General features: G+C 46.1%; 5 protein-coding genes across 5 annotated transcripts in view; 3 read left to right on the top strand and 2 right to left on the bottom strand.

The window, feature by feature from the left end:
- LOC119389704 (RRP15-like protein) overlaps nt 1-4,794 on the bottom strand; it is a 5,895-nt gene extending 1,101 nt beyond the window's left edge. Inside the window, exons 1-3 of the mRNA XM_037657070.2 lie at nt 4,741-4,794; nt 2,832-3,139; nt 1,460-1,539 (exon numbers count right to left, since the gene is read on the bottom strand). Coding sequence (XP_037512998.2) covers nt 1,460-1,539; nt 2,832-3,139; nt 4,741-4,780 — 428 coding nt within the window. The 5' untranslated portion in view covers nt 4,781-4,794. The remainder of the gene's footprint in view (nt 1-1,459; nt 1,540-2,831; nt 3,140-4,740) is intronic.
- Nucleotides 4,795-21,240: 16,446 nt separating this feature from the next.
- Nucleotides 21,241-23,749, top strand: LOC119389703 (uncharacterized). The gene is made up of 3 exons (XM_037657069.2): nt 21,241-21,576; nt 21,669-21,941; nt 22,299-23,749. The coding sequence occupies exons 1-3, from the start codon at nt 21,348-21,350 to the stop codon at nt 23,357-23,359; spliced, it is 1,563 nt and encodes a 520-aa protein (XP_037512997.1). The 5' UTR covers nt 21,241-21,347; the 3' UTR covers nt 23,360-23,749.
- A 316-nt stretch (nt 23,750-24,065) lies between these two features.
- LOC119389702 (uncharacterized) lies at nt 24,066-26,615 on the bottom strand. Its single transcript, XM_037657068.1, has 2 exons — nt 26,132-26,615; nt 24,066-25,622 (listed from the first exon to the last, which is right to left on the bottom strand). The coding sequence occupies exons 1-2, from the start codon at nt 26,468-26,470 to the stop codon at nt 24,168-24,170; spliced, it is 1,794 nt and encodes a 597-aa protein (XP_037512996.1). The 5' UTR covers nt 26,471-26,615; the 3' UTR covers nt 24,066-24,167.
- Nucleotides 26,616-29,159: 2,544 nt separating this feature from the next.
- Nucleotides 29,160-33,080, top strand: LOC125758213 (scoloptoxin SSD14-like). Its single transcript, XM_049415155.1, has 3 exons — nt 29,160-29,347; nt 32,221-32,384; nt 32,923-33,080. Exons 1-3 carry the CDS (start codon nt 29,193-29,195, stop codon nt 33,078-33,080), a joined length of 477 nt encoding a protein of 158 aa, XP_049271112.1. The 5' UTR covers nt 29,160-29,192.
- Nucleotides 33,081-33,764: 684 nt separating this feature from the next.
- LOC119391108 (scoloptoxin SSD20) lies at nt 33,765-42,682 on the top strand. The gene is made up of 6 exons (XM_037658784.2): nt 33,765-33,827; nt 35,079-35,148; nt 35,602-35,789; nt 39,411-39,648; nt 40,206-40,334; nt 42,538-42,682. Exons 1-6 carry the CDS (start codon nt 33,805-33,807, stop codon nt 42,679-42,681), a joined length of 792 nt encoding a protein of 263 aa, XP_037514712.2. The 5' UTR covers nt 33,765-33,804; the 3' UTR covers nt 42,682.
- Nucleotides 42,683-54,253: the final 11,571 nt, after the last annotated feature.

Here is a 54,253-nt window from a genome sequence, read left to right as displayed (position 1 = left end):
AAACATTTTTTTTTGCCACGGTCACTCAGCAAAAACAAAGAAACGCACCTATAATTGTTGTTGCATGAGGCGACACAAGATGTCGATACCATCATCCGGTAACCTGGTACTCCGCAAACATCTCAGCGTATGCCGGAATACCGTACACACTAAAACTCTCTATTAGAGAATTTTAGCGAGTGTTGAAGGCATCCGAATGGTTGCTCGTGCGTGTGTGCAAGAGCATACGACGCAGCACTGCGTGCATCACAGCATTGTGGGCCTACATGTTCCGAGCTTCCTACATAGTGACATCATTGTCCAACTCGGCACCCAGAAACCAAAACCGAAAGTCGCTCACATAAATAATGCGATATTAAACTATTTAGCGAGAATGCATGACTATTGGAGCATGTATCATGCTTTCTGGTGCAATGAGAAATGTTTGCAACAACAAATGCGCAAACCACAAATTTGATGCCATCACCCCTTTAAGATCCATAGGTTGCCGAGGCTGGTGAAACATCCGGGAAGGATACTTCAGTTTTCCTGAACAATTCTAAGCTGATTAATCATGAGACAGTCTTGGTGAAGTGAACCATATATATGCCAATGGTGTGACAATCCAGGAAGTGACTTTGGATGGATTGCAAACAGAACTCGGCCTACATTTCTGAAGTTGCAGAAACTGGACAACACACTTTGCACACACATAAGGATGACACAAGAACAGTATGAAAGCTGATAAAAGCCGATTAGATCTCTAATTATCGTCATCATGTTGTTTTCGAAATGCCAGATGGGGCAGAACCATCACTATGACATGAAATGAAGTTTGTTAAAGTTGTGCACAATGTTGTTGTTCCAGAAAAGTGAAAAAAAAGTGCGGGGGTGGACATTACGTAGCTCTGAGGTCAGCCTCAAATCACAATGTAAAAAGTCGTATCTCTTTGTCGGACTGTTTCAGGTCCATTGTCATGCCGCCATTGTTGTTGTAATCATAAATATGCCAGTGTTACACACATAATTATGCCAACAGGCTAGTCCATGTGATAACACTTTGCAGCGACCCAGCTCATAATGAGCCACCTGATAATAAAGCTGTAAATTTCCAATAAGTGGTAATAACCAGCAAGTTTTTTAAGTTTCCATATAAAAACGTCAGTTTCTCACTGCTTCGTGTGAGACCTCCACTCGTATTTCAATTGTAAATTTCTGCATGGAGGCTCTTGTATACCTACACCTTTCCCACAGTAGGACTTTGGAGCCCAATTAACTGAAGCACACCTCATCCCAACTTAATATTGGAGTCAACTTGTGGCATGGTGGTGCCTCTGTATGAAGAGCGAGTTCCCCTACAGCCTTCATTGCTTGTACCAAGATTTACTATGAACAGTTCTTGCCGAAGACACAGCAGCCAATCCATGGGCAAAAATATCTGTTTATGACCCCTAAATAAAGACTAAAACATTCTTCTCACCTCGTGGCAATGCTTCTTAACCGTTTTTCACAGTCATCGTGCACCGGTTTTATCCTGCTCATTTCCTCCCATTGTCGCCTCTGGAAAGCGAAATATAATTGATACAAGTGAGTCACAAAAAGGAACAACACATAAATTTATATTATACAGTAACATTATTGTTATTTTTCCCAGTCGTCATCTCAGACAGTTAAAAAAAAGGATAAAGCAACATATGACCAACTCTATCAGTCACCGAGATTTAACTTGACGCTATTCAAATGAGATATGCAAAAAAATTTAATAAGCATAAGCAAAGCTAGTAAAAATACTAGGAGTAGGCAATAAAATGAGACAACTTTAATACGTAAAAAACAAACACACAATACTTCAGCATGCATCGTTCACATGTTCAGCTTAACTCTAGCAGGAAATATAGTAGGCAAACAACCCTAAGTTGAAATAACAACATTATTTTGCCAAACAACATTATTTTGTGCAATCAAAAACTACACTACTGCTTTAAAAAGCTGACTTTTTAGTGAAACTAAGACAAACTGTAAACACGGTAACTAACCTACTGGTGAAACAGAATTACATCAAATGTTAACTACAGTTCTGTGGATGACTTCACTCTTGTAGAGCGTTCGCTCCCAGTCTGCTAGATTAATGACCAGCTTCACAATGTCGAACCAAAAGTAAGAGACTTCCTTCATTATCACGCAGAGCAAGAGTCTAACACTCAATTCATTAGGTCACAGATGAACACATACGTGTATACGTGAACAACAATGAGCACTTCATAATGATTAGAATGTATGTAGGGCCGCAAACCAACAATATCCTTCAAAAGAGTATGAGAACATTGGCACGCGACCACACACAGCAATGAGACGTGCATAAAATTGCCAACCTTATCACTGCCCTTTATATGCATCAGGTTGCATAGCAAGAAGGTGCTTATAAATACAAAAGCATGCCAGTTTCCCTCACATTGTATAACCTTTGAGATCTGCCTAGGTTGTAAAATTTCTTCACTGCAGCAGAGTAAATCAGCTGTCACGCAAACAACATCAATACCTTTCTGCCATTATCATGCACAAGTTGATGTCACACAAACATTTTCATTCCTTCGGCAACACTTCCAGTAACGCCAGGTGATGCAGGATACCCAGTTAACTTCAAGGTATTTTGCATAACGTCAATTCACACAATAGAGAATATCTGCACAATTTTCAATTACTTATTTTTAAGAATAGGCATACCCTGTACTGCCTGTAATGTCTTGCTCAGCAAGTGACATGTGCAACTGAGCAACTCTGCATGTGACAGTTATCAGTGCACAGAAGCAAACAAGCGCGCAACACACTGAAACCAAAAGGATAGGTCGAACCTTTTCTTTCCTTTCCCGAAGTTCTCGTTTGGACAGAAACTCGGGCTCATCGGGCAGTTTCTGTGTCTCCTGTTCCTTCACTTCCCCTTCCTCGCCCACAATTTCAAGGACGGTGGCCGGTTTTTGGCGCTTCTGTTGTCCATCCTTCTTCGCTTTGAAAAGGATGGGAGTCTTCGTCCTCGGCTCCTTGGTACGCAGTAACTTGCCCAGCACGTCGGCCCAGGCCTCGTTGCCTTCGGCTGCGGACTCATCGGACCCGCTACCTAGATCTGGCCGCCCTTCCTCAGTACCCTGATCGGACTCATCATCTATGAAAGAAGAAAGGAAACAAGCCGTGTTGACCTGAATTGACTGGATAAATGCTAGTATCATCGAGAAGGCAACAAATTGGAAACCATGCTTGAATCTCGTGTCCCATGAGATATTATCTACAGGGCACACACTTAATCGAAATGATGGAAACCTAATAAGGTAAACTTGTTGGCTAGTTGGTTGACCCTTTTGAATTAGGAAACAGCACGGTAAAAACGAAGGTGAAGCAGAGGAACGAACAACACACCACACAAAGCCCTGTGTGTAATGTGTTGTTCGTTCCTCTACTTCGTTTTCATTTTTACCGTGCTGTTTCCTGATTCAAGATGAAAACCCACCCTCGTCCTACGTGCATTGCTGAAGCCTACTTAAGAGACACTTCTAGTTGATTGGCCTCATTATGAACGAGCACGTTTTTGCACGAAATGTTTTTTTCTCTTAGGCTTTTATTTGGTCGGTGTACTTTCTTTCACCTCGTATATCTGAATTATATGCGACGTATACAAAGGCCGGTTAAAGAAAGAGCAATGTTTAACAGTAACAAGAAATGCTGTGCTGAGAGGTGCGCTTACGAGATAACAACAAAGTGATGAGAAATCGTCGAATAAGGACTGTCGCTAGAGTCAGCGTTTTGATAAGAGGACTTTTCTTCAAAGCGCGTATGCTTAGGCATGTTGGTAATTTATGTTCACTCTTATGGGGGCACAATAAGAACAAGGACGGAAAAAGCCCTGTGTCCGCGTCGTTCTTATCCGTCATGGTTCTTATTGTGCGCTATAAAAGTGAACATGAAGTAGACTTGCCTTCGTTAGGATTTATCATCATTTCAAGCCTTCATCTTCTAAACTCATGGTCATGTACGGACGTAGCGATGCACACGAATACACATACGGAAGCGCCCTAGCAACTTGCGTTTACTGAAAAGGGACGTGTCCAGCGTAATATTTAATATCGCGAGGTCCCGTAGCGTACCTTATCTTACTGCTGAGTTCAAATAACAGATTTCTCTGTTCGACAACAAGGATGCTTCAATAACACAGTTTGTACTTTCGCCGATTGTGGCGTTAGCTTCTATGACTTCTCGCGAACGGTTACCTGCATGGAATCAGCGCAGTATCAATTACCAGCTCGCCCAAAAAGTAGTAGAGGTACGAAGTAACGAGTACAATCGAGCACATGTGTATGTAGGCGGCCAATAATCACGCAGGAAACCGTCATGCTGGTGTTTCATAGACGTGACTGACACTCTGCACTTCTGCAACGATAGAAAAAATATAACGGTCATGCATGTTGCTCTAGCTGGACAATTAAGGCCTCTTACAGCACTACGTAACAATTGATGTCAAGAAAGTATCCAGGATTACCGCACCGCAGCTACTGTGAACTAGAATTCACTGCAGCTGACAACTTGCTCGATTAACGCTAGCCATAAACGCTAGCAGTCATTATAAGTACATGCGGCATTGTAGAGAGCTATGACAACTTGGGTGAAATCCTGGATGTTAATGAAGTTATGTCCGTCAATAAATCAGCCTTCCCGATTCAGTGCATTAGTTTAAGATGCGTAATTTACGTCGTACAAAACATCCACGCTTACCCGAGCTGCGCGCAGCCATGTTGCACAATGTAGCTAGCATCTCTTTCAATTGCATGCTAAATGAGTCGTCGTCATATTTTTTGAAGCGCACATCGATATTCAAGAATCAAGTAAACTGCTTATTATTAGTCTTCCGCAGTGATGAATGCTGTAGAATTCTTGCTTACAAAAGCTGCGTTTTTTATTCTTTCTTTTCTTCGAAAGGGGGCGTCGTTTTTCATTAGCGGGATTTTTAAAACCACCTATAACGCAACATGGTCGCTTTTCGGACGCAGTTGTAAAGTTTTACTTATTTCGGTTGGTAGTATGAAACATAAGCATGAAACTTTAGAGTGCGCAACTAAAAAGAAACATAAAACCGAAGTCTTGCGAGTGAAACTGCAAAAGTGATGCATTTTACATCACTCGGAAACGGAGGAAATCGGCAAAACACGAGTCGCAAACATAGTAGCGACTTCACCAATGCCTTGAACAAATGTACAAGATATTTAGCACCAGATCTTACAAAACTGCAGTGTCCGTTTTTCGGCGGGTGCGTTTGAAAACGTTAAAATTGTGCTTAAAAAGGTGTTTAAGTTGGCTTTGGTGTGTACCATGTGCACAAAACCTATTATCATCATGAACCACCACGCGCACGCTTCATTCTCTTTGCACTGAAGCTGTTTAAGCTATCGGTAACTTGTGCTCCGCCGTGCAAAACTCCTCAGGTGGATATGCGCCACATTAATTGGGCAAGCCCCACTACCGAGTACAGCAGGTGCGAGCGTTAAACGAAAACTGTGCTTGGCGAAGTGGAGCACGTGAAAGAGAGAGGTAGAAAGAAAGAGAAAATACAGAGAAAGAAAGAAAGAAAGAAAGAGAGAAAGAAAGCGATAGAAAGAAAGAGAGAAAGATGGCGAAGCTTGCACTAAGTCACGCAAGGCTTGAAACAGCGAAGCTGAACGATTCTAAGTCTAACAAAACAGCCAATAACCTAGAAACAACCTAAGAACAACTATGTAAAGCCCTACAACGACCTAGAAGCAACCTATAGCATCCCGTAGCGAAAAGCCTAGCAGCTACCTAGAAACAACCTGGCATCATCTAGATAAGGCCTACAAACAACCTAGAAGCAACCTAGAAACAACCTAGCATTACCTAGCTAAAGTCTAGCAACAACCTAGAAGCAACCTAGAAACTGCCCAGCATCACCTAGCTAAAGCCTAGCCAACAACCTACTTCAGAATCGTCCGGCTTCGCTGTTTCAAGCCTTGCGCGACTTAATGCAAGCTTCGCCATTTTTTTTTTTTTTTTTTTGTGAAACATTTGATGTCCACCATGAAAGACGGTAAGGCGAGCAGACACGGACACAAGAGAACAGATGACTCCTAAGCATAATCTTATTACATGAGAACACGAACGCGTTTCTTTCGACTGGATTGTTGTTTCGGGCGGTAAGGGGGGGGGGGAGTGCTGCAAAGTAGTGTTTCCGCGTTGTGTTGAAGGCAAACTGATGGGCGGGCAAGGGCGCGCTCCCTTTGTAGATTTGCAGAAACTGGCCACGTGTCCTTAATCAAATCGCGTAAAGAATTCTCAACTTTGTCACTACAATTCAATCTTTCCCCTTGCACTAGTGTATTGTGACACGTACTGGCCTGACGTAAAGCGGACGGCTGCGTGTGGAAGCGAGGGCACGGGGGTTAGAAAAGGTCAAGTCAGGGGGTGGGCGGCATGCAGGTTAACTTCGTAGGGAGATTGTGCCCGACAAGGATCAATTACCTAAAAAAAAAAAAGATCTGCACAGAAAGAAAACTGCATTAGAACCACAACAAAACACCTTTAGACCCCCTTCACGAGCTGTTGGAACAGATTTTTCTTTGCCTTCTATTGTCTTTAGGAGCTTCCATTACTGGGTTCTGCAAGTGGAATGTTTGTTTGCCAGTGAGGAATTATACTGATGAAACCAATCGGTTAGCTGATGATGATATGTGGGTTTTAATGGCGCAAGGGCCATGCGTGGCCAAAGAGCGCCATGAAAAATGATAAAAGTGTAGCAATGGTCGATGGTTTACAATGCTATGTAAGGGATGTGAGCTGTGATGGTGTTACGTGGCTGTATATGGGCCTAAAATTCCGCGCCCTAGGGCGGGTAAAACGTATAAGCATTAAAATCATGAGCGTGACGTGATGTGTGTTTGTAGTGAGAATGAATGTCGGGTTGTTGTAATAATAAAACTAAGGGTATATGGCACGAGCACAAATGCCTCGTCAGCGCCCTTGAGACCAAGGGCTGCGAGGCAGGTGCTTACTTTAAGTGTAACTACCGCAGCAGCAGCCTCTGTTAGGAGGCCGTGCTACGGAATGACTGGGTAGATAACGTGAAAGTCATGCACATCTTTTAAAAACGCGAAAAGTGACTGATGTTTAAAAACAGGTTCCCTACCGATTAACATTGATGGGTGAAATGGTAATTGTTGTCGGTAGGGTAATATAAAATGTTGTTTTCTAAGCGTGTCTAGATCATTACACTGGATTAGAATGTGAAGCACGCTAAGTGCTTCACCACATCGATCACACAATGGTGGGTCGCCGCCAGAGAGAAGGTGTGAGTGTGTACTGTATGTGTGTCCTGTTCTTAGCCTTGTGAGTATTACTTCTGTGTGGCGTGACTTTGACACTGGTGGCCAGTTACCAAGATGAGGCTTGATAACGTGTAGTTTGTTATGTGTTTGTCTATCCCATGTGCTCTGCCAATGAGCCCTGAGCTTTCTTTTAAGGAGGGGTTTTAGGTCAAGGGCAGGAACGGAAATGAGTGCATTGGCGGCAGCATTTTCGTGGGCGGATGCAGCTAGCTGATCCGCCAATACGTTTCCTTGTATCTCTCGGTGCCCTGGCACCCAGCACACCACGACATGCTGTTTGAGTGTGTGGACCGTACACAGGAGTGAATAGAGTGACACAAGAACAGGGTTTTTATGCTTTTTGAGAGATCTCAGGGCTTTTACTACACTTAGAGAATCAGTGTATATCACAGCACTTTCTAGTTTTAATTCTTTGATGTGTTTGACAGCCGCAAGTATGGCGTAGGCCTCTGCTGTGAAGATGCTTGTATTCGGGTGTAGTATGCCGGCATTGGAAAAGGATGGACCAATAGCTGCGTAAGACACAGAAGTACTGGACTTTGAGGCGTCTGTAAAGAATTCTGGACAAGTGTATTTGTGCAGTAGTTCGAGGAAGTATGTACGGATATGTGCAATAGGTGCGTGTTTTGTAACTTCCACGAAAGATATATCGCAGTCTATAAGCTGCCACTGCTATGGCGGGAGACGAGCAGCGGGGGCCATTAGACTGTGTTCAAGAAGTGGAACACTCATTTCCTCTGCCAAGCCTCTCACACGAAGTGAGTGGCTCTCGCACCGAAGGACGGTTGTGAAAAAAAGGCAGACGTGGACAAATCATTGATTGTGGCGTGTGAGGGGTGTTCCTTGTTTGCATTCACTTTGAGAAAATATACAAATGATAGGATCTCTGTAGATGAAGCGTCCACTCGTTTGATTCGACGTAGAGGCCTTCTACGGGGCTCGTGCGAAAAGCACCCGTAGAAAGACGAATACCTAAATGGTGGACAGGGTCCAGCATTTTCAAGGCGCTTGGTGTCGCGGACTGGTAGATTATTGCCCCGTAATCTAGGCGCGTGCGTATGAGGCTTTTATAAAGGTTCATCAGGCACTTCTTGTCACTACCCCACGTAGTGCGTGTCAACACTTTGATGATATTCATAGTTTTTATACACTTGTTTTTTATGTACTTGATGTGTGATATGAATGTTAACTTCGTGTCGAAAATGAGGCCAAGGAATTTATGCTCCGTCTTTAGAGACAGACGGTGGCCACCCAGTTCAATGTCAGGATCGGGATGAAGGCCTCTCTTTCTGGAGAATAATACGCATGTGCTTTTTTGTGGGTTAAGGCTGAACCCGTTCTCGTCTGCCCACTTGGTTACCTTGTTCAACCCAAGCTGTACCTGCCGCTCACACAATGCAAGGTTGCACGACTTATATCCGATCTGCACATCATCAACGTATGCGCAATAAAACATATTGCGTGGGATGCATAGATGCAGCGAATTCATTTTTACAAAAAAGTGTGCAGCTGAGGACACCACCTTGTGGCACCCCAGTTTCTTGAACAAACGGTCGTGAAAGAATGTTTCCCACTCGGACACGGAATGTACGATCCGTAAGGTAACTCTCTATTATGTCCAACATTTTACCTCGTACACCTAAATGGGACAGGTCTCTCAGTATTCCGAACCGCCATGTTGTATCGTAGGCTTTTTTCATGTCCAGGAATACCGAGAGAAGAAATTGCCGATGGACAAATGCTTCACGAATTTGTGCTTCAATCCGTATTAAGTGGTCGGTTGTAGATCGCCCCTCTCGAAATCCGCACTGGTACGGGTCAAGTAACTTGTTTGTTTCGAGGAAATGAATTAGCCTGCAGTTTATCATTTTTTCGAAGAGTTTGCACAGGCAACTCGTTAGCGCGATAGGCCTGTAGCTAGTAACAGCGGTTGGATCCTTGCCCTGTTTCAAAACAGGGATCACTATAGCCTCTTTCCAGGAACTAGGTATCTCGCCGGAAGACCATATGACATTGTAAAGAGAGAGCAGTGTTTCTTGTGTTTCAGAAGGTAGCTGTTTCAACATTTCATATAATACCCGGTCAGAACCTGGGGCGGAATTATTACAGCAGTCTAGCGATGTCTGAAGCTCAGCTAAGGAAAAAGGTTGGTTGTAGGCTTCGTATTTTGTGCATTTGCGTTCTAATTTCTGTTTTTCTATTCTCGTGCTGTACCTCTGGAAAGCCTCGGAGTATTGCGACGAGCTGGACACCTCTTCGAAGTGTGCACCTAGGAAGTTCGCCTGGTCTTCCAAGCTGTCGCCTTGTGTATTTACTAGAGGGAGTGAATGTGTTGGTCGTCCTGCTACCCTACTAACCCTGTTCCAGACTTTAGCCTCCTGTGTATATGAGTTGATGCCCGATAAAAACTTAACCCAACTCTCCCTTCTTGCCTGTCGGCGCGTTCTCCTGCCTTGTGACTTTACGTTCTTAAAATTTGTAAGATTTTCCGCTGTCGGTGAGTCCCGAAGTAACCTCCACGCTTTGTTTTGCCTTTTTCGCGCATTTCGACATTCGGTGTTCCACCATGGGACACGTCGTTTGCCAGACAGTCCATTTGTTTGAGGGATGCATTTGGTGGCAGCGTTAATCAAAAAAGCTGTAAAGTAGTCTACGGCTGCATCTATGCTTAAATCACACATCTCCGACCAGCTTAAAAGTGTAATTTTCTTAAACTGTTTCCAATCGGCCCTTTCAATCTGCCATTTAGGAGTTTGTGGATGAAAGTCATTTTCTGTTGGTGTGCTTAGAACTATTGGAAAATGGTCGCTTCCATAAGGATTCCCGATAACTTTCCAATTAAGCAGGGGAAGAAGGGATGGAGATGTAATGCTGAGGTCTATGGACGAGTAGGATTTGTTCGCTAGGCTATAATATGTTGGCTCTTTCCGATTCAATAGACACGCACCGGAAGAGAAAAGGAATTGTTCGATCAGACGACCTCGTGCATCGCAGCGAGAATCACCCCACAGACTGCTATGTGCATTAAAGTCCCGAAGGACGAGATATGGTTCTGGGAGTTCATCTATTAAAGATTGAATTTGATGTTTTTGCAGTTGGTACTGTGGGGGTATGTAAAGAGAGCAAATGGTGACGAGTTTGTTCATAAGAACCGCTCGAACAGCCACTGCCTCAAGGGACGTTTGGAGAGGTAAGTGTGTACATGCAATTCCTTGATTAACGACAACCGCTACACCACCGGATGACGCCACAGCGTCATCCCGGTCCTTCCGGAAAATAATATAACTGCGTAGAAAGTTGGTGCGTTTGGTTTTTAAGTGTGTTTCTTGTACACACAGCACTTTTGGTGAATGTTTATGTAAAAGTTCTTGGATATCGTCGAGGTTTCTGAGGAGTCCTCTGACGTTCCATTGCAGAATTTGTGCTTCCATATTGGATGTTAAGTAGTGCTGTGTGTACGAACGGGAATTAGTTGTTGTTCAGACAGAAAGTTGGAACTTAGGTAACAGAGCCGTCGGCGGGCCCTGTTATAGGCTTTTTCGTTTTCTTAGCGCGCTCCAAGGAGCTACGCCGCTCTTTCGGCACCAGGGGTACCGAAGTCGTGTCCATTGCCTCGTGTGAGGCACTGGACGCCCGCGTACGCGAGCTGTTGGCTTGTTTTTCCGACCTCGCCTGGCGAGGCGTGGTCGTGAGACCCGACGACCCTGGAGTAGCCGGGATCTCTGGCTGGGCAGGTGGAGCAGACTTAACTGCTGCCACCACGGGGGCAGCCGCCACGGCCGGTGGCTCACCTTGTGTGAGCCGGGGCTGTGGCGGTGGCCGATGCGACGCTGCCCCCTGACGCGCCGCATCAGCATAAGTTGGACCGTAAAATGGCGAACACCTTCTTCGTGCTTCTTTAAATGAAATGTTTTCGCGTACTTTCAGTGAAATGATATCTTTTTCTTTTTTCCAGTTTGGACAAGAACGAGAATACGCAGCGTGGTCGCCGTCGCAGTTAACACAGTGTGGGGTTTCGTTGCAGGTGTCCGAGGCATGGCCTTGGACACCGCATTTTGCGCAGGTGGGTCGACCACAGCAGCTCTGAGAGCCATGTCCAAATCTTTGGCACTGAAAGCATCGGCGAGGGTTTGGGATGTAAGGCCTGATGGTTGTCTTTGTGTATCCAGTTTCTATGTTCTGTGGAAGTTCACTAGTGGAAAAGGTCAATATCAAATGTTTAGTTGGGATTTCCTGATTGTTTCTCCTTATTACAATTCGCTTCACATCGGTTACGTACTGGTCCTTCCAGCCTTCGAGGAGTTCACTTTCTGATAGTTCAAGCAGATCTGAGTCTGATACTACTCCGCGTGCGGAGTTCATGGATCGGTGTGGTGTAACGCTAATAGGAATGTCGCCAAAAGTTCGGAGGTTCTTTAGTTTATCAAATTGTATTTTGTCATTTAGTTGGAGAAGCAGGTCACCACTGGCCAGCTAGCTAAACAAGACACTCTTATCTTTTGTTTTAGATATACACTTATATATAGGGGGTGAAACATGATTTTCTTTACTCACACAATGTTAGCTAAAATATAAAGGTTATGTATACAAAGAGAACTGGTAAGGTGGTGTGCTTCGTTATACAATGATAGCTAGTGTAATGATATATATCTATATATATACACACATAAAGTTTCTTCAAGTTTGTTCGTAATTTTATTTTCATTTGTAATAAACGTTTCCTCAATTTCCTTTTTTTTCTTTTTCGTTTCGTATCACGCACTCAGATTTCCTCTTTCATTCCGGATTTCCATTCCATTCTTAACAATTATGTCAATTTATTAAACCACCCAATTCTTCGCCAATCCGTCCGAATCTTGGCATATCATCCTGAGTGGGTAGGTGCCAATAATCCCAGGAGCATCATAATTATCATCATCATCATAATCAATCCCCCACAGTGGGTATGAGCCACACTGACTAGGCGAACGAGAACAAGGTGCGGCCAGAAGCAGGAGCAGCAGGTCCCAACGTTCAGGTAATTTAAAATTCTTTCTTGAAAATCATGGAGAACTCCCCCGCCGGCTCGCAGTGGTGGAGAACAGAGACCAACCGACCACATATAACGAAATTACGCAGCACTTTTATCCTGGCAGGAAAGACTTTCTACTTCTCACAAAGAGTTAAATAGTGCGCAAGCATTGACTCTCAGATCATTGCAGATGGGCTGGTATCCCAGCCCGGCTTTATTACGCAAGATTTATCCCGACGCTTATCCCGCTAGGTCTTGCAGGCACTGCAACAACTTCGCTAGCCTATAGACCATGTTCTCTGGCATTGCCCCTCGTTACGAGGCACGGACCAAATCTATCAGACAAGTGGCTATCTGCTATCGAGAGTCCGGATGCTGGGACTCAGCTATGGGCTGTCCAGAGGGCCCACGATTTGGCGGTCTGGCTTGGCCGGACTGTGCCAACGTGGGAGCAGCCCGCTGCGATCCGAGCCGCGCACCTCACGATTCCTCAACAAAGTTTTGCATGGCAAAAGTTTTGCAGAAATGTGGCAAATTTGGCCATACTCATGACGATTAGAGCAAACAAGACAAGACATTGCCACAGGTGCACTTCATGAGCCTTTCGACTATTTCCACCTGCTTCCAGCCAAATTAGAGCTAAATTTCTAGCTCTCTTATGTTTCTGTTTCGATTCTCAGACTCTTCTCCAAACATTCTTGTCGTTTCCCGACTGCTACTAACAACCTCTTTCTAATCCCGCCCTGATCTTGGCCGATCATCCATCAGGAGAGGCAACGTGAACAAGCAAGAAGCGTCTTTCAAAAGGTCAAGGGCTCGAAACCATGGACGGCTCGTCCCTTCCCGGTAGCACTGGCGGCGGCTCGGGCGGCTCGGGAGGCTGGCAGGCCAGCAGTGGAGGAGCAGGCGGCTCTGGAGGAGGAGGTGATTCCGTCGACAAGTATGTGATGTCGCCGTTCGTATACTCATATGTGTGCGCACATGGCGGGGGGAGGGGGGGGGAAGGGGGGCGCCCTTCCCTAATCATCCGAGGGGGGCGCCAAGTCTGTCCCATACTTTTACTCAGTCGTATCTGTCCCGTCAATGTTTAAAGTGCACGGTTATGGCCATGCAAGTTTTTGACAATAATGGCGGCCGAGAATAACTGTTGTTGCTTTCCAAAGGACTGTTTACTTCCCACGTTTATCCCCGGAAAGCCAGGGACCAAAGCCAGGCCGTTGTCAGAAGCACGTTATCGCTTCAGTTTCAATTTTCATCCATCAGCTGCGAAGTTTGTTTTCTTTCCGACTCAACCAACAAGCAGGAAGAGGGGGGGGGAAGGGAGATGCTGCAGTGAGACTTCGCCTACCCTAATGAGAATCGTGCGCACCAGTGGCTTAGACAGAAATTTTCTTGAGAGGGGGGGGGGGGGGTGATGGAGGGACGCAACCACTCTATATGCATGTTCGTGCGTGTGTTTGTATGTGGCGTGGATACGTAGGCGTGCGCACGGGGGGGGGGGGGGCAGGGGGGTGTGCCCCCCCTTTTGTCACCTAAGAGGGGGGGGGCGCTAAGTCTGCCCCATACATTGACTTAATAGGGAGGGGAGCGCTGCGATGAGCCTTCGCCTCCCTCCCCCCTCCCCCAGGATGGGAAACCTTGCAAAATTGAAAAACTTGGGGGGGGGGGGGGAGTGTTGCACAACACTCCCACCCTCCTCCCTGGCTACGTCAGTGCTGCGCACGACCATGCACATTCTGATCAAAGTGCGTCCGCTACAACAACCTTTGTGGCTAAGCCTAACGAAGCTATATGGATCGTGGAACGACTTCATTATTTTGGCACGCACACATCCGCCGCGGTGGTCTTTTCTCATGCAAGACGTTTCTTTTTTTCTGTCTGCACGTAGCCCCATCGCAAGTCTCTGCCAAAATGCCGTGGCGTGTGTCTGCTGCCTCATCTGCACACCCTTCCTTATCATCTTGTACCTCATCCTGTCTCTGCTCGGTCTTCTCACCGTCGTGACGCCTACGCTCCCCGATACCACCTTCGAGAAGTGGGCCGCCGTCTGCGATGCGCCGCTCTGCGCAAATGTCACCAAGTGAGGCACGTCTATATACCCAACTGTCGCGGCTGCGCGGGCGTACAGTCAGAAATTTTGTTCTAGGGAGGGAGGGGGGGGGCGGAATTGAACCCCCCCTTCCCCCATTCCTGGCTATCTCAATGTGCGGTTGTTTCGGCTAAACCCACACCTGGCTCTTTCTCACTCGTATTTCGCACACAGGTGGGAGTTCGACCATGCAGGATGAATTTTAAAAAGTCACAGTTTCGCCGCAACGGCGAAGCAATGAATGCGATAGCAACAAATTGGAATGTAACGCGAAGAACAGAAAGCAGCTCGAAATTGCCAACGCGTCGCTCGAGCCCAAAGGACGCACGAAAAGAACGCACACAGGACGAGCGCGAGCTATCATGCGTCACAGCTCGATACTTTAGGAACACTGCTGGAACATAAAGCAGGACGCACGAAACGAACGAACAGGTACACACAGGACGTGCGCGAACTAAATGTCGCAGTTGTTACTTATTTCTGTTTGAACAGCGCGCTCCTTTCGCAAACGCGGCCGCTGCAGCGAGCGAAGTTATCTTCGTACGCTCTGTGACTTCAGCGCGGACATCGCGGGGTAAGCACAAGACATACAACCCCCCACGCCCGTGCCCGTGCCGCTCCTCGCGCCATCTCGCTGGTAATGAAGAAGCGCTTATAAGCGCCTGCCGTCTCTGAGTCCGTCCAGCGCGGTAAAGGGTGTGTATATAACGCTCGCCGTTAGCTACATGGAGGATCTGCGTTTCGTAGCGTAGTGGTTAGCGCCACGCGCTGCGGAGCGAGAGGTACCTGGTTCGATTCCGCGCTTCAAAAGCATTCTTCTGAATTATCTTTCTTTAGGGCTTTTATATATATATATATATATATATATATATATACGGTACATGACGGCGGCCACGGGGACGGACAAAAACCAGCCGAGACTGTCCATATAATTGTAATCGCAATAAAACAATTGCCTTTCATAGAAGTCACATCTCTGTACTTCAAGAGACCAGAGGCGTAAGGCAGGATTTTATTTCAAGTAGGGGGGTTGGGCAGGGGGGTAGTCAAGCGGGGAGGTTGGGGGTTTCAACCCCCCCCCCCCCGGAAATTTTCAATTTAGCTTGCGTATATATACACGCACACGTACAAACGCACGCACGAACATATATAAAGTATGGTTGAACCCCCCCCCCCCCCCCCTCGAAAAAAATTTCTGGCTACGCCCGTGGGGTTGGGGTCCGATCCTTCTATGTATACATGTAGTACTTGTGGGGGTTTGTATGTCCAAGTAAGATAGAAGTACAGTGGAAGATGGAACCTTTAAGAGATAAAAAAAAACGATCGCTGATCCCTCTGTCATAGGAATCGATATAACACGAACGTGAAACGTGTCTTCACAGCAGTAGTTGATTGTTTATAGTGCACTTGCATATGAGAGCTTGTTCAATGTGCACTGCTGTTTTGCAGATATTGCACCGCTTGATGAAGACGCACTCACGTTGACGCCTAGTGGCACATCTCCGTACCATCGATCTAACGCCAATGAACAGGGTTTAACCCTTGCGGTAGCTGGAGTTCTTAAACCGCATATGGTGAATCCCGCGCAAATATGGCATCATCAAGCACATATTAAACATTGATACTCGAAATGCACTGCTTCAAAGCGTCAGCAAACGCGAAGAGAAACGCTACGTGCGTCGTGTCTTCTCTCTACCTAGCGAGAGAGAGAAAAAAATCTTTATTATGTAAGCAAAACAAAACAAAATAAAATTGGCCGCGTATCTGCGTGCTTCGCTGCAAATGTCGTCGAAAGACGATAGAGGAGCGCTGCGTTAGAGTCACTATATATGCTACCTTTGGGTAGCAGAGTTGCGCATAGGTCTGCCTAGCAACCATGGCTATGTCGCGAAGACTCAATCCGTTTTTGCAGGCGACATGCCTACCGGGTCACCGGTCGACATGTTTGGCGTGTCGAAGACCAGTGATTTATTTTAATGTGAATGACTAGTGTCAATCCAGTTCGCTGCAGCGGCGCCATCGAGAAATACAAAACTTGGCCCCAGCGTCAGCTTCTCCGCAACGCATGGTTGCTAGCGGCGTTTGGAAGACAGATGCGGAACTCTGCTACCTAAATGTAGCATATGCAGTAACTCTACGCTGCGTTAAGCGCGCTGTAAAGGTCGTCGCCGCTGCGACGAGCGCCCGCGTCTACAGGGCGTGGTCGCTTGTGCGTGCGCTTATCTGTGATCGCGGTGGTTCCTATACGTCTTGCGTTGAGAGCACAAAGGTCACTTGGCTCACTACAGCGGCCGCTTTTGCGAAAGGAGCGCGGTGCTCACGCAAAAATAAGTTACAAATGTGACAGTTCGCTCTCATCCTGTGTATGTTTGTTCCGTGCGTCTTTTCTGCTTAAGCAGCGCGTTGGAAGTTTCAAGCTGCTTGCCATTCTTCGCGTGGTATTACAATTTGTTGCTGTAGCATTCATTCCTTCGCCCTTGGGGCGAAAGAATGCACAACAAATGCTCAACTACGCCTGTGAAGATACGTTTCACTTTCATCTTATACTGTTTCCTATGACAGAGGGATCAGCCAGGTTTTTTCAGTATGGTCAGAAAACGCTGCCGATCGGTAGTTGGCGGCTCTGAGAACACGCGAGCCAAACATTCTAGCGCAGCGCGCGGCCTGAAATTAACAATTAATTCTCAAAGTCAGCTAGAAATCGTTCCCTCTTCTCTCGGCAAATGATGCCATAAATGATAAACCCAAATGACGGCGCCATAAGCCAAAGGTCCGTGGCCATTGGCTGATTTGAGCATCATAGCCTGCATAGTTACCACTGCCGCCGCGGAATGCCGCCACGTGCCCGCGCGCTTGCTCGCGATCACACTGAAAGTAAGCCGCGCGTTCGAAGGAAAAAAAGTGCTCAAGGTCATGACGCGTGCTGAAAAACAGGCGTAGCCCCCTTGTCATCCCCCCTTGCGTGGCTTTCAGAGCGCTCGCTGGTACGAAAGGAGAGAGAAAGCGTTTAATACGTGCGACAAGTCCCTGTAACTCCGATCTTACTTGATGGGTTCTAAGAATTTTTGTGGTAGTCGATCGGTGAAGCAGTAAACTCTTTTAATTAAGCAATTCGATTGTTACTCGGAAAAGTGTTGCAGGGCCCCTTTAACTTAGAAGCTCTCAGTCGATTCCAATGTTCTCCCCCTTCCACTGAAGCTTTGGGCACCTCACGCTGTTTGCACCATTGCTTGCACTGGCTATGGGATCGGCCCATTTTTGACAAAGAGATGACGTCATGTGATGACGTCATAACGTGACGTCACATTGACGTTACAGGTGTCTGCGATCTGTGACGTTATTACGACGTGATGTCACGTTGCGACGTCACGAAATGACCTCAGTGACGTAGGGCACGTGGATTTTGTACCGCTGCATTCACCTGCCGTGTTTCGCTCAAGGGTCCGTTCAACTAGACACTTAAAGGGCCCCTCAACCACCCAAAGGTCGAAATTTAGTTGTGGTGTTGTAGTTGTGCGCGAGTCTACAACGAACACGTAGCCGTGAGAATTTTTCGAAATGGTGCCGTAATAGCGGGGTTACACGCGTTTGATGATCGAAACGCGGCCCTATCTCGTTTCGCTCTTTCCTACGGTGCGTTCATTTGGTCGGTTCGTCTCTCCTCCTCGCAGATTGCTCCTTCGCGCCGTGCGAGGAGTCAGAGCTCGTTTTTTGTCTAGTGCTTGCGCTCAATACCATTTTGAATGACATGTTCCAACTCGCCCAACTAGTAACGTTGTTGAGGAGGAAGAGCAGGGAGCACACGTATATCTGCTGCAGACAAACAGGTTCTGACTACTGCTCACATGAGAAGGTGCGGGGTCTGACGTCACGACCAACGCTGGAGTAACCAAAAGACTCGAAGAGGAGCACGGTGTTGTTTTTAAATTTTGTGGCGCACCAGCTAGCTGCTCGTAGCGTTGCCGCGTTTGGCATTGTTGGTCGTAACGGCATTCTGAACTCGATGCGCATGTCTCCTTGAAATTTTCAAAAACGTACCGTAGGTGGTCTAGGGGCCCTTAAGGATTTAACCTTAATAAATATTCCTACGCTCCTCAGGCCCGACGATTGCAGTAGGTGTCGTTCGTCGTAGAATTTCTATAACTTTGAAGCACGGTAGTCGATGCTGCTCTAACCGAACCAGCCGGGTTTTCTTTCTCGTCCGTTCTCCGCAGAGAGATCTTCGGCAAGGGCGGCGCAATAGGGGACGCCGCCATCGCCACGTTGCTGTGCATGGGGGTCACCGCCCCGCATCTCACCGGAATCGGCGGCGGTCTCATGGCCGTAATATACAAAAAGTGAGTCCCATTTCGCGGTCATATACACGGCATGGCTACGACGACACCCGCCGCTGTGCGTGCTATAGAGGGTCACGCACGGTTTCATTTTTGAATCGTTCTGGAGCGATGAGCAGTATCTGCGGTGGTATTGCTTAGCGGCTAATGCGTTACGATTCTAAGCTCGGGGACGTGGGTTCGATTTCCGGCCACTATGGCCCTATTTCGATGGATACGAAATGCATGTTTAAACTTACATTTAGTTGCGCGTTGAACAATCCCAGGTGGTCAAAATTATTTCATTGCCTTCTTTCTATCACGCGCCTCATAGGAAAGATATAAAATGGTGCGACAGGGCACGAGGAAGGGATCGCAGAATGGCGATGTGTGCTGTGCTCCTTTCCTCACCCGTGTCGTGTTTTTTTGTACTTTATTACGGTGTACCGACCAGTTCCAAACGAATACCCTGTTAACGCGCAAACTCATACCATCGTATAGGCGCGCGCTCGGGGCAGGGGGGCGGGGAGCTGGGGGGCGGCCGCCCACCTAAAGGGGGGCTGGGCGGCGTAAGTTCTGCCCGATACCTTTATTTGGTTGGAACTTTACCTCATTTTTTAATGTGCACGATTATGGCTCAGCATTTTTTTTTTTTTTTGCATCCGTTGCGGAGCATGGTTTCCTTCGGTTTCGACCAACGAAGGGGGGGGGGGTCTCTGTGGTCAAACTTGGCCACACCTGATCAAAAACCCTGCGCAATGCATGTCGTGGATTCGGCGAGTAAAACATCAGACTTTAGTTGTTGTTGTTGTTGTTTTTACCATCCGGGCTACATAGTGTCTGCGGGATATGTAAGTAGATGGCAGATTAGGCAATACGGTGCAATTTGACGATGATTGAGAGTGGTATACCTCATTGTAATGATAGTTTGTACGTGGTTTCACTAAAAGAAACTTGATTCTAACTTCGCGCGCGTACACTGTTGTTAACGAGTTTTTACCAATTCTCGTTAAACCGTGGGTTGGCTCGTTTCGCAGTTCTTGCAAATAAGCGGGATAAATTCCTCATTGTGGCAAAACAGTTTGGAGCGCGTCAAAGCCCACACACTTGGAACCTCGCGTTGACATTGGCTATTACCTGACCCTAGTATTATACAAGTATAGTAAAAACCATGCATTCTCCGTAGTTCACTAAGGAAATTGACGAGACCTAGCCACTAGGAACGTTGTATATAGTATAAAAAAGCGGGAGAAGGGGCGGGGGCTACGCAAGTATCTGCAACGCTTCTAATTAATTCAGGAGCGTAAGTTCTCCCTCAAATAAATTTGTGATAACAGGTTCAGAGCGATTTGCAGACACGAGTCACCTTGAAGTACCCTTGAATGAATTTCTTATTTCTTTTTTGCGGCCTCAGGGCTACGATGAAGGTTCAAGCCTTGGACGCTCTGGGAGTGTCTCCGAAAAGCATCACAGCGGATATGTTTTCATCGAACGCGTCGGCTCTGAAACTCGGTAGGCTCTAATGTGTCTTCTTGGCCGTAAGACATTAGGGATCTATCTATCTATCTATCTATCTATCTATCTATCTATCTATCTATCTATCTATCTATCTATCTATCTATCTATCTATCTATCTATCTATCTATCTATCTATCTATCTATCTATCTATCTATCTATCTATCTATCTATCTATCTATCTATCTATCTATCTATCTATCTATCTATCTATCTATCTATCTATCTATCTATCTATCTATCTATCTATCTATCTATCTATCGAGAGAAAGGCAGAGAGGGAGAAAGATAAGTAATGTAATCTTTTTTTTTTGTCTTGTGAAAAGCTGCGCTCGGCCGAAACCGTCCATCCAACCATTCCTACTTAACAAGCAACATCAGCTATTGCGTATATATATATATATATATATACATATATATATATATATATATATATATATATATATATATATATATATATTGTATGCCTGTGTGTGACAGTCGAGACTTGCACTCTAAGAAAAAAAAGAGTATGCGTGACTCTTTTCGGAGAGTTCTGACTTGCCACGTATAGGACTCTCTTTAAATAGTCACGGTGACTCTCTTGGTGGGTCAGGGTCGGCTCGCTCTAGGAGAGTCTCCGGACCCTCTAGGAAGAGTGGAAAGACTCTCATCCGAAGGATCACGTTACCACTTATAAAGAGTCGGACGACTCTTACGGGGGTCACGTGACCCACACCGAAGCGTCAAGCGACTCCACGAGCATTTTAAGCTACTCATTTGACCTTTGCTCTACTTTTGCGCGACTACTGTTGAAAATAGTGGAGTATTCATTTAAAGCAAGTCCAATAATACTTGCCGTTCTGCCCAGCGACTGCAAAAAAGTAATAGTTCGGTTTTAGCATTATTTTAATAAAACTCGTCAAAACAACACATATTTTCCAGCAAAGTTATATACATAGCTTGCACTGACGTCAGTGATGGGAATGCTGGGATATGTGTCCGCCATGCATATGAACCATATGAACCGCTCATCCCACGGTCGTTGCAAGCAATCCGTGTAGTTGGTGTTGTCACCATGGTCATGTGCGCGATATTTGGTTGTTCCAACCGCAGTGACAACCGCGGGAGAAAACGATCAACTAACGGCCACTTCTTTTCGATACCGAAGACCGTGGAGAACCAGTGCGAGCGCTCGAAAGCGTTGAGCACGAAGCGGCGCAGTTTATGGCTGGCGCGCATTAAACGTGCTGACTTAGACATCGAGAACCCCAACCTGCGAGTCTGCGGCGTGCACTTCATTACAGGTAAAGAATTGCTTTCGACTTACACAGCGCGATAAAGGCGGTATGTAACGAAAAATGTTAGTTTTGTAACTTTTTTCATTTTGCATTCGTAGGAAAGCCAGCTAAACTGTTCGACGAGACGGACCCTGACTGGGCTCCGTCGCTTCTCCTCGGCTACAGTGCCAAGAACACGGACCCCTCACGACACAGACGCCTCGAAAAACGACGCGCCGTAAAGCGGCAGGCGGACGCCAAAAAGCGGGAAGCCGAAGCACAGAAACGGCGTGCCGAGGCCGACGCGGCAGCGTTAGGGATCCAGCAGTGTGCCGATCGGCCACTCTCGCCGCACCCGACTGGAGAAACCGACGCTGACGAAAGTGATACAGGTAAGTTAACACTTTTGCTTCGCCTAGTGAAGTTCGAGGCCGTTTCCGGCCTGTAGGCGAATGCCTTGCAAGCGCTTTGTGAAGCATTTCTGTGGAGAGCCAAAATTATCGCGTCACTTTCAAATCTCGACCTGGAGGTCGCGGGATCGAATCCCGGCCGCGGCGGCTGCATTTTCGATGGAGGCGAAAATGTTGAAGCCCGTGTACTTAGATTTAGGTGCACGTTAAAGAACCCCAGGTGGTCGAAATTTCCGGAGCCGTCCACCACGGCATCTCTCATAATCATATCGTGGTTTTGGGTCGTTAAACCCCAGATGTTATTATTACTTTAAAATCTCCGGCATTTTTTCATTACAGGTGTTACAGTGCAGACAGAGATGACCATGGAGGACATTCAGCTACTGGAGAAACAGTGCATTTCACTGAATGAACACCTCTATGCCGCCCGTGTCGAGAAAGAGGAGCTTGAGATGTCGGAAAAGTCACTAAGGAGTTGTGACAGAAAAGTCATGTTCTACACAGGGATGGCAAACTTCACTGTTCTCTCAGCTGTCTTTAAAGTTGTGGAGAGTGATGTATCCCACAACATCAACAACAGCCTGTCAAAATTCCAGGAATTCATCCTCTTCATGATGAAAATCAAGGTGAACCTTCACAACACCGACCTTGCATTTCGCTTCAACATTTCTGAAGCAACAGTATCGAGGATTTTTGACAAATGGCTGCACGGTGCATATTGTCGGCTTAAATCGCAGATAGCTTGGCCAGGGCGCGAGGCACTGCAGCGTACTATGCCACAAGCTTTTTTTGATTCATTTGGGTCTAAAGTTTCCGTCATTATTGATTGCTTCGAAATTAAAATTGAAAGGCCGTCATCTCTACTTTCTAGATGTGAAACGTGGTCTACGTATAAAGGAAGCAACACTGCAAAGTTTCTCATTGCAATTGCGCCACAGGGTGTAGTAACATACATTTCAGAAGGTTGGGGAGGCCGCGTCAGTGATAAGCACATTACAGAACACTGTGGCTTATTGGACAACTTGGTTCCTGGTGATGTTGTCCTCGCAGATAGGGGGTTCAACATAGAGGACAGTGTTGGATTTTATTGTGCGCGTCTCCATGTCCCAGCATACACAAAAGGGAAAAAGCAGCTGTCTCCTGAAGACGTGGAAAAAACAAGGAAGCTTGCAAATGTTAGGATTCACGTGGAGCGTGTTATTGGCCTGATCAGAAATAAGTTTGTGTTTTTGAAGTCTACCGTGCCGATTAACTATGTTTCTTGTCGTGAGGGGGATGAACTGACACCGCTTGACAAGATTGTGACAGTGTGCTGCGCCCTCTGCAACTTGTGTCCCTCAATAGTTGCAACAGTGAAGAATGGTAGTGAGGAAAATGTAGCAACAGTTGAGGATGACTGACACCAAGAACCATCTGCTGCAAGTACCTTTGGGGTGTATCCAGTGTTACCACGGTTGGACACAATGTATGATACTTTTGTCAGTTTGTCTTAACATATGTATACCTGGAATAAGTGACACAAGTAGGGAAAGCATCTTGGCAATCCATACATTTAATACAAAATGGCAAGCTTCATTAATGAAAGAAGTTTTGTATTTTGACCGTCACTTATGCATGTAGCGAGGAGGAGACCAATGGTTTCACTGCTTTGCACCCCCTGAATGCTTTGCAGCACAGGAAACTTGCACTGACATGCTTGCAACTGAGTGGTTCAGAGTTGCGATTGACTTTTGGTGAAATTTTTGTTTTGCTGACACTCTAATTCTTTTCCAATAAAAGATATGAAAACAACTCTTTTGTTAGTTCAATTCCCACGACACTGATGCAACTTCTGTGATGTTTGCATTTTGTGTCACACCTGTATAAACTGTACGACATTGAAGAAGCGTTGGGCCAAGTGTACTATTGTGGGGACTACTAGAGGCTTTGAATTGTGAACCAAGGTCTGATGACGTGGCAGCTTTGACGTATAAAAAGAACTTATAAGTCATAAAATTCAGAACTGGCAAAGCTATTTGTTCCAGCTCCTGTCAAAGCCAGCAAGGTATTTATTATTCACAGTACAGCAGCTCTTCATGCTTTGAGAATCGCTAAGCGTGCAACTCTTTAATAATACTGAAGTTTTTGCATAAAACCACTAGAAATGAGAATGAAACAGCATGTGCTTTCAAAACACTTTATTTTGGACACTGTCTTGTCGGTATCCCTTCAAGCATTCTCCTTAGCGCCTTTACATTCAGGGCAAAACCAATGCTTAGATTTTGGCGCTTTTTTCAGAGCAACGCATGAAAAATGAAACCACTTGTACTGACAGGAGCTGCTGTCACAGGCGATCATTTTGCCAGTCTCTGGCCCTCGGCAGAAGCAGTACGCATCCTCACTGGCCGTCTGATCTGGATATTTGAGTTGCCTAGTAAAATAGTGGCTCAACAGCTCGGGTAGGATAGCTTTCACAAAGAATTCTTTGGCAGTAGCCATCATGCTGGTGCAAAACTCGTCATCTTTCAAGATTTTTTCTACGAATAAAACATTAGGAGTCCAAACAACAAAGTAGCAGAAGTCAACTTGGCACACTGCCATTTGAGTTTGAATCTGAAAATAATAAGCATGCTGCCTTCGCAGCTGCATGACGCCATTGACGGTGCAGAGGCACGAGTTGGGAGCCGAGAGCTCTGTTAGTTCTTCAGCATTCCGTAGCAAGTATGGGCATTTAAATTCAACTACGCCCTTGCCACAGCAACTGCAGCAGACGAGAGCATCTGGTGTGGCGCCAACAAAAGGATAATCAGCACTCAAGTGCAGACCAGCCTTCACGCAACGGAAGCCTTGGTGCTTGTCTTGCTGGCTGTCTTGAAATGCTTTAAAGGCATCTTGCTCATGTGTCAGTCCCCATGTAACAGCAGGTGTCTTCACCGAGCGCTTTTCAGGGTAGCATATCCCTTTCAAAAGTGATATGCTGGGCTTGAGAACACTTGTGCAACATACATTTTTCATCACAGAAGCAGTCACACGACCAGCCCGGTGTAAAAACCAATCCCTTGACCTGCTTTGGTCTTTTGTGCGAGCTTCCACAGACTTGACGGTTTCTTCACTGACGATGAATGTTGACATAAAAGTGTCAGCTTTTGCGACAAGAGTTTCCAGATCATCTGCTGCATGAGTATCTGAGTAGAGGTCTCTCAGGTGAGCAACTGTTCTTTGAACGGGTTCTTGAAAGCGTTCACAATAGTCGGGCAGCAGGGAAAATATAGCAGGTACAACACCTGTAGTGTTGAATGCCGCATAAAGCTCCTTGAGCTCAGTCGGTGATGGGGCTGAAATGCCTTTTCGTTGCTTTGGCACTTTGGTTTCTTTTGATCCACTGCTTGTTGCATCGAGGCGACGCTTCTTTTCTTTCGAGGAACTGAAGTCTATGTCTTTAAGTCTTTTGTACTTCACCTTCTCAACATAAGCCGGCAGCCAGGCATTCTCCTTCTGAGTGCAGGTAGTCGACTGGTTGAGCCGGGCACCTGTTTCAATGGCGAACAGGCAGGCACCAACATGTGAGCATGTCTCCCCAGTCCCTGCCATGCAGGTACAGTGTCCAGTCACTACGGCGCCGCTCTGCTTGCACAGCACCCACACCTTTAGAGGGCACTCTCCCAACCTTTGAGAGTGGTTCACCTGCAAAATGAGCATAAAAAGAATTACACATTTCTATCACTACTCATAAAGAAGGTTTTCACTATTACCTGACTCACTAGTGCTTGGTTTCCAAATTTAATGTGTCCATTTTCTCATGCAGTATGCACACTTTTCTCATAAACAGCAGTCCTTTTTCACAGCACCACTAAACTACCTCGCTGTTTTGCAAACTCTTTTGTAGCAACCAGAAAGCTTTAAAAAACACCTAGTGATTGTCGTAAAACACTAACAAATTCAAACTAATAGTGCGATCTGGTGTTCAACAAGCAACACATGGGCTACGTAGTAAAGGGCTCGATACCACCGCGGTTCTAACGTGCACTGATATCGCATAGGCGCTTTCCCGAGTTTCGTCTACAAAATTGATCCCGTGCCCTCGGGCTCAGCAGCCGAGCGTCATAACCAGCGAGACACCGCGGCGGATGCTTTGAAACTATGTAAAACCAGTTGAGAGACACGTGAAAATAACAAAAAATCTCTGCGCTTACCTCTCCAAGTAGGAGCACTTTGTCTTCTCCGAGCCTCTTCGCTGACAAACTCTTGACCCAACCACTCGTGAAATAATTGTGGGACTCCAGCGCTTTGTAGGCCTTCATCTGCTCCAGAGTCACAAAGCTGGTGGAGAATACCAAGTAGGTGACGATGTCACCGTGAGCGACACTCGGCAACAGGCTGGCGTCGGCACTTGTGTCCGTTCCCAGACGGAGTGTGTAGGGATCGACGTTCTCGCACAGTTCAATCTTTTCTTTGTACCGTACACGCGCAGATCCAATCAACTGCGAGAAGTAGCCCCCGCAAAAGGGCTGTGCAGTCGGAAATGCTGGCATGTGCGAGTAAAAAGCCTGTCACGACAGAGAAAACCACTGCTCGACGGATCCTCGCAGCGCGCGCGCGTCAGACAAGCGACAAGCGGTTCGCAAAGATGGCGGCCGCGGCAGCAAGCGCGCGGATGTGACGTCACGTGAAAGCTATGTATAGAAAGCGCGAAAAGATGGTCTTTGATTTCCAATTAAGAAGTTTGGGTATTCCTCATTTACATGCTTCTATGAGTATAGCCAACCAAAATGTGTGACTGGTGTGCATAGCGCCATATAGTGCAAAATAAACTGCAGAAATAGGCATCATGTTTCAATCTTTATTCCGTATGATTAAGAATAAATAAAAAAATGGTGACGGCTGGAGGCATCAGACTTGTGGCTTGCTAGGTTGTCGCTCCTGTTCAGCGTGAGCACCATGAAAAACGGTATCTGAAAAGCAGAACGTGATATTATGGTGAGAAAATGAAATTGCAGTAAAGGTTTGCGAAACCTACAAAATAAGTGGTTCACATAGACACAATGAAGGCTCACAACAAAACAACAAATGCAAATACGTATGGTAAGGAACCAAGTTTTTTGCCGTTATCGTGTAAAACACAACTTGCAAATAGTACCTTTTGTAACACGTCACTTGGCGACAAACTTGCAGCACAAGTTGTTGTGAGCCTCTTTTAAACAACGAACGAAATTGGTTTAGGCTCCTTTGCGTGGGTGCCACTCACCTCTTTTCCTACGTCGTCTTGTCCAACCAAAGGAAATGTAGGACCGACTGCCTCGTTGACAGGGCGAACGCCGCTGTTGATTTTCCCATCACGTGCGGTGAGGCACCAGACCAGAGCGGCACCTTCGTTTCCCCGAGTGTGGCTGTCAACTGGTGTGAAGAGGCGGGAGAAGTGATCCGGGATTCTGGGAATAACCAAAACACACACATTATTTGTATTTAAAACCACCCTTTGTTCAACACACCGTTATTGTACACACATCTGCCACGAGTGTTTAGTTCAAATTTCACAACGAAAACAAATTTTCACGTACAAGGCAGCGGGAACCTCGTCTCGCAATAGGCAATGGCTACACACGAATGAAAGCAATTCTTTTCTGAGAAATCGCTTCAACATTTGGTTTCAGAATAAACACGGTTTTGCGCCGGCTTACCCCGACACCCGACACCCAAGCACATCCTCCGGCAGTCAGGGGCACGCCGTGAGCGGTTACTGACCGCATGTTTTACAAACGTAACCCATACTCAGATAAACACATGCGAGTACGAGGGCCCGAACGACACCCAGCGCGTGCGACGCCGTCTACGTCGAGATCAGACACGTCATATGCTAGAATTAGCAAACACAACTCCCACAATCACGTACACTCACTTGATTCTGTTATAGCGTCATCGCAGATGTTGGCAAACCATGAAAACAGCAAACAGTAACGAAGGAAAAAAGTGCACGGCGGCGGCCGCAACAACGGGTGCCGTCGAAAGTCTCTAGCTTTTTCGCCTTACCGGCGAGGCGTGTCCAACTTGAATGACCACACCGTACGTTCTGGAAGCCACCGTACTATATCTGCAGCTCAAACTATCGTCTTTAAGCCAACAAAAACCATTATATATAGTGCGTGTTAGCGTTCTGTACACAGGCTTTCTTTTTTTTTTCACGTTCCCACGCGCGGAAGCACGCAGCACACTCAAGGTCGATGGAAATGTTATTATGAAGTAGACTAAAGTGCATCTCAAAACGGCATCTTGCACCTTCAATAGTGCAGACACAACGTGCGATCAGCAAGAAATGACTCTTGATGATTGTTTGCATCGCTCACTTTATAGGAGCTTGTAGAGCAACGCGCATAACGGTGGCAACTCGTTAACTGGCAGCTTTAGTTGGGCATCCGCAACAGCCCCGCGGACACAGGCTGCTGTTGGAAATGGCTGGCAGATAACTTCCGCAGAGCGGCTGCAGACGCCCAGCTAAAGCTGTATAATTAGTGCCTACAAAAGCAGTACACTCACTGTTAACTGGCGCCCGTTGTCCGTATCCGCAGCTCCATGAATATTCCGCCCTCCAACCGTCACTTCGTGCATGGAGCCGGCGTCGACACCACCGCAGACGCGCATGAACATGAAACTGACGAAACTTCCAAGACACGCAACCCGCGCTATCAACGCAACCACGCAACGCATTCCAATAGACGAGGAGACAGAGGCTGACTGAGACGACTGAGAGAGAAGCCAGTAGCGGCGCGTCACCCCGGCGCCAGTCCCGTCTCCGTCGGCGAGCAACGCGCCACAACGGCGCCAAAGGGCAAGCGCGCGATATGTATGGCGTATACGGCGGCTCTTTCATGACGGAAGCCAATCGAAGCGCGCTTCAGGAGCGTCCAGTGACTCCTTCCGAACTGCTAACTCTTTTTCTCTGCCTGTACCTTCCAAAAGGGGTCACATGGACGCCCGAAGAGAGTCACGGTTCCATGACCCTCTTTTGACTCTTTTTTTTCTTAGAGTGTGCAACGCCACAATGACATACGAGCGTTGAGAGTCAAGGCAACAAATTAAAAGAAATTGAAGTTTGGTCCTCAAATCTATTGCCCTGAATATGTCAGAACGTAACTTCTTGAAAATAAAAGAAAAACACTTCGTGTAAACTGATTAGCGTTTTTGTTAAGGTCCATTTCATTCACGCGTTATGTCCTTCCAGGTGCCAATGCTCCGATCGTGCCAGGCGCACTGGCAGGAATGCAGGCTCTGCACAACGACACGGGCAAGCTTCCCTGGAAGGACGTCTTTCAGCCAGCTATCCGCCTGGCAAAGGAAGGCTTCACCATTGGACCCAACCTGGCCGCTGCCCTGGCTAACAACGAGAATGTACTCAATCTATCGCCTGCCCTGAGGTACTGTATCATCCTTGGAGCCTGAGTAAGGGAGCGCCGTCAGTTGACTCCAGATGAGCTTCCTTTATAGCAGCCCTGCAACACTTTTTCAGCATGGTCAGAAAACCCTGCCGATCGGTAGTCGAGGCTCCCGAGAACACGTGAGCCAAACATTATAGCGCAGCACGCGTCCTGGAATTCGCAGTGAGTGAGTCGTTTAGTCAGCTAAAAGTCGCTCGCTCTTCTTTCGACAAATGATGCCAAAAACCCAAATGACCACGCCATAAACACTAAGTCGGTGTCCATGGGCTGATATGAGCATCGTTAGCTGCATAGTGGCCGCAGGATGCCGTCACGCGCTCGCGCTCGCGCTCGCGATCACATTGAAAGTAAGCCGCGCGATCGAAGAAAAAAGAATTTAAAGAACAGTTTGTAAATTCCAAAGTGTGTTCGGCAAAAGCTTGTGGCCATTCGACTGACTATGCCATGGTATCGGGGGAATCCACATTCTTGGGGCGCTTCTCCGAACCGCTTGTCGTGGAATCATCACCGGGCCGCTTAAGAGCCAACCGACTAACTCGGCTGCTGTAACGAGACGTCGGACGAAGGAGCGTTGCCGCGCGCGCCGCTGTGCCATCACGTGATTGCTGAGAGAGTGTGAGGGGGCATGGGCGGACGCCGCCGCTGGACGCCGCCGCCGCGTTGCGCAACTGTTGCTATGCGCCGCTGTGCCATCACGTGATTGCTGAGAGAGTGTGAGGGGGAGATGCCACAGCTGGCACCGTTCCAAGGCACGGACGGACGTCGGACGCCGCGAGTATGAGACATTAATGGCTTCCACCTTAATATCGGCTGTTGTTGGGATCTCATAACAACTTTCGCTGCAAATATAGTTGCGTACGATTCGAAAGGAAGTCAGCTCGCACGACTCTCTTACATAGGTGACTGACAAGCGCGCTGCGGTTCTGTGGTTGGTGCTTGTATTTACTGTTAGATTGTAACCGACTATGGTACGGAACTGTTACTTAGAAAGAGTTTATTTCAACGCAGGACGCTACGAACACTTTGGTACAGCGCGTGCGAAGCGAGGACAATGAAGCACATCATCTGATGGAGCCGATTAATAAATCTAACTGCAGGACTTCCTTATTTTCAGCTGGAAGAGTAACACAAGCTTATTTAACAATTCATTTTAAAACCATTCACTTAAACTGCAGATGTATTTAAAACCGGACAGCCTTATCGCTAAATTAAAGAAGGAGCACATAACCTTATATTGCATTTTTAATATCATTAACAAACTCAATTATCATTCTAATTATCTCCGTTGTATTCGTGTTTCACACTCCCATGTACGCTAGTCACTGACTCGAGCGACCTAACAAAAATTGAAGGACACTAAAGCCTGTGGCCATTCGACGCCGTTGTCGCGTTGCGCAACAGTTGCGCAACGCTCGCTGGAAGGAGCAACGCGCAACTGTTGCGCTTTGACGGACGGTCGCTGCCGGCGCGTTGCGCAACAGTTGTGCAACGCGCGTTGGAAGGAACAACGCGCAACTGTTGCTATGTGCCGCTGTGCCATCACGTGATTGCTGAGAGAGTGTGAAGGGGAGAGGCCACAGCTGGCACCGTGCCAGGGAACGGACGGACGAAATGCAAGTATGAGACAATAAAGGCTTTCGCCTTAAAAAGAGAGTGCTCAGGGTCATGACGCGCGCTGACGAACGGACGTAGCTCCTTGCTCCCTTGTGATTACCCCCCCCTTCTCCACCCACACACACCGCGTGGCTTGCAGCATGCTGGCTGGTACGAAAGGAGAGAGAAAGCGCTTAAAGCGTGCGACAAATTCTTGTAACTCCGCTCGTCTGAGGCATCAACTCCTTTACGGAAGCCATCCGATGCTTACTCGGAAAAGTGTTGCAGGGCCACTATAAAAGGGTACTGGCACGAAAATCTTCAGTCGTCGTTTTTTTTTTCATCAAATGAAAGGCCAATCCCTCAAGTGCACAATACGCTTTTAAATGCGAGTTTCGGTTTTTACTATACCCTGACGTCATAACACGGTATGAGCTTGTCGTCACGTGCTTGCGCAAGATATCGCGGCGTTTCCACGACCGCTGCGCTCCGTTGATGACGCCGCAAGCGGCTATTTTGAATGTTTCGGGTACCTGACGTTGTCACAACTAGCCATACCTGCGCGTGACGTCACCAGAATTGGCACTGTAGCCCGGCGTCACGATAGTGTCGATCTCAGCAGGTGCGCCACGCGAAAATTGAGAAAATTAGTGTTAGCCAGAGCCATGGCCACAGCGGAAGGTACGAGAAAACGAGAAGGTATCAGCCACTGCGAGAGGTACCAGAAGACATTACTAGAGTACCAGACATTGTGAAGGTGCCATACGTTTACAAGAAGGTACCAGACATTCGAGAACGCCATTCTCAACATTTGAAATAACTGTAGGTCTGATTTAAAAAAAAAAAAAAGAAACAGCGAAAACTGTTGTCCGCATGACCGAGTAGTGGGTTCCAATGACATCCAAAGCTCCTTAGAAGCACTGGGAAAAATCGTTTTATCGGTCGCTGACTCGCTGTTATCAAGGCCGGTGCGATGCGCAGGCGTGGACGCGTGGTCATAGGCACAAAGGGAAACGGGTGAAGGGTGGGGGCGGATGCTGCGTTAAAACTGCTCTGCCCCCCCCCCCCCCCCTAATGAGGAACCCTGCGCACGCCCATGCCCGCGGTGTTTTGCCGGACGAAGCGGTGAGCACGGTGACGCAGCTAATGATACGGTTGCAACTACGCAGAAGTGGTTGCGATAGTCTATCAGCGCAAAGCATTCCCTTTTACGAAGGGGACGAAACTCATGATCGACGTGTCCCACTGTCGCGATGCAGGAAGCGATTCTCCAACAGCGCGACCGGTGCCCTGCTGCAAAGCGGAGACAAGCTCGTGCAGACGCAACTCGCCGATCTGCTGACCAAGCTGGCCGAAGAGGGCGCGGGGTACCTGTACGAAAAAGAACTCGCCGAGGAGATCGAAACGAACATTTCAAGTGCAGGTAACGCTGTTATACTAGACAGTTGGCGTCGCTACCTTGACCGTCGGTTTTTTATTTCATGGAATCCATCATTGCGGATTGTTGTTAATTTTTCGATAATTGGGAAAGCTGGTCCTCATCCACGTACATCCGAATTCTAACATAGCTTTGCTATAGGTAAACTTGGTGCGTCTTTATGTACTGTAAGACAGTGGCGGATCCAGACGAAAGGCGTGGGGGGGGGGGGGGGTGATCGCCCCCCGCAGCAACGCGATTAAGTAATCCACCCCTCACCCCACTCTTTATCTTGTGGACAGCGATTTATAGGCACGCAGAGTTTCCTAGACCACTGCGGCGACCATCGCTGCCCCTTTACTTATTCGCCATTCAAGTCAAGAAGGTCACTCAGACACCAGTTACAGGGATAGTTTTAGCCACGAAGAAATGACGTCATAATCTTGAGGTGTTCCGAATCTGCAATGGTTGGGGGTCGCGGCGTGCATACGTAATCTGCAAAAGATGCCTATCAGCAGGTTCCCGCTCCCCTTTTCATCCACAGGCGGGTCTCTCAAGAAAAGCGACCTGTCCGACTACAAGCCTCTCTGGCTGGATCCAGTATCGGCCAAGATAGGGGAGGGTCAGCACATACACTCGGCACCCATTCCAGGCGCCGGCGTTGTTCTAGCGGTGGCCGTCCACCAGATAAAAGTCAAGTAAGTCGCACTGCACCCGTTTCACGTGCACTCCAGCCTCAAATGCCCGCAGCGCAATCCGCTTATACAATAACGCTTAACGGTCGATACACTGATCCGAGAATGTTTACAGACAACAGAATGCGATAAAAAAAGGCTGCATATATAGGCAGCCTTGGACCCGGTAAATGGATTTCCCAGCCTATATTATAACAGCACACGTAAACAACACAAAGTTGCATTGTTTCAATCTCTGTGCGTTCACAAATAGCTCGAAAACGTAACGTTGATTGTCTCCGATCTCGTGATCTGAAAAATTTTGTCGTGGAGCATATATCTTATTTTCTCGCGTATAGCCCGCGTAGTATATATACAAAAAATTCGGAGCTAAAGACGGGGTGCGAGTTACACGCGAATTTCAGTGCGCAAGTTGGCTTCACGGCGTTGCCTCTCGGTAATGCAAGGGAGGCAGCTTCACCAAAATACGCGGGGTTCTTCTTGAAATTTTATTTTTTTCGCGGTTTGTTGTCGGGGTTGCCGGATATATAAAAAGGCGGGTTATACGCGAGAAAATACGATAATGTCCAATGACTTATAGGATACATATTGAGCACAACGTAAGCTACGGTATAAGAGTCTGGCAAATGCTAACACAAGGTGTGCACGCACGTTTCACCTCAGCTCACTTTATGTTCCATCACAGAGTGCTGTCTTTGGAAGCGGCTGACAACACGCACACGTTTCCCGCCATGTCTCCTAAGAGGATGCACAAGTGAGTGGGCCGTCATACATCAGGTCACCTTTATCGCGCGCTATGAATGTGTATGTTATCGCAATATCGTATTCACTGAATAATATTTCAGTTTGTAGCGCCTCGATATACGTTAATAACGACGAAGTTGAACTGTCTGCCTTGGTCGCGAAGAGAACACGCACGTTCACATCCCTTCCCGCCTCCACACACTCACACATACATTGCAGTAACGTAGCCAGAAATTTTATTTCGGGGGAAGGGGTCAACCATACTTTATGTATGTTCGTGCGTTCGTTTGCATATGTATATGTTTGTATAGACCTTTCATGTTGCTGGCCCCCTGACTGCAAGTGGATGTAGGAACATTGGCCGCGCGCTGCACGAGACCGTTGAAAGGAGGCTGTCAACCACGAGTATTCTTATGCAGATATATACGTCACTTTGCTACAGAGCGAAGTCGGGACATGTCCTGCGCACTGTTGTTACCTTTAACGGTGCACCCGTCTGCACATGTCAGCGCCGCGATACCTGTACCGAATGAGCGTAAATAAAAACGTTAAGAAGTGTTCCAACGGAGAAATTGGAATTACGGGCGTCTATCGCCGATGCCCTGTATGTTCGAACCACAGGCGGAATAGACACAAGGCTGAAGTTCAGGAGAGGATGAAAGCTTGAAGAGATGAAAAATCCTCGAACAGGAGGTGCACATGTCGCAGGAGCCGGCGTTTAGACAAGAGGTCTTGCCTTCCTTCAAGGTTCTGCCTCAAAGAAGACAAGACCTCTTGTCGAAACGTCGGCTGCAGCGACAACCCCCGTTCGAGGATTTCTCATGCGGAATAAAAGTCATTTATTAATGTCCCACGTGCAAGCCAGCGCGTCTTCACCACGCTGAGGGAGCGTGATGGAGTCTCCGTTTACATCGACAACAGTCAGTTTTAGCCTTTTTATCCCTTCATAACGGCGGCAAGATGGTTGATTAAACGTATTGGCTATGACGTGGTGCCGCTGAGCGCGAAGTCTATATGACCCGAAGTCCGGCCGCGACAATCGCATTCATACATTTTAAATGCGTTAGCATTTCTGAGCCTACTCTACGAGAAAACAGTGTGTGCGTACGTACATCTGTCCCTCTGTTACGTAAGAAAGATGGATATAAGGAAATAAATGTATAAAAATATATATTCCCGATGAGATTGTCTCGATAAACGATCGTAAAATACTTCGTGAATGTCTGTATTGACGCATTTTTCGTTCCTTTCATTTCCAAAGTTTCGTAGAGGATTTGAAATTCGCTTTGGCAAGGAAGCCGGAGCTTGGAGACGATGAAGCCGTAAAAAATGTGAGTAGGTCTTAAACACGTGATCAATCAATCAATCAATCAATCAATCAATCAATCAATCAATCAATCAATCAATCAATCAATCAATCAATCAATCAATCAATCAATCAATCAATCAATCAATCGGTTTTAATATACATGCACTCACAATACACAGATCAAAATAATGAGATGGTGATTGATAATGACAACGATAATGATCACACGGATGTCTGATTACTACTACTACTACTACTACTACTACTACTACTACTACTACTACTACTACTACTACTACTATTGCTAATAACAATAATACTAACAATAAAAATAAATTAATAATGAATACGATTGACTAAGAACAAAGAAAAGATGGCTTTCGCCTTCGAGTCATCTTAGGCAAATGCATGATGGACCGTGCGAGTTGTACACTAACTAGTGCTAAAGGAGGCCCTATTTGTCTCCGTATTACAGAAGCAGGCCGATATGGTGACCGAAGCAATCGGATTCGCCGATCAAAACCGCGACAAGGCGAAGCCCCTGGCATCGGCGCAAAGCTACGGTATCAAGCATTCCCCCGAGGAGGACTTTGGTGGCGCGCAGCTCACCATTGTGGCGCCCAGCGGCGACGCTGTGTCCATCACGTCCGGGCTCAACGGCATGTGAGTTGGTGCCTAGCGACGTAATATGCGCGGGCAGCAAAATGTAGAGCGATCGAGAACGAATGCACGCTTTTGAATACCACGTTTTTGACTCGCTTAACCAAACCTGTCCTAACGTGTAAAGTGTAGCTCGTCGGCATACCGTGCATGATAATCGTTGTTTTCCGTTTCGTACATATTACCGAGATTCGTGCCTTGATTATAAATTCATATTTAGGAAAAATTCTAAGGAGCGTAAAAAAAGAACGCACACAAAGGGCAGAGAAGGTAGTGCTTGTACAGTCTTTTTGCGATGCTTAGAAATGTTTGAAAAGACGAATCAGTGCCACATCAGCCAACTTTCAATACCAGATCGACCATACCAATTCGACTAGAACTTAACAAGATGGCGAAGTAACGCGTATTTTAAATTTTTACTATGAAGTAATAAGCTACAGCTCATATGCCCTGCAAAACAATGACCTAATTTTAACTCCTACTTTGAAGGAGCAAATGCCAAGTTCCCTATACCTACAACAAATATGAGCTAAGTTCTTACGTCTTCTAACATTCAAATGCCTACTTGTTCAAAAAGGATTCTCAGTACTTTGTGTTTCCTTGTCATGCATATAATAAAATTATTACGGCCCTCTTCGTGATATATACTATATGGACGATACGACGTGTAATTGCATGCTTTGCCCTATGTCTTGCGTAAAAAAAAGAAGTCACAGAGTTCCTTATGCTAGAAAGCGAACGCCATCTTCATTCTTTTTCTCATCGATTATATTGATAGCAATGAGTAAGGTAAAGACACAGTATACTGTAGTGATGGGCGACTTTAATGCAAAGGTAGGCAAGAAGCAGGCTGGAGATCATGGAGTTGGGGAATATGGCATCGGCTCTAGAAACGCCAGAGGGGAGTTACTAGTAGAGTTTGCAGAACGCAATAATTTACGCATCTTGAATACCTTTTACAGAAAACGGGCTACTCGTAAGTGGACGTGGAGGAGTCCTAATGGCGAAACTAAAAATGAAATAGACTTCATAATGTGCGGCCACCCGGGCATTGTACAGGATGTCGAAGTAGTTAACAAGATCCGATGCAGTGACCATAGAATGGTAAGATCTAGAATTCAACTAGACGTGAGGAAGGAACGGCAGAAACTGATACGCAAGAAGCCGATTAATGAACTAGCTCTGAGAGGGAAAGTACAGGAATTCAGAATTTCACTTCAGAATAGGTACTCGAGGAAACCGACCTTAGCGTTGACGCAATAAATGATAATCTGACAAGTATCATTAAGGAGTGTGCAGTGGAAGTCGGGGATACAGTCGTTAGACATGACACTGGTAAGCTATCCCAAGAGACGAAAAACCTCATTAAGAAACGTCAAGCTATGAAAGCCTCAAGTGCAACAGACAAAATAGAGCTGGCGGAGCTTTCGAAGCTAATCAATAGGCGTAAAGTAGCCGACATAAGAAAGTATAATATGGAGAGAATTGAGCATGCTCTAAAGAACGGAAGAAGCCTCAAAGCTATGAAGAAAACACTGTGCATAGGCAAAAATCAGATGTATGCATTAAGGGACAAGGAAGGCAAGGTCACAAACAATATGGATAGAATAGTTGAGGTAGCGGAAGTTCTACAGAGATCTGTACAGCAGCCGAGACAGTCAGGATGATAACGTAAGAAGCAGTAATAGCGCAGAGGAATCTGACATCCCACCAGTATTGACAGGAGAAGTAAAGAAAGCCCTAAAGGGAATGCAAAGAGGCAAAGCAGCTGGTGAGGATCAGGTAACATCAGACCTGTTGAAAGACGGTGGAGAGATTATGTTAGAAAAACTGGCCACCCTGCATACGAAATGTCTCTCGACGGGGAGGATACCAGAATCTTGGAAGAATGCCAACATCATCTTGATCCATAAGAAAGGGGACGTCAAGGACCTGAAAAATTACAGGCCCATAAGCTTACTGTCCGTTGTCTACAAGCTATTTACAAAAGTAATTGCTAACAGAATTAATACGACATTAGAGTTCAATCAACCAAGGGACCAGGCAGGATTTCGTACAGGCTTCTCAACAATAGACCATATTCATACTATCAACCAGGTGATAGAGAAATGCGCGGAATACAACCAACCCCTATACATAGCGTTCATAGATTACGAGAAGGCATTTGATTCGGTGGAGACATCAGCAGTCATGCAGGCACTGCGGAATCAGGGCATCGACGAAGCCTATATAAACATAATGGAAGAAATCTACAGCGGATCCACAGCCACTATAGTCGTCCATAAAGAAAGCGAGAGAATCCCAATAAAGAAGGGCGTACGGCAGGGAGACACGATCTCTCCAATGTTATTCACCGCGTGTTTACAGGAGGTTTTCAGGGCCCTAGATTGGGAAGAATTAGGGATAAGAGTTAATGGAGAGTATCTCAGTAACCTGCGATTCGCTGATGACATTGCATTGATGAGTAACGCGGGAGACGAATTACAGCTCATGATTACTGAACTGGATACGGAAAGTAGAAGAGTAGGTCTGAAAATTAATATGCATAAAACTAAAGTAATGTGGAACAATCTTGGCAGAGAACAGCGCTTTGCGATAGGTGGCAAGACACTGGAAGTTGTAAAGGAGTACGTCTACTTAGGACAGGTAGTAACCGCGGAGCCGAACCATGAGAGCGAAATAACTAGAAGAATAAGGATGGGTTGGGGGTCATTCGGCAAGCATTATCAAATCATGAATGGTAATTTACCACTATCCCTCAAGAGGAAGGTATATAACAGCTGCATCTTACCGGTACTTACCTACGGAGCAGAAACCTGGAGACTTACAAAGAGGGTTCAACTTAAATTGAGGACGACGCAGCGAGCGATGGAAAGGAAAATGATAGGTGTAACCTTAAGAGACAAGAAGAGAGCAGAGTGGGTCAGGGAACAAACGGGGGTTAAGGACATCATAGTTGAAATCAAGAAGAAGAAATGGATATGGGCCGGGCACGTAGCACGTCGGCAGGATAACCGGTGGTCATTAAGGGTAACTGACTGGATTCCAAGAGATGGCAAACGCGTGAGGGGGAGACAGAAAATTAGGTGGGTAGATGAGATTAAGAAGTTTGTAGGTATAACGTGGCAGCAGAAAGCACAGGACCGGGTTGATTGGCGGAACATGGGAGAGGCCTTTGCCCTGCAGTGGGCGTAGACAGGCTGATGATGATGATGGTGATGATGATGATATTGATACATCCCCCGCTCCACCTGAATTTCTCCTGCAACAAACGTTGTTTTGCACTGCCTCCGGGATCGGAGGCATTGCTAGCTTTCTGCACCTCAGGTGGTCTTGCAGTGCCTCAGTGATCTGCCCATCTTTGACCAAGCAACGAGGTCAGGTGATGACGTCATGTGACGCCATAGCGGCGTCATGGTGACGTCATTTATAATGTCACAAATTTTGGCGGTTTGTGGCGTCATGATGACGTGTATGGTGACGTCACCACATGATGATTTTTAGCATCACTCGCGCTGACGCCGACGGCCAGTTTTACTGTTTTATGAGGCATCTAAGGTTTTCTCTTTAAAATCATAAAGCAGGCCTCATCGATTGTGCTCTCTGCGTAACTCATTGACACAGTTTCGGGAGCGGCTTCGAGACCTCTTCGGGTCTGCTGCTCAACAATTACATGGACGCCTTCGCTAAGACTGGAAAGCCCTTCGGACTGGACCCATCGACGGCGAACAAGCTGGCTCCCGGCAAGCGACCCATGACGTCCATGGTTCCCAGCGTCATAACCGTAGCCGCCACGCCTTCTGCGCTGGTGGGTGCCTTTGGTGGCAGCGGAGGACTTCCCGCCATCTCGGCCGTGGCACAGGTGAAAATTTAAAAAATGACATAACCGGCGACTATACGTCTAGAACCAGTTCTATGACTAAAACCACTTCGTCAGATGTTTACTGGTTAATATGACTAAACACTTCGTCAGGTCACGCATAGGTTTATTAGAAGCCCGAAATGAACTTGAACTTTCCCGCTGCCAAAGAATTGCAAAAAGAGTGATTATTAGGCGGGGGTTGAGGGTTTGTGGAAGAAAGAAGGAAATATAGAAGATGAGTTATTAGTTCATGTCCAATTACCTTATTCAAATTATTTTATGTTCAATCAGCATTTCGATGGAGATGAATGCTAGAGGCCCGTGTGCTCAGATTTAGGTGCGCGTTAAAGAACCTCAGGTGGTCGAAACTTCCGGAGCCCTCCACTATAGCTATGGCGTGTGTCATAATCAGGTCGTTGTTTCGGCACGTAACACCCCAGCAATTATATTACGCATCACTGTTTGAGCAACCGATCGTGGCAATGCGTCTTGGCTTCTCTTGAGCCGCGTCTTCAAGGGGGACTGATTTTGCTAATCACTACGCCTGTTAATTGCAGCTCATCACCTGCCTTCGCATGTTCGCGCTGCCTTACTGCGTGTGGAACGACACGCGCGTGCAGCCCACGTTTCGATCTACCACGCCTAACGCGGTCTTCGCGGAGCCCAAGTCGGCGCATTTTGACCCGGTATGCGCATGCGCTACGACGGCCTGGTTCACGTCAAGCTTCACATATTCACTGCATGACATTGTGCGCGTGTCCTTAACCGTGCTTCTTCTGTGTCACACGCGTCGTTCCCAGACCACTGTACTAAATTTGTCGCTAAATTCGTCTATACTGCGCATCATCTCGAAACGACGTCGCCGGCTGTTATAGACTATTTCACGGATGGGTTTCTGTGCCGCCATATTGGGCTGTTAACTTAACTGTTTTGTAGATGTAACAACTGAAGGAACAGTCCTAAAGTAGACGCATACGCATGAAAACGGTGCGATTGGTTCATTCGACGTTTCATGGCCTTATTAATTCACGTCGCGATGCATAAAAATAAAACATTAGTATAACAGCCCAAGGCGGTAGCGCCCGTATGTCTTACGTAAAATCGTCTATAGACACGCTGTGATAGTCCGAGAGATACAATCACGTTCTAGAAAGGAGTGAAGTGTATTGTAGCGGCTAGTCTACAGCAAAGAAATTTATGTGGGAATCTTTCTGTGAGGATTGCCAGACGATGTCATCTGCGTATGTAGAAGTTCACTCAAATTTCCTTGGCGTTGAAGCTTCAGCTAGGCGCTTTCTTTCGCCCCTTTATCGTAATTCTCTGCTCAACTCGTACGAACGCCCGCGATCATCCTTGACTTATATGCAGTCGGCAAAAGAGCCTGAGAGATCTGTTTCTGTAATTCAGGGAAATCCTTCGCCTTATAGCTCCTTTCAGCAACTCCCTGAGATTTATTCAGGACTCGGGAGAATTTCACCTCAGCGCCACGTCTTTGCTCTTGAGGATAAGTTTTGCCACTGGTTTTGACAACGTTCGGGCAGGCGCTGTCCTTATAATACTGGTTGATGCGCGGTTGTACACTGAAACTTACGTAGCCACTAGCGCCACATACGCTTATCTACAATCAATCAATCAATCAATCAATCAATCAATCAATCAATCAATCAATCAATCAATCAATCAATCAATCAATCAATCAATCAATCAATCAATCATGTTTATTTCACCAAAAAATTCGAGATGGTCTTCAGGGTTAAACGCTGCTCTATAAGAAGCTTGACTGAGTCTCTGAAGACCCCTTACACCGGCAGCATACGACGATCACAGCGCGAATATGTATATCAGATTGCAACATACGTGAGTAATACTGCAAGAGTTTCAGAAGGGATGACATCAAGTAATAAACATAGCATACAGTAGGATTCGCGTCAAATGTTTAATACAGCGAAAACAACTTCACGATATAAATAAAAGAACTCCAACCGCAAAAAAGAAAAAAAAACAACAAGAAAATAACATTTTGTAAACCTGAAATATAACATGTTTCGCATACAATGAGGAGTATAAGAAGGAAAGAAGATGACTTTTAAGGGCTCGTTTTTATTTGTTAGACACAATATTAATGAGAAATAACAGACAATAATGCCACGGAAGGTATAGGGGATGCTATTTTTGTAGTAATTAGGATATAAATGCGAAGAAAGTAAAGTGGACGAAAAGATAACTCGCCGCCGGCAGGGACCGTTAGAGCATCGGACGCGTTATTCGAAGGTCGCAGGTTCGGTCCCTGCCGGCGGCAAGTTATCATTTCGTCCACTTTACTTTCTTCACATTTATATCCTAATTACTACAAATAGCAACCCCTATACCTTCCGTGGCATTATTGTCTGTTAGTTCTCATTAGGAGTATAAGAGTTTCACCGAAAATGATATCGCATACAGATGGCAAGGTATAAATAGAATGCAATAAGAACAACTTAGGCTAAAGATTGCACAAACAAGACATCTGTGCGCCATTCCAAGCATTACTACGCGAGGGCTGTGTACAACACTGGCATAACTGCCGGTGTGTAGTAAATTAGAAAAATTCATTTACAATGGATGGCAAATGAAAGGAGAGTTCTCGTTAGTTGTAGGTGGTGCGGTAACGAGGAAGAGACCCCGTTGACGCGTACGCATATAGGCGTCATTAAATTTTAGGCCATCACAAAACAAGGTAAGCTGTGCATACACGGAAAACAACCGGACAACACAAACACCGCGTCTGCACGTCTTACACCTTCTTTTATGATGAAACCCTCTCAGCTAGCTCATCTTCTTGTCATTAGACTAAGTCCTGCCAAATGTGTGCGTACCGTGGCGTTTCAGCACGAGGCGTAACTGTTGCAGGCGCACCTGCTTAGGCAGCTGGGTTACAGCGTTACGGAGAAGAGCATCGCATCTGCTGCAACGGGCATCGCCGTTATGAAGACCGGCCTTCTGCTCGCTCCAAACGACACCAAGCATGTCGACGGCAGCCGCTCGGGAGAATAAAAGAGACGGAAACTGCTGCGGCGATGGCTGACGAAAAAAAAATTAAAAATTGATGAGTCTAGGCTTGACCTTGCTGCTATGATTTTACTGCTGGAAACAGTGCGAAAAGGAAAAATGAGACAAGAAAGCGCATGGTCCTGTCTGTCTTTGTAGGCTCGTTTTTTTAACACGAAAGTGTTTTATGCCGGGGTCCAGACTTCACTGACGTATTTCCGTCACGGAAATGACGTCGAAAAAAATAGACGCAATCACATGGCAAACAAAAAAAGGTACCGTCAACGGGCATCGAACCCACGACCGCTCGGTCCGCAACAACAGATGCCGGGCACGCTATCCACTGCGCCACGGTCAAAGACTCTGGAGGCTTTACGAGCGCGCGTTTTATATCTACCACTCTCGCGGTCGGCTGGGTGGTGTTGACCTCTGGGAGTGGTGAGGTAAAGTAATTCATCATTGCTGTGGTCTCCGCGACTAGCATCTGCATTGCGTTACGCGTCCGTCCCATTCGGCGCGTTTTCAATAGAAGTTGAATTTTGTCAATGCCTTAACACACCGCGAGGTGGCGACCTTTGCCCAAGCGTCGTAAAAGCGTCGGCCTCGGTCAGCCTCACGCTAATCCAAGCCAAAAATAGCTCTGCGACGCGCGCCTGCCTCACCTGGCTGTAACACCGCGTTCCATGCTCACGCGCTCGCCCCGAGAAAAAATCACAGCATATCCACGGGGTGAATGATGATGAGTGGGGCGAAGCTACGGAGGGAATCATCTGTAAACCGTGAAACTCTTCCGTGAAATGCGCCCAGTACATAATATAAAGAGTGTGAAACATCGTGTGTATATTAAACATCAAACTTTTATTGTACTGTTGGTTTACGTGGTCCCTTCATTATCACTTGTGATCGGTGAAATGCAAGGAAGAAGTCCGCTCCCGAGCGAAAGAGCGCCAAGAGCGACCGCATTCCCCGCTCGCCCTGTGCGAATTAAAGGCAAGGCTAGAGGGAAGACAGGACGCGCGTTCCACGACGCGAGGTCGGTAGCATGCCCAACGAAAGCCAACGGAACGCGATCGTGCAAGTGCTCCGGCTTCGCATCGCCTCATGGTTCCATTTAGCGTCCCAAAACCAAACATATTGCTCAAGGTGTGCCTTGCGTTTTTCGTAGAAATAATTTCTTTATCATGTACATTAAGACGAAAAGTTGAAAGCTCACTAGAGTGTATCGCCCGCAAAGTATGTCTTTTAGTGTGATTTAACTCTCGTACGGCAGGGTCCTCGCGCCGTTGCCGGTCCACCTCGCCCGTTGACGATCGGGCGAGGTGGCTAAATACAACTACTACTACTACACTTTAAGAAAAACATCTGGCGTTCTTTCGTTCTGCTTTTACAAAACATCTGGCGTCTTTCGTTGGTTTATTTCATCAATCAACGGCGTTTTGAACAAAATTTTTATTGTTTAATCACGCACAGGAGAAATCTCACCAGGCACTACCTTGGAGGTAAACAATGGCTGCTAATGGCAATGAGAGACAGAAGAAGTCGGCTTTTAGCTAACACTTACACTTCTACTTCTACTAACGTTTCCTACTGGAACATGCCAATGGCTGCTAATGGGGAATGAGAGACAGAAGAATTCGGCTTTTAGTTAACGCGCACGCTGCGAATTTTTTATTGTTCAACAACGCACAGGAGAAATCTCCCACCGGCACCACCTTGGAGGTCAAAGCGTAAGACATGTTACTCACTACTACGATCACGACGATTACGAGGGACGAACGGGTGCCGCCTTAAGGAGCTTCGCCCCTAAAACCGCGGCCGGGCTATACCGGGGCGGCACGACGCGCTTTGCGTTTCCCTCTAGTCCGGCCGTGGTGTTCAATCACATTTTAACATGCCGCGGGATGGCGACCAAGTTCTGCGTCCAATGTACGACGCTCTTCTGGCTATCACACCTCTGATTACGCTTTCACCGTTAACTACTACAGCTACCACAAGGGTTTGTTTAATCATTTAACATGGACGTTAGTCGTCGGGATGGAGATGTACCACCAATCATCAAAGTGGGTGCATACACGTTAAACGGCGCCACTAGCTGCCAGACGTCAATATACATTGTGCAAACTCTCTTATATCAATGTACAGTAAAGATTCAGTTACTTCTGCAAGGGCACGCTTTAATTTCGTGTTATTCCGATTCCTATGACGGAGGGATCAACTGTGTTTTTTTTTGTTTCGCGCTGTTTTCCGAAAAAAAAAATGTTATCTCGTGAGATCTTCCTTTTGATTTGCTCGTTGTGAGTGACAATCTTTTGCTCAGAACAGTTGTGTGTGTAAGAAGCGGTCCGGCTAGTAGCTCCCATATGCAGATACACAAGAAATATAAATAAAAAAAAACAAAAACCGACGACCGGTCGTGCAAATCATTGCCGCGAGCAAACTCCGCCAGTTTGACGAAGCCGGATGAAAGGTACACTGTCAATTTTTATGAAAGGGAACACGCGAGCGCGTGGCCCGCGAGCTCCGGCGGCTGCTTGCAGCGCCTTCAGGCGTGCGCGAGAGCAACCACGGTATCTTTTCGCGTCATCTAGTGGAGAATAAAACAACCAGTCATGGGGTAATATGCAACCAGCTGCAAGATTGCAACCCCCTCCCCCTTCAAGCCGATTACGCAAGAGGCCAGGCCAGCGGCGTGTCGTCTGCTGCTCGTAAACTGCGTTTGGCACGCGGGCGCAATCGAAACGCGGAAGCTCTGTCGCTTGGCTTTCGCGCGTTACACTTCGGCCGATTTAGATTTAAGCGACAGCGGTTCAGTCAGGTAAATTTTCGTTGCTGGTTTCCGGTTTTCAAATCTCGCATCGAATGCTGTCGAAAACATTTTTCTGAGTAGAATCCGACTTACGTGTCACCTGTCGTCACAAAATGTACTGGCAAGTCTGCGCTCGATGCTTAAAAGTCATGTATAGTGACTTCCGCCGGGTTTGGCCTCCCCAGTCTCCAGATCTTAACACCATCGAGAACTTCTGGGGACTTTCGAAAAGCGCGCTGGCGGGCCAGTCCCTGCATGGACTCTCGGCGGGCGACCTCTGGGTTGTCATTAAGGAGGAGTGGGAGAAGCTGAGAAGGGACACGTCCCTAACGGCCGCTCTTTATCAATCCCTACCAGCTAGAATGGCAGCTGTTATGGCCGCAAATGGTGACGCCACGCGGTATTAACAATTGTCATAATGTGTTTTTACTTTTTATGTGGGGGTCAAAAGCAAGACGACGTTTTTCCAATTTCAATAAACTCATTGAATTTTTTTCATGTTTCATGCTCACGTCATTTATGTTAGTGATAATTATCGATCGAGATCTTTACAACCATGACAAAGCCTTTTCTCCTTCTGTTTGCTATGCAGCGCCATTTCGCGCTCTCAACACAAACCCGGCGGAAGTCACTATGCGTGACTTTAAAGCATCAAGCGCAGACTTGCCAGTACATTTTGTAACGACAGGTGACACGTTCACGGCTAAGTGGGATTCTACTCAGAAAAAGTTTTCGACAGAATTCGATGCGAGATTTGAAAACCGGAAACCAGCAACGAAAATTTACCTGCCTGGACCGCTGTCGCTTAAATCTAAATCGGCCGAAGTGTAACGCGCGAAAGCCAAGCGACAGAGCTTCCGCGTTTCGATTGCGCCCTCGTGCCAAACGCAGTTTACGAGCAGCAGACGACACGCCGCTGGCCCGGCCTCTTGCGTAATCGGCTTGAAGGGGGAGGGGGTTGCAATCTTGCAGCTGGTTGCATATTACCCCATGACTGGTTGTTTTATTCTCCACTAGATGACGCGAAAAGATACCGTGGTTGCTCTCGCGCACGCCTGAAGGCGCTGCAAGCAGCCGCCGGAGCTCGCGGGCCACGCGCTCGCGTGTTCCCTTTCATAAAAATTGACAGTGTACATTATCATACATATAAACACATCGCAAATCTACACTGGTTTTCAACAACAACAACAAAAAAAAGAATGCAAAGTTAAATAGAAATGTTTTGATCCTGAGATGGGCCCTGGAGAGTTCCCTGGTGAATGTCGTCGATAAGAATGTCCTGATCCGGAGGTTGAACCTGGGTTAGCTTACGATACTGTTTGATTAGTATTTCGTGGTGCTTTTGGATAGTTGGTTTCATTGTGTAAGTGTGGACGTGGATGTGAAGGTTAATTGACGACTGCCTCAAATTAACACGTCTAACATGAGGCGAATATCAAATCATGTGCCGGCAGTAGGTTCAGTGGCTATGGCGCTGCATTCTCGGTGAAGTGTGAGGAATTGTGAGATAGTTGCATTAATAAGCTTTACGCTCTTCGCGGACGTCATTAGCCTCAGCGGAAATCTGGCTTTTTTGTTCTTATTACTTTATATACTTTATTTTTCTGATTTTTTTGCCCTCTTGTATTTCACGAAGCGGTTCCACTCGTGGGGACGTCCTGCGCCTTCGTTATCCGCGCTGTTTCTTTCCTTCAGCTGCCGATAGGCGGCGAAACGAGTCTATGTTTCTGCAGCGGCTCTCCCTTTTGACGTCGGGTCGCTCTGGCACATAGCAGGGTTCCTTGCATATGGGTCGAAATGTTCTAATTATGAAAGGTCGCACAAGCCTCATTTAAACATTAGAAAAGATACTAAGAAAGAAAAGTGAAAGATGTTTTCCTTGAGGAATCATAAATGAAAAACAATGCGAGGCGTTTCGTTGAGCGATACAAATAATAAATTTGTTGTAAAATTTAAGAGTAAAAGTTACGACAAATGCAAATATTTCGTTCGTCTTGAAGAAACGCTACAATAAGGATTCTGGAAGGTAAGTTCTGTAAGCTACCTGAGTGAAGTCGGAATTAAGGAGAACTGAGCATTGATAATTTTGATGAACGTACATAGAAAGGCACGGATGCAGTTCGGCGTATGATTGTCATACACTGCGCAACCAAGCCGTCAGGCTGGATTGACCTACTCTATACTCCATCTCACCACTGCCGTTCAGCGCTACCATGGCTACGCGGGGGGGGGGGGGGGGGGGGTAAGCAAGCTACATGCTTGCGCAGCAAAACATAGTTCCAGATATTACCTTACAGGCAATATCTGTATTACCTTACAGTTGGCAGAGCTGATACATCTGCGCTTGTTTGGCACGTGTTACGTCACATCGATGCGTGATATCTTTATTCTTCTTCGCACTGATGTCGCGTGACATTAATTGATGTATCAGTAACCACCGGTAACAGTGGTTACAAATCAACATGGCAGCGTCCAAGCAGACGCGACCACCCGCCCGCTTCGATCCGAACTTGCGCTTGCTATTCGCCCACTTCGCTGACAGAAACAAATAAATGGTGACATCAGCCATCGCCCTTGTGCCATCTTACGCCGAGGACAAAGCATCAGGTACATTTGGTCGTTATTTGCGAGATCAGCTGCTTGTTCAGACACGGCTGCTAAGCCCAACGCGCCGGGAATTTGATAATGGTTCACAGAATTAGCGTAATATATATACACGAATACACTGCTGTCGAAGCGTCAGCACATTGACCTAAAGCAAATACTAGCGTCAGCTTGTAACTTACGGGTCACACAGCGCACGATGACGGCCGGATAAATTCGAGGCGAGGGCGCCATCTGCGATGGCTGCAGCCATTTTTTTTTTTTCGGCGATGTCGTCTGTTCGCTTTACTCGCCCTATGCGCGCGCGCAGACGCAAGGGAGACGCTGAGCAGACGACGCGAAGCGGATGAATACACATGGTGGGGCTAATCGCCCTTCCTATTGGCTAAGGGGCCCTGTAGCCTTCATAGTGCTGAAGGGAACTTCTGAGACGGAGTGTAGTAAGGTAGCAAATTGGGCGATTTGTAATATGCTCATGATGACCAGCGCAAACAAGACACATGACTAGAAGAATATACACGACACAAGCGCTGTCTAACAAGAGAAGGTTAAATGGAAATGCAGGAAATATTTAAACAGAAAGGGAGGCAGTGGACAAAAAAAAACACAGAAAAAATCTAATGCGCCCTGAAATCTTTCAATATAACGTGTTGCAGGAACAACACTTCAGTATCTAACTCACACAAGAGACTAGAACAACACAACACAAACGAAGAACTAGAAACGAGTAACTGTAAACGGGAAGTGAACGTAAGATAGGAAGCGCACGGCCTGTACAACTATTGCTTTTTTTTTTAGTTCTCTTGATTTTCTTGCTGTTTATTTCGGTTAGATATCGGAGATCACACGTCATTCCCCGTTACAGAGTTTGGATGCAAGCCTGGAAGGACACTGTTAAAGAAAAAAAAAACGGGTCGGCAAACTAGAGAGAGAGAGAGAGTAGCGCGATGTTTAAAAAAAAGTCAGGAAAGCTGACGATAAGAGCACTGACAGCCGGTCGTATACGCGGAAACTTCGAGATGGGCTCTAGAGAACACGCCACCAGCGACGGCGGATAGCACGGATGAAAAGCGATGACAACCTTTGGACGACCGATTGACGTGAAAAGCCCGCGAGCGCGAAATGCATTTGAAAACCAAATGACGTCACTTTGTGACGTCAGTTTATGCGTGAATCAATTTTTATTGCGACTTTTTTAATGGCTTTCTGAGCGGACATTTCTCAGAAGGGGGAGGGAGCTGCTGCGTGTGGTAAAGCTCTCGCGAAGCGCGTTTTTGCTACGTATAGTTTATGCGTCTCGTCGGTCATGTAACGCTAAATGCTGCAGCATTCAGCGTTACATGACCGTTAATGCTGCATGAATGGACACTGTAGCACCATTGCACGCGTTTCGGTGGAAGAAGAAGAGACTGAGAGAAAGCGCTGGCAACGACGAGCGGTGATTGCTTCTTTTTTGTGTACGCCTTGTGCTAGGCAGTAACGGCGTCTGCCGGCACGGAGACTGTTCTTTTGTATTTGTTGTTCCTTTGTACAGCTGTATCGCTGTTTTCGCGGAGAACGTCGCTTTGTACAAAGTATACTCAAAGAGTGGCTATTGCTATTGTTAACCTAACGAAGAATGACTATTGCTATCCGTCCGTCCGTCGGCACGTCTGTTTCCGCTATCTATCTATCTATCTATCTATCTATCTATCTATCTATCTATCTATCTATCTATCTATCTATCTATCTATCTATCTATCTATCTATCTATCTATCTATCTATCTATCTATCTATCTATCTATCTATCTATCTATCTATCTATCTATCTATCTATCTATCTATCTATCTATCTATCTATCTATCTATCTATCTATCTATCTATCTATATCTATCTATCTATCTATCTATCTATCTATCTATCTATCTATCTATCTATCTATCTATTGTATTGTCTGTATTGTCTGGCCGTGTTAGCATAACACGGCGAGCGACTGCTCTCCCAAAAGCCACTCAACTGGAACCGGTCTCTTTCTCTTTGAGGGAAGCCCAGCACTTCATTGCGCTATTCCGTCCGCGATCTTGCGAAACCGGGATAATGCCCGGCCATCGCGTCGTCTCGTACTGCGCTGTTGACCCCGCATTAAATGAACGGCTAGTCATCGTTCTCGGCAGGGCGTGTAGGAAAGGCAATGACCGTCTAGGCCGAAACAAGCAAGATTTCCGCGTTGTTTGCCTCAACAGAGGGAATTCTGTTGTGTTATACTATATCCGAGCGGCCTTAGGCCGTACCTTATACAACGCTAGCAAGGAGCAAGGTAATGTTGATCCCGATACAGGAAGTGTCTAATATATTCGTATGGCATTCGATCGGGCCTGCTTTAGGCATGCAGCGTGCACACGTAAGCGCGGTGGGGGGGGGGGGGGGTTAATCTCGATACGCGAAGTGCCCTGTCATGCTCTTTGCATGTTCTGCATGCAAACTCTTTCGCCATCAAGACAACGTATCCTACCCTTACATGCTGTGTATGCGAATTTGCTGCTAGAGCCTAACAGCTATCTTGGGAGCTCGCTATCGGCAACAGCGAACTATCAGCGCAAACGCGGCTTTCTCTGGTACTTCGCTCGACCTCGCCAGAATAAGAAATACCGAATGGGATTCGTCGTAAAGGTCTGGTCTAGTTGTGGGCTGTGTACATTAAGCGGAAGCAGTCGCACAAGCCCGACTCGTTCAATCATCCCAATTTCGATACTCGGCGTATGGAAGAAAATGGGGCTCAATTATTATATAGTTGTTTAAGAAAGGCAAAATGATGGTGTGAAGCTGCTAGAAGTAATCTTACTTTTCTAATCTGTTAAAAACGTTAGCACAGCTTTCACTAGGTAGCGTAAGGGTGGGCCACAGCAGAACTGGTGGGCATCTAGCTTGTCCTGACTTGGTTAGGCTTTTACCCTCTCACCTGTTTCTTTCGCACCTTTTGCTATACTATACTATAATATACACGGCTATGCTCGCTCTCTTTTTTCAATCTTTTCTTTTTTGAGTCTCTGTCTTTCTATCTCTTTCCCTCTATGCCTGCAGGCAAACCTCGACCATAAAGCTCTGCTCTAGAGAGAGAGAGAGAAAGAGCAGAGGAAGGCAGGGAGGTTAACCAGAAGTTTGTATTCGGTATGCTACCCTGCACTGGGGTTGGGGAGTAGGGGGTTTAAAGCAAGAGAGAGAAAATAAATAATAAGGAAAAAAAGAAACGAAAACTCATATAGCGCTTATGTGCCACAGAAATTGCACAAATTTCACTGCTCACCACACTGGTCCACTATAAAATAACAAGGGAACGCACAGGCAGCGAACACCAATTAGGAGCCGCACCTTTCAGCCACCTGGCTGAGCTAGCGGGACCTCCAGTCGCGCGGGACCTCCAGCTAGCGGGACCTCCACTCGCTCGCTCGCTCGCTCGCTCGCTCCCTCCCTCCCTCCCTCCCTCCCTCCCTCACTCACTCACTCACTCACTCACTCACTCACTCACTCACTCACTTGTAGAGTGCTTGGGCGGTGATCGAGCGCGTGCCGGTTCATGATGATGATCATTTTCTATCTACAAAACGTGCCGCATATTGTATCCCGGCTGTTCGATACGTCTACTTTATATATAACTTTCGCGCATGTAAAAACGTGCCTTGGTGAACTGTGCTTCCTTTCTTGCCCCCCCGCCTCCCCTCCCATTTTTTACAACCTTTAGCATGGAAAGTGTGCTTGAGTGAACAGACTGCTTACCTACGCTCTGCTCTAGCCCCATTCATAAACAGTTAAAGCGCAGAGGTGTGTTTGGGTAATCATTTCCTTTGACGAACGGTATAAGCTCACGCTGTGTACTTCATTTGAATGCCGTGCTACGTCTCCGCTTTATGTAAAAGAAAATGCGTTTACTACTCTGGGCAACGCTGGAAAATTACGTACAGTGCAGTGTGTATAGATTATAGACTACACACCGACGTAGATGAATTCCTTCTAGACTGTACGAAGCATATTTTTTTTTTTCTTCAAAAAGGCGCTTTTCACGCTCGCAAATGGGCGGGATCTCTTCAATAAAGACAGTAATTTTATCTACCCTGAAAGAAGAGAAAAGAAAAAAAAAAGATTTCGGAACACATGCGAGGTGTTCTAATCTTATATATAGCGCTGCCGACTGGTTCCTCATGGATTTCAAAGCTTCCCTCGCAACATCTCATTCTGCGTCCTTTATAACGTGCGAAATTAATACCTCGCCCGCTAGCATAAATTACGTACACTTACGTCCGCCTTACCATGACGCTGCTTAGTGCATCGTTCGCAAGACATTTTTTTTTTCATGCTTTCGTGGGAAAACGAAATGACAGCGTGTGAGCGCGGCCGTGATTGCTGTAAAAGAGCAAGCGGATATTATGAAGAAGTGGCTCGGTACTTTACTATCGAACACGTACGAAAATAGCACTTCTGTGCTTTACTGTATTTACGTACCCATAGTTACCGCATTTCCGATATCTTTCTTGATGAATAACTTACCTAAGCGCCAGTATCGATTTTGCCCCATAACATCTTACACCAAGCCTTGCTGCAGCGGAAGCTAGCATTTGCCGGCGTGTGCTAGCATCCTCTGCATCGACCGAGCTGAAAAACAAGAAGCAAATGACTTTCGCCTTCGAGTCGTCTTAGGCGAATGCGTAAGGGATCATGTGACTTTTCGTAGTGTTGTTGACAAGTTCAACCAGAACAAGTTGAGGATGTGGCCTGTGTAAACGCAGGAGCATCGCTGAAACTAGAACGAATGCATGGAATGTTCTTTCTTTCCTTCATTTCCTTTCTACCTTCCCCTTAACTTCCTTCCCTTTCTTTGCCTTTCCTTTTATTCTCTTTCTTTCTTTCCTTCTTTCTTTCTTTCTTTCTTTCTTTCTTTCTTTTTCTTTCTTTCTTTCCTTTCTTTCTTTCATTCTTTCTTTCTTTCTTTCTTTCTTTCTTTCTTCTTTCCTTCCTTCTTCTTCTTTCTTTCATTTCTTTCTTTCTTTCTTCTCTCTTTCTTTTTTTCTTTCTTTCTTTCTTCCTTCTTCCTTCTTCTTCTTTCTTTCTTTCTTTCTTCTTTCTTTCTTTTTCTTCTTTCTTTTTTCTTTCTTCTTTCTTCTTTCTTTCTTTCTTTCTTTCCTTCTTTCTTTCTTTCTTCTTTCCTTCTTTCTTTCTTTCTTTCTTTCCTTCTTTCCTTCTTTCTTTCTTTCCTTTCTTTCTTTCTTTCTTTCTTTCTTCTTTCTTTCTTCTTCTTTCTTTCTTTCTTCTTTTCTTTCTTTTTTCTTTCATTGTTCTTCTTTCCTTTCCTTTCCTTTCTTTCTTTCTTTCTTTCTTTCTTTCTTTCATTTCTTTCTTTCTTTCTTTCTTTCTTTCTTTTTTTCTTCCTTTCTTTCTTTCTTTCTTTCTTTCTTTCTTTCTTTCTTTCTTTCTTTCTTCTTTTCTTTCTTTCTTTCTTTCCTTCTTTCTTTCTTTTCTTTCTTTCTTTCCTTTTTTTTTTCTTTTTCTTCCTTCTTTCTTCCTTCTTTCCTTCTTTCTTCTTTTCTTTCTTTCTTTCTTTTTTCTTTATTTCTTTCTTCCTTCTTTCTTTCTTTCTTTCTTTCTTTCTTTCTTCTTTCTTTTCTTTTTTTTCTTTCTTTCTTTCTTTCCTTTCTTCTTTCCTTCTTTCCTTCTTTCTTTCTTTCTTTCTTTCCTTTTCTTTCTTTTCTTTCTTCTTTCTTTCTTTCTTTCTTTCTTCTTTCTTTCTTTCTTCCTTCTTCTTTCTTTCTTTCTTCTTTTTCTTTCTTTCTTTTTCTTTCTTTCTTTCTTTCTTTCTTTCTTTCTTTCTTTCTTTCTTTCTTTCTTTCTTTCCTTCTTTCTTTCTTTCTTTCTTTCTTCTCTTTCTTCTTTCCTTTCTTTCTTCTTTCTTTCTTTTTCTTTTCTTTCTTTCCTTTTTCTTTCTTTCTTTCTTTTTCTTCTTTTTTTTTCTTTCTTTCTTTTTCTTTTCTTTTTCTTTCTTTCTTTCCTTCTTTCTTCTTTCTTTCTTCCTTCTTTCTTCTTTCTTTCTTCTTTCTTTCTTCTTTCTTTCTTTCTTCTTTCTTCTTTCTTTCTTTCTTTCTTTCTTTCTTTCTTTTTTTCTTTCTTTCTTTTCTTTCTTTCTTTCTTCTTTCTTTCT

This window comes from Rhipicephalus sanguineus, chromosome 4, assembly GCF_013339695.2.
Source record: "Rhipicephalus sanguineus isolate Rsan-2018 chromosome 4, BIME_Rsan_1.4, whole genome shotgun sequence".
Lineage (NCBI taxonomy): Eukaryota > Metazoa > Arthropoda > Arachnida > Ixodida > Ixodidae > Rhipicephalus > Rhipicephalus sanguineus.
This window is presented reverse-complemented; position numbering and strand designations above follow the sequence as displayed.

What these genes read in the sequence shown, in the direction of transcription:
- LOC119389703 (XM_037657069.2), top strand. Translation starts at nt 21,348, where the DNA reads ATGGTCATGTGCGCGATATTTGGTTGTTCCAACCGCAGTGACAACCGC. An exon ending in CGGCGTGCACTTCATTACAG is followed by an intron (nt 21,577 to 21,668) that starts GTAAAGAATTGC and finishes TTGCATTCGTAG; the next exon opens with GAAAGCCAGCTAAACTGTTC. An exon ending in CGCTGACGAAAGTGATACAG is followed by an intron (nt 21,942 to 22,298) that starts GTAAGTTAACAC and finishes TTTTCATTACAG; the next exon opens with GTGTTACAGTGCAGACAGAG.
- LOC119389702 (XM_037657068.1), bottom strand. Translation starts at nt 26,470, where the DNA reads ATGCCAGCATTTCCGACTGCACAGCCCTTTTGCGGGGGCTACTTCTCG. An exon ending in AAGTGCTCCTACTTGGAGAG is followed by an intron (nt 25,623 to 26,131) that starts GTAAGCGCAGAG and finishes CTCATTTTGCAG; the next exon opens with GTGAACCACTCTCAAAGGTT.
- LOC125758213 (XM_049415155.1), top strand. Translation starts at nt 29,193, where the DNA reads ATGCAGGCTCTGCACAACGACACGGGCAAGCTTCCCTGGAAGGACGTC. An exon ending in AATCTATCGCCTGCCCTGAG is followed by an intron (nt 29,348 to 32,220) that starts GTACTGTATCAT and finishes GTCGCGATGCAG; the next exon opens with GAAGCGATTCTCCAACAGCG. An exon ending in AACGAACATTTCAAGTGCAG is followed by an intron (nt 32,385 to 32,922) that starts GTAACGCTGTTA and finishes TTTCATCCACAG; the next exon opens with GCGGGTCTCTCAAGAAAAGC.
- LOC119391108 (XM_037658784.2), top strand. Translation starts at nt 33,805, where the DNA reads ATGTCTCCTAAGAGGATGCACAA. An exon ending in TCTCCTAAGAGGATGCACAA is followed by an intron (nt 33,828 to 35,078) that starts GTGAGTGGGCCG and finishes TCATTTCCAAAG; the next exon opens with TTTCGTAGAGGATTTGAAAT. An exon ending in ACGTCCGGGCTCAACGGCAT is followed by an intron (nt 35,790 to 39,410) that starts GTGAGTTGGTGC and finishes TCATTGACACAG; the next exon opens with TTTCGGGAGCGGCTTCGAGA.